Below are 72089 nucleotides of genomic sequence, written 5' to 3'. Positions count from 1 at the left end.
TCCCAGTTCTTCCCCAGAACATGCTATGGAAGAAAGATGGGCTAAAGTACCTGGGTGTGTTCCTGGGTAATACAAGCATAGTCCTGAGGAACTGGGAGGATGTCATAGGAAAGATAGAGGGAAAGCTGTCCAAGTGGAAGTGGCTGCTCCCTCAGATGTCTTTTAAAGGTAGAGTGTTGGTTTTAAACAACCTTGTGGCATCCCAATGTGGCACCGTCTCACCTGTGTGGACCCTCCCTCGGGCTTACTAGCCCAAATACAAAAGAAGTTGGTGGATTTCTTTTGGGAGGGTCTACACTGGGTGCCACAGGGGGTGCTGTTTTTATCTAGAGAGGAGGGGGGACAGGGCCTTATCCACCTGGCCAGCCGAACAGCCACTTTTAGGATACAGTTTTTACAGAGGTATCTGACTGGCCCGGCTGATTTGGTGTGGAGAGATGTGAGCAGCTGCATTCTCCGACGCATGAGTAACCTGGGGCTGGATGCTGCTCTGTTTTTAACTGATTTAAACATTTTAAAGTTAAGTGGGCTACCTCCTTTTTATCAGGGTGTTTTTAAATCTTGGGCCCTTTTTAACCATAAAAGGTGTCCAAGGACTGACTCTCTGTACTGGTTGTTGAGGGAGCCTCTCATTCACAGAGCCAGGTTGGACGTCAGCAGCAGCGAAACACCCGGCCTGACGGTGGCGCTGTGCCGATCCAAGACCCTGTGCCTTCAGCAGCTGGTGGATGCAGTGGGGCCGGAGCTGAGCGATGCCCGGGCCTTGGGCTCTCGGCTGGGTCTGCACTCTGTCCGGGTGGCCGAGAGGATCCTGCAACTATGGAGCCAGATCCTCTCCCCTGATGACAAAAGACTTTTAAGGAGCTATGGACAGGGAAGAGCCAAGCCGGACCCAGCAGACCCTTTCCCGGAGATCTACCTGAGCCCAGGGCTCGGAGAACTGACCGGCCCCCTGCTCAAGGTCGCAAACCAAGGACAAATGACCATCCACAAAGCTGATAAAAAAACAATTTACATGAACATTGTAAAGACGACTAACACAAATGTGCTGAAGGACAGGGCCTCCACTGTGTGGAGCACCAGACTGGGTGCAGGAGGCGGACCAGGAGGATTTTATACAAACCTCCCATAAAAAAACGTACTGCCGACCTCCAGTGGAGAATTTTACACGGTGCCATCGCCTGTAATTCTTTTATCTCCATTATTAATCCTGCTGTTTTTAATAAGTGTCCATTTTGTGGTTTTAGAGAGACTGTTTTCCATGTTTTTACAGAGTGCAAGAGACTCACGGGTTTCTTCTCTCTTTTAACATTGGTTTTTAGTCTTTTTAGTATAGCTTTTACCGAGAGTGTTTTTATCATGGGGGCTCCATATAAAAAGACGAACAAGGAAAAGTGGCAGCTCCTGAATTACCTCTCTGGCGAAGCAAAAATGGCCATTTATTTAAGTAGGAAAAACAGGGTTGAAAATAGGAAAGGGGAAGAGGCAAAAGCGATCTGGCTGTGTAACATCAGAGCCAGACTCTGGCTGGAGCATCGTTTTTATAAACATATTGGAGACTTGGATGCTTTTAAACAACGTTGGTGTTATGAGGATATTGTGTGTTCTGTGGTGGATGAGGATTTGCACTTTGCACAAGTTTTTAAGACATAGGTTTTTAATGTATTATTTTAAGTGATTCGTTCATTTCATTTCATTTTATTGCACAATGAAGCACTTTATTGATCGAATGTATAATTGATCATATGTAAATAAAGTGTTTTTGCAAAAGTCAAAAGTCTTCTTCTTCTTCTTCTTCTTCTTCTTCTTCTTCTTCTTCTTCTTCTTCTTCTTCTTCTTCTTCTTCTTCTTCTCTCGGTTTTTTGGCGGATTGCAAACAACTTTAAGGTGCATACCGCCACCTCCGGAGTCGGCTTGACTCGGTTTGCATTTATAAAGAATGCACACATGTGTTTAATCGTTAATGTCAGATATGTACTAAGTAAATACATTTGTTCCTGCTCAAGATTAGATTCAACTTTATTGTTATTGCACATATTACAGGTACTGAGACAACGAAATGCAGTTTAGCTTCCAACCAGGTGCAACAAGCAGTAAAGTGAAAAGTAATGTAGCCTACACAATAGACAGAATAAAATATAGAATGAATTGAATGATGAATAAACATTGTGGAACAATGATGAAAAATGGGAATGGATGTGGCGACGTAAAACTGACATAAAACAACAACAAACTTTTGCCGAGCCAATTGGAGAGTTTCATCAGCAGCACGGGGTAAAAACCACCAATGAGCGCTCAGCTCGAGATACCAGCGAGTCGTGTCCCATCAAGCATTTCGCTTCCACAGCCCGTGGAGAGGAACTGCGCCGCCTCACCGCGCCTCGCTCTCAAGGCTGCGGGCATCTTTGTCCCGCGAGATTTCAACGTCTCATGTAGGCGAGCCTCCAGAGCAAGTCGGACAAAATGACTAACCATCATGCAACGCACTAGCAAGACGTTGATCGCAACTGCGCAGGTCTCGCTTGTCTCAAACAAGCCTAACATGTTGCGAAACACAATAGCCAGCATGTGTAGTTCTGAGGACGGGTGGGGAAGGGGGGGACGCGGCATCGTTCAAATCCAGTTTTGCCGTGGTTCCATCCCATTTCAAGTGCTGTTCGACGCTCGGCGTAACCCTCGGAGCACACTCTCCAATCCCAGAGCTTGAGGACTATCACGGGGTTTGTCAAGCGAATGAGCTGCTCCGACCCTCAGTCCTGACGGACTCCAACTTGTGTTTATTAATAAAACAAATAAATAAACACAAGGATAAATAATGTGTTATAAATGGAGAATTGCACAGGGGAAAATAACGTAGGCTATCTATGCCACAATTTTAGATGCGGATTTTGTTAAACTAATACGTTTGCGTTGTGGACCAACACTATACATTGACGGGGAAGGGGGTAGCAATAAAGATAACACCAGTCAATAGTTACACAACATAACAGAAATAATATCGATAGCAGCGTCCCTAGCAACCACCTTGGTAACAATGAAAACGTTCTGTGGATGCAATTTCCTGAAGTAATCTTCGTAATAACTAGCAAACTAAAGATCATGTACATCCACTGCACACATAATCTGAAATAACAACAACGCATTTTAATGGCCAAACTATCTTTAAAATAGGCATTTTCCACCGAGAATAAAACGAAGTTCGGCCGCGTTTTTTTTTTCTGCAGGGAGAAATGTGAAGATCACGTGACATAGACGCCAGCCATTGGAATGAATGGTGAAAAAAACGGGGTTTGTCAAACAGAGCACATGGTGTTGTCCTAAATGATAGCTGGGGATTCTGGGTAGTGTAGTGTCTTCTGCCATCCTGTGCTATTGTAAATAGTCGATTTACAAATTAGTGAGATACATGTGCCTGTCGGGGTGCGCAGATTTTTTTAATCCTTGGTGGCACTGAGGAGAGGGCCACTCGCAAGTCCTGTTCAACAGAGAGCTGTGACCTCCTGTTGTTCTTCATGTAAATCAGAGTAGAGAACGGCGACTCCAGAGATGGGGTCGTTACTAATTTTTTTTAATATATTACATATTACTTTAAAAAAAAGTAATATATTACACTACTTTGTTACTATCTACATAAAGTAACTCGTTACTTTACTCGCCAAGCACGTACGAACTGCACATGCGTGAGTGGCAATAACTCTCCTTACCAGCAGGCGGCGGTAGTGTGTATTTGTCATTCAAAAGAGGCAACAACCGGAAGACAGAGAAGAAGAACAGACCACTACGTGATATAAACAAACAACACATAGCGTGTGCGTTAGCTTCACCTTAGCATGTGTTATTTGCAGGTGTGTGTTGAGGTTTGACGTGGTGTTCACAGCAGTGGATAACAGCTTCTGGCCTGGACACAGTTTGCACCTCACCGTCACATTCCTGTCTATTCTTCGGACGAACTCAAAATAATGGGCATACCTCCACCCCTCGAAAGTTATCGCTGACTCAGCCATGTTTATGCAGCACTGCACGTGGAGATGTGGACGCGCAAGTCGCGCAGATTACGTACATATAAACCTACAAAGTACTGATATAGTAAATTAATTATTTTTGTGTAGTTGTATATTGCAATAATAACGTATAGTTGTCACAAAATCCCACGGCACACCCAGACTTGACTCACGGCACACCAGTGTGCCGCGGCACACCGTTTGGGAACCACTAAACACTTTCAATACACACTGCTCCGCCATTTTCGATGACGTCGCTCCCATGGTGACACGCAGCTCTCGAGCTGTAAACACATCCACCTGGTTAACAGAGGATATACTGAAACGGCATTGTCGCAAAGTTGAGCGACTGTGGAAAACCACTAATCTCCAGGTACAACGTCTCCATCTGAAGGACCTTTACTGTGATTACAACAATTTGGTCAAAAATGCCCTTGCTACCTATTTTTCTAACCTCATCTCCTCTAGTAAGCACAACCCCAGAGTACTATTTGAAACCATAAATACCATTGTTAACCCGTCCACCCCCTCAGTTCCTATTTATTCAAACGACGACTGCAACCGTTTTCTCACCTTTTTTTATAAACAAGGTAGCTGATGTGAGGTCGAGCATCTCCGTGGCGGTGGGCCCGTTCTCATCACATAGCACTCCCCTATCCTGCGGCCTGCCCCAGGGTTCTGTTTTAGCCCCCCTTCTTTTTGCCCTGTACATGCTCCCAATGGGCCGCTTAATTAGCCAATTTGAGGGTGTCTCGTATCATTGTTATGCAGATGATATCCAGATATATTTCTCTTTCAAACCCGTCAAAATGGAAAATGTATACACCCTCATCACATGTCTGTCTGCAATTGAGGAGTGGATGTCAAGCAGCTTCCTACAGCTCAATGCATCGAAAACGGAAGTCTTGATCTCAGCGGCTGATAACATCGCCTCGAAGGTAGCAAGCCACCTGGGTTCATTCAGTGGTAACATAAGGGCAAACATAAAAAACCTTGGTGTAACTTTCGATCAGTCTATGCTACTAGACAAACACATCAAACTCCTGACCCGTACCTGTTTTTTCCATCTCAGAAACATTGCCAAGCTCAGGGGGGTTCTATCAAACGCAGAAATGGAGATGGGTATCCATGCCTTCATCCCGGCTTGATTACTGTAATGCTCTGTTCTCCTGCCTCAACAAACCATAAATAAACCGGTTATAACTGGTCCAAAATGCTGCAGCCAGATTGCTCACTCGTTCCAAAAAAACATGCCGCATCACTCCGATTCTTTCTGCCATGCACTGGCTCCCTGTCCATCTCAGAACCCAATTTAAGGTCCTAGTTTTTACATATAGAGCTGTCCATGGCCAAGCCCCAGCCTACATTAATGACCTGATCCACCCTCATAGCACAACCCGGGCCCTGAGGTCCTCTGAGCAAGGCCTCCTAAGGGTGCCCCGAACCAGGCTAAAGACCAAGGGTGACCGTGCCTTTGAGGCAGTGGCCCCAAGGCTATGGAACAAATTCCCCCAGAAAATAAAAGCCTCTGCCTCAATAGAGATTTTTAAGGGGCAGTTAAAGACCCATCCCTTCCGACAGGCCTTTGGGTCGTTGGAGGAGGTGAGTTAGTAGCTGTCTTTTATTGGTGTTTTATCCTATGTTTTATCCTATGTATTACCTGATGTTGTTTTATGCCTTTTATTCTACATTTTATAGTTGTAGTGTGAATTGTGTACTGTACTGTAAAGCACTTTGTACATCCGTGTTGAGAAGGGTGCTATATAAAGAAAGTTTTACTTACTTACTTTACAATCCCCAAATGTTCATTAACCAAAAACGAAACACAACCGCTCAGTTTCACAGGTAATTTTAGGATACCGTCAATCACAGATTCTGGTAAGGCAATGTCCAAATGTGTATTTGAAATTACACTTACCAGTTCTGAAGATTTGTTGGTATCCTGCAGACAACGCCAATTTGTGGGGGAAACTTCTGTAGCAATGGAGAGTCAGGACTCAAATGGCGCATTTCCACTCCAGGCCTCGCTCGGCCTTGCTCAGTTTGGTTAGGCCTTATTAGGCCCGCCTCACTTTAATGCTGCGCTTCCATTACAGTTTAGGAATTGGGGTAGTTATAGTAACAGCAGGGTTGCCAACTTTGGGTACCTGGCTGGAGTGAGATTTTGATATCATGGGTTTAATTACACATATGCGCACACAATGACTGCTATCGTGTCAGCAGCGGGACCTTAGCATATATTATTTCACACACACATACGGGTATTGGGCCGAGGGCGACACCATACTTCCGGTATCCGCCGTTTTACGCGAGGTGCAAGAAGGCCAAGGGTTTAGCCGTACACCGTCTAGGTGTTGCTAAGCTTCCTGTACTGAATATCATAGTATATTACCTTAATCAATATCTAGTCAACTCTAAAATACCACATATATGCAATGGCATGATAATATTATTGTGACAAGTGGGGTATTCACCTGGTGTTTCCAGAAATTAGACGTAGATGCAGCCAAAATCGACGCAGTCTGTAAAGGCAATCCGACAACCCACACAGCTCTAGTTTATGCTGGTAACGACCTAGAGCACACCCCTCAAATCCAGAGATGTAATCCGAAGACATGCAGCGATTTCTTCGGTCGTTAATTCAGAAAACAAACCTAGTGCGCTCTGCCTTGCTACGTTAGCTAGCTGTTTATATGCACTTCCAGGATATTTGCACCTCCATGAAAATGGCGTATTTATATATATGGCGCTTGTTGCATTGTGGGTAGCTCGTGACATCACTGTGTGTGAAAGAATACAGGATATATATACAATATATACAAATACACAATATTGGACACAGACTATAAAGGGCACACAGTTTCATTCACTAATGAAAGTCAAACACATGTTTGTTTCCACTGTTTTATTGTGTGCCTGTCGTGATAAGCAATTAATTGACTTATCGTGCGATAAATAAAAATGAACTCGATAAATTGCCATTTACATGAGGATGTGACTAGCAGTTTGAAAGGATGTACTTGAATTATTATTATATATTATCATTATGTCAGTGGTCTAAATGGTCATACAACGGTGCCGACAATAATTTCCGGGAAAATGTATCCAACAAAATGAATTATCGTGAGAGGCCTATACATGAAACACGCACACAGCACACACACACACACACACACACACACACACACACACACACACACACACACACACACACACACACACACACACACACACACACACACACACACACACACACACACACACACACACACACACACACACACACACACACACACACACACACACGTTCTCACTCCCATCCCGTCACATATTGACGGACGGTCAGGGCCCCTCCCCGTCGCTATATTACGTACAGGGTACCCCTTTCCCGTCATTTTCTACGGGCAGGGCGTCCCATAGACCTTCATTGCGGACACAGCGGACCCCTTGCCCGTCAGGCTTCTACGGGCAGGGCGTCCCATGGACCTTCATAATGCCTATTTTAAGGTTCATTTGGCCATTAAAATGCGTTTTGATCTCATTTTATGCGAGTAATGAGTTTTTATTTCTGATTATTTGTGCAGTACATGTACATGATGTTTAGTTTGCTAGTTATGACGAAGATTACTTCATGAATGTGTACACATTCATGGTTGCTATGGACGCTGCAACAGCTCCCAGACCACGTGATCAACAACAATGGCTGTCCTTCGTGTTATTCTCGGTGGAAAATGCCTATTTTAAGGTTCATTTGGCCATTAAAATGCGTTTTGATGTCATTGTATGCGAGTAATGAGTTTTTATTTCTGATTAGTTGTGCAGTACATGTACATGATGTTTAGTTTGCTAGTTATGACGAAGATTACCTTACGTCTGTGAGGAAAATACATGGGGCTCAGAGCCTCGTATTTTTAAAATCTTTTTTTCCTTCTAATTTGTTATTCTTTTCAAAATAACACACTGTTATTTACTCACCAATAACACACAATTATCCTTGCTTTTATTTATTGGTTTAATTCCATAATCTCGGTCTTTTTTGGCGTCCGTCAGGAACTGAATTTCAAAATAAAAGAACCGGAAACAGACATGGGCATTTCAAGCGATTACCCAAGATTCTCAGCTACGCTGATTGGATGTTTTAGTCGCAATGCATGCTGGGATTTGGTGTTTATATTATATAAAATACGGAAAACATTTGAAAAGACTAAAATAATACTTAATTCCGAGTGCTCTTGCTTTTCTCTTTGAAAGTCATCACATAACGGCATTGTAATACACGGTTCGGCTGCATTACATATTACAGATTTGCCGTAGTTCTTTATTTATAGCGCCCTGATGAGAAGACCTTTGGAAAAACTGAAGAAATGCCGCCGAAACTGAATACTTGACGTGGATCATAAATATATCAACAATTAAAAAACTTCTCAATTTCTCTTCACACAACACGTCTCCTTGCAGTATCAACACTAATTCGGCTGACTTTTACATTTGATATAATTCATAGATAGGTTATATTTACACCATAACGGTGCACAGCTGGTATAAAAGGACTTGTCGTTTTTAAAGATATTACTGATTTGAATTGGATTGAATTTTGAATGTAAGAATGTAAATACTGAGTCTGAAATAGTATAGCAATATGCTGTAAAATTATGTGAAAGCATGAATAAAACTACACATCTTCAGATGTTGTACATACAAGTGTCTGTGTGTACCTTGTGTGCCTAGTGGTTAAAGCACGTTATTGAATTATTGTTTTTATGTGTTATATTTGATTAAAAAAATATTAAGAGTACATATACTTTCATAGGGGGAAAGTAGAAGGTCTGTGATAGAAATATAGAATATAACAAATCAAGAAGATACTATAAGTGATCTCTTCAATACAACAGTTTAGTGCAGGATGTACAAAGATATTAATAGGAGGAGGTGCAAAACAGAAAAACGAAGTAACCTTTATTTAAACATTAAATAACAGATTACGGTCTTCTTTTAAATAAGAAAAAAACGTAGGGGGTATCTATCTACAGATAAATACAAAGTACTTAACGTCTAATATATTGCTTTCCTGCAATGTTAACTATGTTGAAGCACTTATTTGAACTGATATTATACATATGGATTATACTCTTATGTATGTAGATAGAATAAGACATGTGCAGAATATGACAGTTTAATGGTGGAGGTACACACATATTGATAGATGTCTTGTAATGCACTGTTGAGGGACCTGTGACCCAAGTGTTTCATTCATTGCATAACTACACCGTAAGTTGTGTAAATGATATGTCAATACACCTTTAAAATCTTGAAATCTTGAAAGGGATGTGCAAAATAGACATAATATATAGTCTTTAATTAACTATTAGTAGAGAATAACGAGTAATTAATATACTTTATTACTCGTTTCCATTAATGTCAATTGCAGATACATGTTTAGTCTTCTCAAGCACCAACTATCAAATATCTCTCCTGATTGTTGGCACTTGACAATCACCTTCCCTGAATTTTACTCAAGTGTAACTAAAGTCTGATTTAAGGGTTTATATTTCACATCATTAATCAGAATCTGCAAAGTAACTCAAATAAGTGTAGTAAAAATACCAGGTTAACCTCTGAATTGTAGTGGAGTAGAATTACAAAGTATCAATGAGCTGTCATGTGGGTATATTAATGCTATATATTGATGCTGCGCATTATGGACAGCGATTTTCACCCATTTATTAATTATATGTTTTACATTTGATAACACCAATGTGTTTAATACTGGCAACTTCTAATTGTGGGAAAAACGAAAACGTTCAGTAGAGACGTCCCATAGAACATTTTGCGAAACACAATAGTGTAGTGTGTAGTTCTGGGGGGCGTTCGATTCCAGTTTTGGATAGTCTGGCGTGGTTTCGTTCCATTTCAAACAGCTGTTTGACGCTGTAACCTTGGCGCACTGCCACTCCAACATCCAATCCCAGACCTTGAAGAGTAATCACGGGGACTGTAGTCCTAAACGATAGCTGGGGATTCTGGGTAGTGTAGTGTCTTCGGCCATCCTAAACTCAAAAATGTTGACAATCGCAATGATGCTTGAACTGTCCCTTATAGGCCTACGTCTGTTTCCGGTTATTTTTATTTTGAAATTCAGTTCCTGACGAACACCAAAAAAGACCGAGATTATGGAATTAAACCAATAAATAAAAGCAAGGATAATTGTGTGTTATTGGTGAGTAAATAACAGTGTGTTATTTTGAAAAGAATAATAAATTAGAAGGAAAAAAAGATTTTAAAAATACGAGGCTCTGAGCCCCATGTATTTTCCTCACAGACGTAAGGTAATCTTCGTCATAACTAGCAAACTAAACATCATGTACATGTACTGCACAAATAATCAGAAATAAAAACTCATTACTCGCATACAATGACATCAAAACGCATTTTAATGGCCAAATGAACCTTAAAATAGGCATTTCCCCCCGAGAATAACACGAAGGACAGCCATTGTTGTTGATCACGTGGTCTGGGAGCTGTTGCAGCGTCCATAGCAACCACCTTAGCAACCATGAATGTGTACACATTCATGAAGTAATCTTCGTCATAACTAGCAAACTAAACATCATGTACATGTACTGCACAAATAATCAGAAATAAAAACTCATTACTCGCATAAAATGAGATCAAAACGCATTTTAATGGCCAAATGAACCTTAAAATAGGCATTATGAAGGTCCATGGGACGCCCTGCCCGTAGAAAATGATGGGAAAGGGGTACCCTGTACGTAATATAGCAACGGGGAGGGGCCCTGACCGTCCGTCAATATGTGACGGGATGGGAGTGAGAACGTGTTGCACGCGCACGCACACACACACACACACACACACACACACACACACACACACACACACACACACACACACACACACACACACACACACACACACACACACACACACACACACACACACACACACACACACACACACACACAAACAAACAAATCTACAGACTTACTCCAAACTGCCAAATATATTAATTAACACACTCTCACTCTCATATACTCTTTGACTCTATTTTGGCCTAGAACAATAAGCAGCAGACTTTTACTTTTTTATAATTTCTACTGGATCTTAGATCTGCGCATGCGCAATACGGGTCGGCAGTTGCGGCTCCAGAGTATTTTTGTTGGCTAATCTATGGTAGGGCTAACCCATACAGTGGTGGGGCTCAAGTCAGTATTTGCAATGTAATTACATACACGCTATATCGCCCCCCTTGACAGTGAAACGCCACGCCTGAGGTACATTATTTCTCTGTCTCAATCCAAATTGAACTGTATGAAATAAAAAGGCACATTTGTCTTGTAGTAAATAAAAAGGGCGACCTGGAGCCAATCCTGCAATTTCCCCACAAGTGAAAGAGTTGACATGCTGAAAACCCAACCCCTGCAGGGGCGGGTCTGAGGTGATTCTCACCCTGGAGATTTTTTTGAAATACTAACATAAAATACACATTCTGGTACTCTCTTGAGAAGAAAAATAAATACATCTATTACTCCACGACATATTTTAGTTTTGTGTTACTTTGTTCTGAAAGCTGAACCTGCTGCTCCTCACAGAGAGAAGAGGGAAGAGGCTGTGTGAATTACTTTACATTGTGGATAAGGGTGGATAGCCCCCATTGTTCTGTGTGTCAACATGAAAGACAGCCCACACACCTATCAATCATCAAACCGTGGGGTCTTATTTCATTACGTTTTGATTTCTATCAACACGTAATGTTGTATCGATGTATAGAGATGTACTACAGCAAAAGTATTCTCCGTCAGGACTTCCTGCAACAACACCACGTCGTTATCGTGATTCTGATTGGCCAGAAGACATTATGAAAGATGTTCTATTGAGAAGACGATCACTACGTGACAAAAGTTTTCAAAACCGTTTCTAGTCTTCGGTATTCTTGTTTTTGGCGTGAGAATAGTTTGGGCAGCGTGAGAGCGTGAGATTGAGAGTGAAAGCGTGTGACACACGCCAGATGCGTGAGAGTTGGCAACCCTGGTAACAGTGTAGGCGGAGCCGTGACGTCATCTTCAATGAGAGCCCCAGAAAAACAACACAGCCGTTAGCTCTTAGCACTCAGAGCTCACAGCTCTTCATATCTGTTCAGAAACTAGACAAAAGTTAAACAAGTACAAACCACAGACTGCCTGTGTCATGGCGAATACAGTCGCTGGTTTATTTATGTCTGTATAGGCCGTTGTTGTGAGTGTGGACGGTCGGAGCATATATAACGTTAGCTTAGCCAAGCTCCATTTAGAAAACACGCATTTTAAAAGGTTTTTCACCTGCCGTCTGTCTGCAGACTTGTCAAAGCATTAATTCATGGTTTTTACTAACCGGTATCAGTATGTTGTTACTTCTGCATCATTTTGAAACGTGTATTACAATTAAATCACGGTCAAATATGTTCATCTTGTTGTAGTTGTAGCCCCCTTGCCAGCGATTCTCTCTCTAGTTTAGCATACTCAGCCCGACTCAGCCTGGTTGTTCCTGGCCCTAGAACCACGATTTAGGCCGAGCTACCCGCTGCAGTGGAAACGCGCCAAAAGAGACACGAGGAGAGCTGGAGCTTTGATGGCAAACACTGATGGTTTATTTGGAGTTACGGCCTGAGAATTGACAAGACAGGTGGTGTGTCACGAGTTGAACTCTTCTGCAGCTCGAGGTTTTAACTAGTTCGGAGTGTAATAATCAACATTCTTTATCAGTGAGACTAAACAATTATGGACCTTGAATCTTACTAGAGCTCTCGTCCATAGAAAAGAATGTGCGTCAGGGAACCTACGTCCCTGAACAGTAAACTACCTCATGGCGGATTTTGCTCTGTTATAGACTGGCGACAACAATGCGCCCAAGCTGCTCCTCCTTAAGAGAGATAGCAGCAATACCCAAGGCCGTAGAACTATGCCATGGGAAAAGAGAGAAAACGATTAACTGGGTCGAAGGTTGAATACCTAAGCAAATTATTCCCTAACACTTTCTGAATTTGACATTCATTAAAATATAGTTAAACAGTCTACTACTCCTACACACACCAGTGGAACAGGCTGTAGTTGTTACTGCGATAGAGTCTGCGATAGATCTAAGTATTAAGTGAATTTGCTTCTGGTGGTAGTTGGGAAGTATTGGCAAATAACAGTATTGGGAGTGATCATTTTCCGATTAAAATCAAATTTATGTAAGTAATGTGGTTGAGCTAGATGGTATAATGAGATGGAATTTATATTTATATTATATTTCCATTTAATCTGAGTAGCATGAAGCTGCACCATCGGAGACTGCAGTTTCAGGAACGCACTCCTGGGACCGCACTCCTAGGACCCTAGTTTTTCCTGACACTGCCACCTAGCGAGTTGGAGACATGAATATGAACGACAACGCAGAGAGTGTGAGTAATGTGAAGTGCTTTTAATGTTTTATTTGTTTAACATTAATAACAATTCCGGTGTTTGTTTAATGAAACCGGATGCTTTTAATTCAACCATCTTTATAAGGATGTTGGCACAGGCTACCGGGGAAGTGGACGGCGAGGAATCTTGGAGGGGTTTTACTCAGAAGAGGGCTTCCCGGGGTACTGCAGCTGGAGCTGTTTTCTGGTGGCTGAGGGAACAACAGACCCCGCCTCACCCCAGTGAAGAATCCTCAGTGTGGAAATTGTGCCCTTCTTCTAAATAAATAAAAATTGATTCTGCACTGAAATGCCTCTCGGTCAAACTGCATGTTTATCTTTTGCAGCCAGGTGCATAAACACTAACAGTTGTTTTTGTTTTTGAGTAATCAAGCACCTCTTCGAAGACACATTTGATTTGATTTATTTAGAACTACACGTAGAGATTTTTTTTGTATTACACATACAAAAAAAAAATTAATAATGAAATGAAACAAGATAATTATGATACTGTAGAAACGTAAGCAGTATCAAATTGATATACTAAATATTATTGACTTACAAATTATATATAAACAAATGATCTACCTAATTACACATCCGAAAAGGCGTGGGAAGGAGTTTACACTTATTTAACCCCACCCCTTCTCCCGAAACCGAAATTAACATTTTTGTTTTCTTTTAACAACATATACATTGATTGAATGTTTCTCATAACTCTGTCATTATGCTGCTTTCAAATCCGTGTCTCAGTGCTATACGATACCAGTCACCTCTGTGGAAACATTGGTATAACTGCCTTCTAAAATTTATATTTGAGTGTTGTATGTCTTTTAATAATGGACCAAGAGTCTCTTCAAATAAAAGCTGATGATGATACATCTAAATGTCTGTCTACATACAATATACATTTACAATTATAAATAGATTATCATTCTTACTACAATATATATATATATATATTAGTGCTGTCAAAATTATCGCGTTAACGGCGGTAATTAATTTTTTGAATTAATTGCGTTAAAATATTTAACGCATTTAACGCATGTGCAGAATGGCCCGCCCCATACGTGCCACTAGTGGCGGCGCCAGGATATGGCTGGGGTAGGCTACACCCATACCAAGAAATGGCTTAGCCCCACCATGAAAAATGATGTTAAAGTAAGCAAAATAAAGTCTGCCAACTCGCGCGGAGTAAATTGCACAGACAGCAGTTAGTAAGATTGATTTCAGTCGCCATGGTTTTGAAAACTTTTGTCACGTAGTGATCGTCTTCTCAATAGAACATCTTTGATAACGGCGTGGTGTTGTTGCAGGAAGTCCCGACGGAGAATACTTTTGCTGTACAGGGGTGCACATAACCGGAACGCAGGTTATGTGCGTAATCTGAAATGCGTACCGTCACTTGTGTCACAAAGTGCATTTGCGTACCGACGTACTTGTGAAGCTTTTCCAGAAGGCAGTATCACCGGACGACAGAGTCGGTCTCCGTGTGCACAGACAGGGCTGCTGTTAACGTCGGTCTGTACAACGGAATTGTGCCAAAACTACACCAACCGGTTGCGGAGGGAGACTCCCCCCTTCACTGGAGAACTGCGCTAAAACAGCTGATCACAACGTTCACACTCTGTGGTCACGAAGTACTTCACTAGCTGCCCCCCCTCTGTCGACTTTCCTGAAGTACTCCCACGTTGATAGAAATCAACACGTAATGAATTAAGACCCCACGGTTTGATGATTGATAGGTGTGTGGGTTGTCTTTCATTTTGACACGCAGACAAATGTTATAATAAACATATGTATGTTAAATGGATATATCCGCCTTCTTTCATTTATCTTTCCATTCCCACAACAATATAAGTAAATGGCATATTTTAGACATAGTTCGAAAGTGATTAATCATGATTAATTAATTGTTAAAATGTGATTAATCTGATTAAAATGTTTAATTGTTTGACAGCCCTAATATATATATATATATATATTTACGTTGTATGTCAAATTTGACAAGACAAATATACAAGACTATCTTTTTACGTCTGACATACAAAATACATTTGTTATTAAAAAAACAAAAACATAATAACAACAAATTGTTGTTAATAATAATAACATTTCTGTAAGAAAAACATTTTCATGCATTTTTAGATCGTTAATAACAAGCATTACAATGTCTAAAGAGACTCGCTGTGTATGAGACTCAATACTCGCTGATTGTACTTTTGCGGGCATCCAATTCGCTAGGTGGCGATGTTGCAAAACAACTAGGGTCCTAGGAGTGCGGTCCCAGGACTGCGGCCATGAAACTGCAGTCTCCGACGCTGCAGCTTTATACTATTATGGCGCATTTCCACTGCAGTGGGTAGCCCCGTTTAAGCGTCCTGAACCGTCCGAAAGCGGCCAGGCCAGTTTTTGGTGGCATTTCCATATAGCCTAGTACCGGCTAGCGGGTACTTTTTCCCTCTTTTTCCGGCCCCATAAAATCGTGGTTCGATCAGACCAGGCCAGGGCTGTGACGTCAACACTCGACTGCTGATTGGTCAGAGAGAATCGTCACAAGATCGCGCGCGAGATCATCCCTCGCGTCACATATATATATATATATATATATATATCAAGAAGCAAGCTTGCAGCATTTTGTAAACGGAGGAGCTACAAAAATGGCAACGTCGAAGAAAAGCACACCGTGGTCGACCGAGGAGGTGACGACGTTCCTACATCTCATTGGGGATGATAAAATCCAGCGGGAGCTCGACGGAACAACGCGAAATGTGAAAGTGTTCCAGGATGTCTCTGCACAGATGTCCGAACGCGGATTTTCGAGGACTTTCCTGCGATGTAGGGAACACGGCAACGGCTTTACTGGAGTCCCTGCAAGGTACGCTCACTTCTAACAAAGAAGTCTATTTTATCCTTACATTAATGTTCGACAACCCGTGCTTTTATGGAGCCACGAAGAGCTACATAGCTAGCTAAGGCAGATAGCCTAGGCAGATAGCCTTAGCTAGAGCTATTGTTTGCTAACACCATATGTGCCATTGTTTACGTTCAGTTTTTCTTTTCTATAGTTGTTGTTGCTATTTAGTATTGTGCTGCAGTAGTTTGTGGAATTAACAAGTCATTTTGCTGTTCTAGATGATTACATTGGGACTCGTGAGGAGGAACATTCCCGAACAACGGTGACTCAACCACCAACACCGAGTGCCATCACGACACCGCAGCGTGTGGTTCTAGGTAAGAAATAGAAATGGCAAAACGACTGGAATTGTGTTTTTGTTTTTTTAAACCTTGGATCATCCATCAACAGTAATTCAAATAAGCTATACCACTGTGTAGAAATGCTCTGTTACAAGTAAAGTCTTAGCTCGTAAGCAGCTAGTACAGTTGTGTGTGACATCCTATCATATACATATATTTATATGCATTATCAACAGGCTGGACATAATGTAATTCACTTTCAAAATCATTGTAAACATCTAGGGCCAGAACTTTCTTTAGTTCACCTTACTGTTGTTCTGTTTATACATGTTATTCTTATATCCTTGTGTGACCTGTACCTGTCCTGTGTTTTTTCCTTATTGCTAATTATTATCTTATTGTCACCCAGGAAAGAGGAAACGAGGAGGAGAGGATCGGGCCCAGCAGGAACGGCACCATGACTGGGCAGCCGACGTGGCCCACGCTCCCTGATACTTCAAAAAACCTTAATAGTTATTGTACATATTATATATTTTTTATCTAGTTAATTTTTAAATGCAACATTTGTACTTCCTTGTTTATTTATTTTCTTTAAAATGTTCATTTTATATTTACAAATCCATGTATATTTATGCTGGCTGCAATACAGTTTTACATTTTTTATTTGTATTGTTTAATGGCATGCCTTTTTGATACAACATTTGTATTTTTATACTGCCATCAATAAAGTACTTCTTTGACTTATCTTATCTCTTGTTGATAATGAATGGCACCCAACATACAAAAATCATAAACATACATGAATTTATAAAGCAATAACAAACACCATCAGTTAGGAAAAAGCCCCTTACTTTTAAGAGATTTAAAGCAAGAAATTGAGTTTGCTAGCTTGAGGTCCTCCTCTAAAACATTATTACATGTTTATTTTGTAATGGTATTAAGAATACATGATAAATACATAATACATGTAGAAATTGCTCAATTGTAATACCCTCGTTCTACTAGACTCAAACAACACATTCCTTATATATTTCAAAGATGAGAGAACAAAAGAAACCTATAACCCCCCATTCAAGCAAGCTTTTAACATGTCTAGAAGAAAGATTGAGGTTATATTTAATATATTTTATGTTGTGGATACTTTAGCCTCCATCCATGTTTACAATTGTCCACACTATTTTACACTTGCATTTATGAATATAGTTTTGCTGTGTTTTACACTTTAGTATTTATGTTTATAGTTAGCTTTGATATTCGCTTAATTTATTAGAAAGATTTTCTTTTCATGATCTGATATTTCCTCAAATGTTCTTATTATGGGGCAGTACTTACTGGTGCTTGAATTTCAAATATCCAATTCAGATAATATTTGTTTAAAACATTTGACAAACACAGGTATATGAAAAAAAAAAAGGATTTATGTATGTTCAATACAATGAATACAATGCAATGCTTGCTGTGATCACTTTCCTTCTTGCTGTGATAACAAGCCACACACAAAGGCCCTTTCTCATTTCTCGAACTCCCCTCCTCGACTCCCCTCCTCGACTCCTATCCTCGATACTTAGTCCCGCCCACAGGAGATGCGAGCGGAGGAGCCGAGGAGGGGAACCGAGGAGAGAGGAGGGGAAGCAGCAGGCGGTTAGAGAAATGAGAACTCCTCTCCTCTGAGCGGTCATTTTAAAGAGACGTCCATTAATGATGACAGAAGGCACAGCAGCCTCTGTCTGATGGACAGATGTGTTCATGACGACTTATATATTTACTTTGATTCATTCACAGTGCGGTATAATGAGACAATAACAGGCTACAGATGCGGACACGCACACACACATATATATGTGTATATATTTATATAAATAAATACAATTTCAGAATCAAACAGAGCACTCTCATAATAACGTAACACTATCAGAGACTGGATATATCCCCCCCCCCCCCCCCTCTGGTCGCTACAATGAGGAAAATAAATTACGGGCCAAAAGTAAGCAGAGGACACCAAACCAACAGACCTGTCTGTCCGCTGCATCTACGCACACACTGTACCACACACACCTACACACTGTACCACACGCACACACACACACACGCACGCACATACAGCTCCTAAAACAGTCTACAGCCGTTGTGTATTTTATTGTGAAGCACTGAATGGTTTTAGAAAAATATCGACTCTTTGTTTGTAGATATCTACTAAACAACAGCAAATACAGAGAGTAATGTAGGCCTGTTATACTGAGCGATATATATTATACACACTGCTCTGCTTTCTGCAAGGACCTCACAGCTGTTCTCTCTGTAAACATCGCGTCGCGATGAAAGCAGTTTCTAAAATAATATCCAGGGGATGCATGCAGAGCTGTCATTGGCTGAGATAAGTCCGGCCGTGCGTCACGACTCTTTGAAACATCTCTGTTCCCGGAAATGCATCCGCGAAGGAGCCGTGGAGGACCATGGAGGACCCATCAGTGTATCCTCGGTTAGAGCTCCTCCAGAGAGCCTCCTCGATGCTCGATGCTCGGTCCTCGACGTGCATTTAGAGAAATGGGATGTCCTTCAACATGGCGCGCTAAAATTCATTTCCGGGTCACTACCGGAGGACAGAGGAGTCGAGGAGTCGAGGAGGGGGATTTGATGAAATGAGAAAGGGCCCAAGAAACAAGTAAACGATCGCTTCCACATCCTCCATTGTTGTGTGTGTTTTGTGAGTTGTGTCGCATTGAAGATGACGCCACTGCAGTTTTACCCAGCGTCGCTCCGACCAAAAAGCTGATCGCCCCGCCTACACGGCGTTGCTACCCCAGGTCCTAAACTGTAATGGAAATGCGCCACGGCCTCGGCCGGCCAGCGAGGCAGCCCGAGGCCTGAGCGAGGACGCTTAGGGACGCTTAAACGGGGCTACCCCGTTGCAGTGGAAATGCGCCATTAGACTCATAACATCAGGCCTGGCTGGAATAGGTATGTAGCTGAGTATCATGCTGAAGCCTGTGAAGCCACCAAATCATGGGCTATGGCAGGCAGACCCAGACAAGGGTCTGTATTTGAGTACAAGAAGCTTACTAATGCAAGATACAAGTATGCTATCCGCTTCATCTGTAAAAATGAGCAAGCCATGAGGGCCGATTCCATGGCTAAGAAGCTGCTAAGTAACAATGTTATGGATTTTTGGAAAGAAGTGAGGGCTATTAATAAATGCAAAATATCTCTACCATGCACTGTTGACGGAACATCCGGAACAGACAACATTGTGGAGTTATGGCGACAGCATTATAGTTCCTTATTCGTACCTTATAGATGATATTGATAACAATGAGTCAATGGTGATAATGCCACATGAGGTGTGCCAAGCTATAAACAAGCTGTCAGACAACAAAGCCAGTGGTGTAGATCATATTTCTGCTGAACATCTTAAATATGCCAGTGTAAAGATAGCTCCTCTTCTTTCTATTTGCTTTACTGCCTTTATGAGTCATGGCTTGTTAACAGACTCAATGTTGTCTGTTCTGTTGGTGCCAGTTATTAAGGACAAAGCCGGTAAAGTGGGAAGCCTAGATAACTATAGGCCCATAGCATTAGCCAGCATATTGTCAAAAGTCCTAGAAAGAATTCTGCTGGACAGATTAGATGACTTTATTAACTCAACAGATAACCAGTTTAGCTTTAAGGCTAAACATGGCACTGACTTGTGTATATACGCCTTAAAGGAAATTGTCAACAAATATAGAGGTAATAACTCCTCAGTTCTTATGTGTTTCATCGATGCTTCTAAAGCGTTTGATCGTGTTAATCATAGGAAATTATTTGTTAAACTGAGTCAAAGAGGGAGGCCCAAATACATTGTGAGAATTCTGGTCTACTGGTATGGCCACCAGACTATGCAAGTCAAATGGGGCAATAGGGTCTCAGCCCCATTTGGGGTTAGCAATGGTGTCAGACAAGGTGGAATTATGTCCCCAGTTCTTTTTAACCTTTATATTGATGATCTGTCCAAGCGACTGAAAGCCTGTAATACTGGATGCATGATTGGTAGTACTCTAGTGAACCATATTATGTATGCAGATGATCTTGTTGTGCTGAGTCCATCTAGCGCTGGTCTTCAGCAGCTTCTTGCTGTTTGTTCTGTGTATGGTGTGGAGCATGACATCAAATACAACGCCAGTAAGAGTGCTGTCATGATCTTTAGAACCAAAGAAGATAAATGTCTTAAATTTCCTGATTTTAAATTGTCTGATATTAATCTTAGTGTCTGTAATAAGTTAAAATATCTTGGACACTTTATTACAGAACAAATGACAGATGATGAAGATATTTATAGGCAATTCCGCATGATGTATGCACGAGCAAACATTCTCCTACGTAAGTTTGGTGCATGTACAGATGGAGTGAAGATGTCTCTGTTCAGAGCATATTGCACACCGCTCTATACGGCACATTTGTGGTCAAACTACAGAAAAGATAGTTTACGGAAACTTCAAGTAGCTTATAATGATGCCATGAGAATATTGCTGAAGAGACCTCGATGGTCTAGTGCAGGGGTCTCCAACCTTTCTCCACCTGAGAGCTACTTTGAAAAAATGAAAGTGGCCAAGAGCTACTTGCATCGCATCGCTTACATGTATTCACATAGCACTCATCAGTTGAATTAAGCTACTTTTTTGTGAAATCAATACCTAAAGCTTATCTAAAATCTTAACTTCACATCAAGGTCCAAGAAAACAACAATTTCTCACGTATTAATATGGACAACATAGTAAGTACTTCACTGAACATTCACATAAATGTCCAAGAGCAAATTACAATGTGTTCACTTCTTCTTATGGCCCACATAGTAAATACATCGCCTTAATCCCCACCTTGCAAGCATCTTATGGCACGTGTGTAAAATAAGTGCATTCACTCTTTTACAGTTAGTGAGATGACTGGCGCTGCATGGAGTCTACCATACAGGTGTATGCTGGACCCACTTAGGTCCACTCTAATAGAGTCATTTACATGTTCATCAGTCGGTCTTGTTCTGTATTTAGATTTCATTCATGCCAGAAAAAGCTGCTTCACAAAGTAGAGCCAAATAAAGCAGACATTTCCAGTGCTGCTTGGTGATGTTCTTATAGTTGTCTGGGCGTACAAGGCTTCAGAAATGTTGTGAGTTTTGCTGAGGCTTAAGCTGAACATGATTTTGGAGATGTATAACCTCCATCTCCATCTCCACAGGATCGACACTGAACAGTGCTGCCATCTTTTCTTCTTCTTCGTGTTGACATGAAATTATAAGCCATAATAAATCAATTGTATAGGTCTAGCCTCCCTATATCTGTGTGTGACATTTTTCCATCCTCAAAAACAAATACTTCTGCAGTCTAGCTGCAGCTTCAAGCAACGGTCTTCTGTTAAAGAAAGGACACTGAATGTCTTGAATGAGGCATCACACACATGACCTGAGTCTGAACAAAGCAGACAACAGGAGTATTTACAACAGCATTATAAAAACAAAAATAGTGCATGTGGGTGCACACTTACATTCTCTGTTTTACCGTTACATTAATCCCATGAATGTATGAGATTAAGTTATTTTCATCATCTCAATCAGTGATTAAGTGAATAATAAAGTTTCTATCAGGTCACTATCAGCCTGTCACTCTTATTAGTAGTTATTTTCAGGAGGGGGCGGGGCTTGGAGGAACAGAGAGGAGACGGTGATCGCGGAAGCTTTCCTCCGCCTTCACACACTTTACACGCGTATTTAACTGAAAATAGCAAGAGGACATTCATACTCTGCAATCCAAGACTTGATTAAATCCACCAAAAACCTGACATGACGATAACGAGTGTTTTTCAAAAACACAAATCCCTCCCTCTGTGTCTCTGAGCCGCAGCGAGGCGGCCTGATTCAGAGCGGGTCATTCTGCTGTTGGTTCTGGTGCTGCTGGAGAAAGCAGACTGCTCCGTGTGTGGTGTCGCTGTGCCGCTGTCACATCTGCTCATTGATCTCTGCGTCACGGACCAATTGTATATTCGTGTGACAGAAACAATTCTAAAATAAAAAAACTTTATTGTCCGGCCGCGGCCGAAAAATCAAGAAGCAACGTTACTACGCTATAATCGATAATCGAGCGGCGAGCTACTGAAAAGCTGCCCGCGAGCTACCGGTAGCTCGCGATCGACGTGTTGGAGACCCCTGGTCTAGTGCAAGTGAAATGTTTGTGGCTGCAGGAGTCAATACTCTACAAGATGTTTTAAGAAATCTTATGTATAAATGTATTTGCCGGCTTAATGACTCTGATAATGAAATCCCCTTGGCCTTATCGAACATAAGGTTTAGTACTACACGCTACCAATCGCAGCTGTGGAGACATTGGTATAGTTGTCTCTTTGTAGGACACTGATTTAAATTATTCTTAAACTATGAATTATTTTTATGCTATGTATGTAATTTATTATATCTAATGCCTTGTCTTTTATCTGGACCCTGAGTCTGTAATAAAGTTTTCATTCATTCATTCATTGGACCAGGAATGGTCTGCACAAACCTGGGGCTCCAGAGTAGCGTTCCGGAGGAGGCAGGCGTGCATCCGATGCCGTAGGATTCTGGATTCGAACAGCGGAAGCTGGAGTTAGTTCCGGACTTTGGACCGTAGGAGGAAGGTTCTGAAGATGATCACGGAGATTCACAAAGGTCCATTCGTGACGAGCGGCCATCTCCTGCATAGCTTCAGCCATGAAGGTAAGCTGCTGCTCGTGGCGTTGTAACATGATATCTTGCGTCGGCGGTTCTGTCGCTGAGTCGGCTGCGTTCATGTTGGCCAGATTGTACTGTCACGATCACAGGTACAGATCAGAACCCAATAGCACGACTCAGATACATCCAGTGTATTGCAATGTTCAGTTTATTCAGGTCAGGGACAGGCAGGGTCAAAACCAGGAAATCCGTCAGACAGGCAACCAAAACCAGACAGGGAGCAGGCAGGAACTCGAGATCCGTAAAGGGCAGGGATCAAAAACCGGGCAGGACAACAATCTAGGCTAGAACAACACTCACTGGAGAGCTTGGCGGAAACGACAAGACAATCTGTCACAAACGAGCTGAGGACCAAAATGCAGAACACGGGAAACCAGGGATAGTCGGTAACCAGCATTATTGAAGGCAATAGGCTGGTAGGAGACAAAACGGCAGATAGTAGGCAAAGGGCTGGTCGGGGACAGGTGAGGGTTCCAGGAGAAAGCAGGACGGGAGTCGCAGGTACAGAACGGGTCAGGGAGCAGGCGAGGCAGGCTGGTCAGGGACAGGCAGGGTCGAAACCGGGAGAGCAATCTGAAGGGTAATGCGGAAAAGACTGGCATGCTGCAAAGTACGATCTGGCACTGAGGTGAAAGTGAAGTGGGCCTAAATACTAATGGAGCTGATGGGTGTAACAGAGTGAGAGAGAGACAGGGTGTGACTACCAGGTGACTAAGGAATGTTAATGCAGAAAATAGGTGAGTGAGAAAGCAGACTGTGACACAATCTGGCAAAGGACCAGTGATTTTGAGGTATGGACTCAGAACAGTCTCATAATACACACATGCACACAGAAGGATTCACACTTGTATTTCATGATCTACACTTGTGTTTTTCAATGCACACACAAATGTGTTCCGTTTGATATACATGTAAATAAAATCCAAATACAGAAAAAAGTTTTACATATGTATTTTTGATCCTCACATATTTTTTTTACGTTTAAATCCCCTGAACCTGCAAACACAAACCGCTTTCTGTGCATGGATCGCTGTGCATTCATGTGTGGGTTTTTTGAGACTCCCCTGACGGTCAGTCGATTCGTACTTGTACTTTTTTCTATCTATAGCCAATCAGATGTCTCCTAAATTCTAAGCCAATCACATGAGCTTGCCACCACGAGGGTAGATTTCTTGCATTCATGACATAGTGCTTCATGTACGCATTTTGCGCTGTCCGGAGCTGACAGGTCCATGGAGCCTGCCTGCAGGCGCTAATCTCAGGACACCTCCACTCTCAGTACATTGCCACTTTCCGAACAGGAAATGCACGCAAATACAAGCCTTTATATTATTAAGGTACAGCGCCACTTTCCGAACCATTGATGAATGCTTGTGTACACAAAAACGGCAGGCAAAACCGTTTTAAATGTGTGTTTCCTGTATGGCGAATACAGCTGCTTTATTTATGAAACAAACAATAATAGAAGTGTCTAACTTGTGACACTCTCTCTCTCTCTCTCTCTCTCTCTCTCTCTCTCTCTCTCCCCCCCTCACTGTAATGAGTTGATTATACTTCTTAATGTCAGTCTAAATAATAAAAGTATGTTGGTGCATCATGGCAGGTGGCTTATTAAAAAAAAAGTACAACAATTATCTACCTCTTGTATGACTGGTCGGCCCCACCTGTATTAGCAGGTAAACACAATGGACGAAACAAATACATTCAGCAGTCAGCAGCTTATTATATAAGCTTTGTGGGAACTACCTGACTGTTGACTTAGGTTTTATCTGTATATTTGTATTAGTAGGTACACACAATAACATAAAAGGATAGAATATAATGGGAGGGATAAAACCCTCTTTAATGGTCACACATGCAGAGCACACAGCACACACAGTGACATTTGTTTTCTGCTTTTAACCCATCCGAGTACCAGGAGTCTAGTACTAGGAGCAGTGGGCAGCTGCACAGCGCCCGGGGAGCAATGGGAGTGAGGGGGGAAGGGGGATGTCTGTTGCCTTGCTCAAGGGCACCACGGCAGGGCCGGAGGTGAACTGGGACCTCTCCAAGAAGTCCACACTCCATATTTAGGTCTGGTCGGAGACTTGACCTAATAAAAACAATTGAGTTCTATATTAAATTCTCCTCTAATGGAAATTGGTCACCTGGGAGCACCTTGAATACAGAGCTGGAAGAAGTATTCAGATGTTTTACCTATGTTAAATTGACTAAACAGCAAAGTGAAAGCACTAATTTAGTATTAATAGTATAATAGGAGACCTTCAAAATAAAACCACTGCATTCCAGCAATCAGCAGCGCATTATATAAACAGTGTGGGAACTACCTGACTGTTGCTTTAGATTCAAGATTCAAGGCTTTTATTGTCCTTCGTACATAGCTACTGTTAGAGAATAATTGTATGTCTTACTTCTAGATATTTAACCCTTCTGCCTGTTGACGTTTATCACCAACCCTGACGTCTGTTATCTCCTTTAAGGAATGTGCTGTGCACTTAGTCTCAGTTTTATGACCGGTTAACTCTCGGTCAGCCTAAGAGTATCTCCAGTGTTCCCAGGTGTTTACGCACCATCCCCCAATATGTGGATTAACTCTCTGTAAACTAGTTAAAAGGTCTATCAGAGAGAGGCTGGTCAGATTTGACATGGCAACCCACCAGGGCAGTCAGAATCTCTGGCTATGTGGCTTGTGATGTGAATTTCTCCGGCCGATACTTGTAAATAAACACCAGTGCTTGACATCAAAGCTCCAACTCTCCTCGTGTCTCTCTGAGTCCTGACTCTCCATTGCTACAGAAGTTTCCCTTACAGCTACAGTGTAGTTATGTCGATGAAAATCTTAGGTCTCAGGCTCCTCCAACAGTGCAACACAATAAAACAGATAAAATAGTGCAGGTAAATACAATGAAATAGAATAGAAGTATCTGTAACTTTGTATTAGTAAGTACAAACAATAACATAAAGGAGCAAGTAAAGTTTATTTTGTCATTGTTTATGAGCGAGCATTCTGGTGCACTTCCTAAAAAAAAAAAAGCTTTACTGCCAGGAAGATTGCTTATGAAACGAAGAAATACTACTTCACAGATCATGCAAGAGAACCGGTGTTTCTCCTGGTTTGGTTTTTAGATATAAAACAACTAGGTGCGTCTTGTTCTTGTTCAATTGGATGTTTAATGATTCAACATGTTTTTACACATTCCTGTTTAGATTCGGCCTCATGTTTGTTCTCATTGGTCCTTATGAAACAACATTTTTAATTTCTTATGCTAAATTGATAATTTCCTACTAACATAATAGACACTTTGGACATTTACTCATCCTAGTTGATTTTGAGTCATAACATAACACGAGTAGTCAAATTTGTCTAAAAATGATGTTGCTCTCCCTGAGGTTTCTCCCATTTTCCCTTTAAACTGTGAGTTTTCTCTAGAAGTTTTTCCTTGTACGATGTGAGGGTCTAAGGACAGAGGGTGTCGTATTGTCATACTGATATTCTGTACAAACTGTGAAGTCCACTGAGACAAATGTAACATTTGTGATATTGGGCTATATAAATAAACATTGATTGATTGATTGATTGATGACTGTGATACAGTGGGGAAATAAGTATTCAGATGTTTCCAAAAGATGTTCCACAACATTTTGATTTCTTTATGCTAAATCGATAATTTACTACTAACATAATAGACACTTTGGACATTTATTAATCGTAGTTGATTTTGAGTCATCAATAACATGTGTGGTCAAATTTGTCAAACAAACTTCAGAAATGTCCCTTTATTTGGATGCAACATTTGCTAGGCAAACATTCTCCTCACTCTTAGGCCATTAACACACCAAAGACACATAGGAAAGAGGAAGAATATTTGCATCATCAGCATATAAAAAAAACAGGCCATCCTATCGCTCACCCTTTTGCACGCATAGGATGGAAAGCTGGAAGCAAATTTGAATTATGCATATTTGTGACCGTGCAAATAGCAACGACACACACAGGTCATTGTTTAGAAGTCAAGGTCGCAGCAAAAAGAGCCAATGTGATGTACTGCTTGCTTGCTTGTTTGAGAGCTTGAATAACAACTGACAAGTGAAAAAATGCATGGATGAAATGTTGATGTGTGGTTCAGTTACCTCTATGCATTGAATAAAAACAATTGACTTTGATATTAAATTCTCCTCTAATGGAAATTGGTCACCTGGGAGCACCTTGAATCTACTGTGACACAGAGCTGGAAGAAGTATTCAGATGTTTTACCTAAGTTAAAGTAACTAAACAGCAAAGTGAAGGCACTAATTTAGTATTCACAATATGAACTCAAAGTATCAAACTGCCACATATTTGTAGACAAATGGCCAATGATTTTTATATTATTATTTATAATATTTGTAATGATTATTTGCGATGCATTTATGTGAAGCAGTATTTTATTGGTGTTGCTGCTTGAGATAAGTAAAGATGTAACTATTTTATAGACTAATATGGAGCTTTATCAATAATGCCGTCTCACATTTTACAAGCTATTTGTTTTGAATGTAAAGTAGTGAAGTGGGAGTTTAAAGTAACAGAGAATAGAAAAATAAATGACATAACAACTTCCTCGAAAAAATTTACTTATTTTGATTTCATAAGCAAAGCAACTTCCTTATGCCCGGGCAGCCTACACTTTTTCGGTTCTCAATTAAATTCAAAGGGGCTTTATTGGCATGAAAGTTGAAAGAAACAATGTTGCCAAAGCATCACAATACAAAATAATTACACAATAATATGATATACAAACAACATTAACATACATTTCAAATTCCATCCATCCATCTTCTCCCGCTTATCCGTGGTCGGGTCGCGGGGGTAGCAGTTCCAGCAGAGAGCCCCAAACTTTCTTTTCCCTGGCGACATCAACCAGCTCTGACTGGGGGATCCCAAGGCGCTCCCAGGCCAGCGAAGAGATATAATCCCTCCACCTGGTCCTAGGTCTACCCCTTGGTCTCTTCCCAGCTGGACGTGCCTGGAACACCTCCCTAGGGAGGCGCCCAGGTGGCATCCTAACTAGGTGCCCGAACCACCTCAACTGGCTTCTTTCGACGCGAAGGAGGAGCGGCTCAACTCCGAGTCCCTCCCTGATGACCGAACTTCTCACCTTATCTCTAAGGGAGACACCAGCCACCCGGCGGAGGAAACCCATCTCGGCCGCTTGTATCCGCGATCTCGTTCTTTCGGTCATGACCCATCCTTCATGACCATAGGTGAGGGTAGGAACGAAACATTTCAAATTGTTACATATTAATGATATATTATATATATATATATACATATATATATATACATATATCAGGGTTTCCGTTAGCCGGTAATTACCGGTTTTTAGCTGGTAACATTTATTAAAAACCGGTAAATTCAAAACCTGCCGGTCAAAATGTCTGGTAATAATTAGGGAGGCTCCGATCGATCGGCCGCCGGTCATTATCGGCCGATATTCACTCTTAATAGTTTGATCGGTGCTCTCTATAAAGGCCGATCACGAGAGCTGGATCTGATCGATCACTCGCGTTCACATAAACGCGAGTGAAGTGTAACCGGACGGAGAGAGAGAGATCAGATCAGCTGCTGAGTCTGACCGAGACCAAGCTGCAAACTCTGGGGAAGAGCCGGGAAGCCAATACGGAAGTGCCACACACTGCAGTTCATATATTGGCCGATAGGCGATGGCTGCAGAAAGGAGCAATTTCCATAGACCCCCATGTTAAAATGCCCAACTTTACAGCAGAAAAAAACATGTTTCTGTCCCTGGCTCCATACGTTTTTATTATCGATATAGTTAGATTCCACCTTCATGATTATGGATCTGTGAGTGAATTGTTTTCTAACGCGACCCTTTTATTTATATTAGGTCTTAAAGTTTGTGCATAAATCAGGGCGTGGTCACATTGAGTGACGGCTCTGTCAAGTGCCTGCCGCTGTTAGCTTCTTGTCTCTTTGCTAGCTGCTCCGTGAAGCTAGCTACAGGGACTCTGCCTGCTCAGCTCATCCAGGAAACACAACTTGTAGCCGGCCGTGGTTGTTTGTTCTTCATGCTTATATATCGGACTATTGTGACTCGCTCTGCGGTTAAAACAGACGGTGCATGAATGCGGTAAGTACAATTCGAGTGCTTTATTTATGTGTTAATGATTTTAATCAGCTACGTAATGAATGGTAAGGCTTGGGTTAGCATGTAAGCTAGTGGTAGCTACATCGGTGCTAACGATTGTAATCGTACCCTCCAAGTTAAAATCATAGACTGTATATATAAAGGTTAAAACGAAATAGACAAGTGTTAAGTGGGATAATACTGTTGAACAAACGGCTTCTGTTTGAGGTTGATAACATAAGGTTACATCCTTGTAACTTAGAGATATTTTATTATGTAGGAGGAACTGTATGCATCTAAGGTTAATTTAAATTGGCTATGCTCAAGTATGTAGACAAGTTAATATCGAAGTAGTTATGTGAAATCAACCTCACAATAAGATGTGTGTATATTACAATTATTAATGTCATATTTCAAGATGATTACTTAGATATTACAATATGGTTGGTTGAGCTGGAGTTCATTATCGAGCTTACACGTTAACGTCACAGTCATCTGAAGAACGAACCCAAACCTTGTTGTTTTTATTAATTGCATTACCAAATGGGTATCAAATAAACAGTAAGCATTGGTAACACAACTTCCAAAGTTACAGTAAAATAAAAAGGACCCTGACTCGGACAATACACAATCCAACATGTCCAACAGAAGAGAATCAGTTATATTGTTTGTACACATGGTACTTTACATATATATATATATATCTGTTTGTTTAAGGTGTCCAGGTGATGCAGACAGGCTGGACCAGAGAGTGAGAGGCAGAACTGGACTCCTCACAGCAATGAACTTCAGCACAGGTACAAAGACTCTTTTTTTCTTACTGTACAAAGAATCAAGAAAGATATTGGTTTAAATGAATGAAGTATTGACTTGAATACACTGATATACATTCCAATAAACAATACTAAATACTAGATCACCTACACATCAGTTAAGTTGAGGGGTTTTTCCATGCAAAAAGTTACATTTAGATATTTAGCAATATGACTTTGTCAGCTTTCTAATGTAATGTATTGAAGGCAAAGATTTATCTCTCAATATTGTCTGTAAAAAACGTGGTAAAAGTTATTCTTTCAGTGAGACAACAGAGCAAGCTTCTACAGTTGCACTACGTTTTGATAACAGTTAAATATTATTTTGATAATAACATATATTTCAATGTTGATGAACTTCATACTGTTCATTCATAATCTGATTGTCTTTGTAGCTCATTGTTTAAATAAAAAAACAACATTACAATTACAAAATAATGATATCTACAGCCCCTAAACACACAAACACACCACTTTCATAAATAACACACTTGTTCTGCAATAATATGTTTTATGTTTCCTGTCATTTTTGTTAGGAAAGGACATACCTGAAAGACACGACATGTTCTCCTTCTCTGAGGGTCCAGAAGAACATCCAAGAGGATCATTAAAAGCTGATGCTATGAGATGTTAAGACCAGTACAGGACATTCACTATAAACAACTTTTATTGTAAAAACAGTCAGCTGATCGAATGCAGCTATTTCCACATCTACACTCCATCAGCTGATTATTTCTATTTGCCTCACTTTATGAGCTTCACATCACTTGTGCCTTGTACCGCAGAGTTTGCAACGTCACAAATAAATGGGGCCAATCTTCAGTCAGATGTGAATGTGTAATCTAACATTTTCAGTAAGATAATAATGGACAAAAGGAGTGCAAATACCAATACAGTTTATTGAAATGTGAACCAAAAGTTAATCAAATGTTTTAAATAAAAAGCACATGTGGACAGAAGGTGTAAACCTATTAAATGTATAAGTAAACACATTTAGTCAAATAAAGTGACAGACTAGGCCTGTGCAGTTGGTATCAGCTTTGCCCAGCATGGGCTCCTTCATCAGCCCTGGTCCTCCTCGCTGAGGAAAGACCCTCAGTCCTCTCCAAACCAACAGACAGGACGTCCATCACACGGAGGTTTCTCCCTGAAGTCTCTGCAGCCCTCTGGACACCACGCTGTCTCAATCCGTCCACACTGAATATGAAAGGGGGGAAATGAAAATAATAAATGCTTTAGACAATAAGAAACATAAAGTTGACTGTTGAGTTGCTCAGTTTTTTTAGATTGTCAATACTATTACTGTATAACTAATATCTCAGGTTAAGAGGCACATTCAAATAAAGATTGGTCTTTAAATACATTTTGTCTTTTGAATTGTTTGTCTAAAGTCAAGGATCTAGAACTGGTACTTATTTTTAATGATAGTCTGGTTATTATGCTGTTGGCCTCACAGGTAAGAGCACTAACTAGCTACCATCACATGTACCTTAGCTTGATGTATTAAACGTATGGTTAAGTGATATCAAAATATAAATAACTAATGTCATGCAAACATTAATATTTGCTTGATTCCAGAGTTGAATTTAGCACAATTGCATACAAACGTTAAGGGGTTTTAAGATTCTGAAGTATTATGCTAAAAACTCAATAACTTAGATTATTATTTATAGTTTTGCTGAATAGTTTCATGGCCGCTTACCTTAGAAACGTAAAATGCGACGGCAGTGTGCAGATGGGGAGCATGTTAGCTTAGCTTGGTAGCTTCAGCTAGCTCTGGAACTTCCAGCTGGGTGGCAGCAGGTCCCGCCTCGGCTCCGCCTCTTTGCCCTTATTTGGAGCAGGCTGGAGAAGGCGGGAGTTGAACTCTGACCACTGTTGAGCTGTTAGTGGCCGACTCCGCCTACTAAGGGCTTCACGGCAACTCTACAGAATCCTATGGGTGACGTCACGGACCCTACGTCCATTTATATATACAGTCTATGACCGAGACACGCAGCTCTGCAGAATCACCTGAAGCCCCGCCCTCTGTTTAGCGGGCTGCAGGAGCTGCTTGAGAAACTGACGGGCTGTCAGGAGAGAGGAGAGAGAGGGAGGGAGAGGGGAAAAGAGAGGCTCCGTTTCTCCCGTGTTATTATTCAAAGTTAATGTAAACTTTTGAATAATGTACGTTATCTACTACAAGTAGTTTGTTTGAATGTAATAATTATGTTGTTTGTGGAATAATTTATTGAAAAATGAATCTGAATTTTTCGATCTGTTACGATTATAAACTGAAGCAATATAAAAATGAGCCCGTGAACTGAGTTTTAAACTGAAGCATATCTGCTCATAGTCCGTTGATTACCTGCTAACAGAAACTCTGCTACACAACTCTTATTATTATTATTGAAATATGACCGGTAAGTTTCAAATTTGTCCGGTAAAATAAATTCTGTCCGGACATTTGACCGGCGAGAAAAAATCCTAGCGGAAACCCTGACATATATATATATATATATATATATATATATATATTATGATATATATATATATATATATATACAGTGATACAATTACACTTCAACACACGTGTCTCTCTCTCTCTCTCTCTCTCTCTCTCTCTCTCTCTCTCTCTCTCTCTCTCTCTCGCTTTAGCTTGTATCTGTTACTTTTTATTAGTGTATTAGTAGTCTACATACAATAACATACAAGGAGCAAGTAAAGTTTATTTTTTCATTGTTTATGATGAGCGAGCCTTCTGGTGCACTTTCTAAAATAAAATCAAAGCTCTACTGCCAGGAAGATTGCGTATGAAATTAAGACAATCTAGTTCACTGATCAGCAATGTTTTTAGATAAACAAAAACTAGGTGCATCTTGTTTTTGTTCTATCAGATGTTTAATGATTCAAAAATCTACCTCAGTCTTTGTTCATCAAAAACACCAAATCAACACACAGAAAAAAGAAAAAAAATTGGCATCAACAGCACAAAATCAAAACCGGTAGCAACCATGTTGTCAAAGTAGCAGCAAAAAGAGCCAATGTGATGTACTGCCCGCTTGCAAAACCTTTGTTTGTCCATGAAATAGATCCGGCATCCTGTTGGCACGTCTTATTGAAAAACTTGCTTTGGTTTTGCTGTTATTATTAAGCTGTCCAGGGCCGGCCCTAGACATTTTGGTGCCCTAGGCGAGATTATGATTTGGTGCACCATTATCTGTATCAAATGCACACATTGATGCCACCAAATGTCACAATAAAAATATAAAGTACTACAAATAAACTGGAATTCATTTACATCTTAAATTATTAATATATATACACGAAAAAAGATTTACAAATATCCAACCTTCAAATTGCTTTTTTAAATCATCACTGCTCTGCACACTTGCTAAAGAACATTTGTGTGGAAATCTCAATTCATTTGTAGGGCTGCCTGAGTATGGCCAAAAGTATGGGAGTAAATCTCACTGTAAACTATTTAATCATCACCAAATTCTGTGTTATTTTTGACTGTTTGCGCTCATCCTAATTTTCAGCCTTGATGTAACAACATTCATAATTAAGTAAAGGTAACACCCTTTTCACCCCGGTTACACTTTTCATTTACCCTGTACGATGGGCGCTGTAAGTGATGAAAGTGGGGGATGTTGGCCTGCAGCTCACAGCCAAAGTGCGAGCGAGCGTGGGAGCGAGGTACCGGTGCTGTTGTTATTAGCACCTGGTGCTAGCTGCGCTAACGGATATAAGAAGAAGATGTTTGTACAACAAAGGTGGAGGAGAGCTCTCCTGTCAGACTGAGAAGCTGATAACTACAGCTCAGTGAGGTAAAGGACTCTGAGTGTTTAGATAATTAACTTTAGTCTAAGATATCTAAAAAAGTGCATTACTAAATAAATGTTAACAAGGTAAAATAAGATATGAACAACAACAAATAAATAACAATACAAATAATATGTATTTATTTAACATTTGTTATTGGCTATGGGTTATTGGTTATGTTCACATACTTATTTGATTATTAAAATGTAAACTGATCTTTTTCATATGGGTGTTTTAGAGTTGTACCCCCTAGATCTAGTCTCTAGTAATTCTGCTCAAAGTGCACTAGATTGATGGGTGCTGTAAGTGATGAAAGTGGGGGGTGTTGGCTTATCAGGCGTCCGCAGCTCACAGCCAAAGTGGGCATAGGAGCGAGCGAGAGAGATAAATGCAATTTATGTAAACAAATATTTCCAAGGCACTCCTTTATAACTATTTGGATAAACAGGTTTAAAATAATTTCAATGTATACTATAGGACAGTAAACCAAAAATATCGTTTAAAACTTGAGAGATACAAAAATATGCATAAATACATTTTAACTAGGTAAAATAAGATATGAATGAACAACAAAAATAAAATAAGTGACATGTATTTGTTTTTGGCTATGGTAGGTTATTGGTTATGTTCACCTATTTGGTTATTAAAATGTAAACCGATCTTTTTCATATGGGTGTTTAGAGTTGTACCCCCTAGATCTAGTCTCTAGTAATTGTGTGCTTAAAGTGCACCAGATTGAAGCATTTTACTTTACATTTTCAAACATGTATTCACACACACACACACACACACACACACACACACACACACACACACACACACACACACACACACACACACACACACACACACACACACACACACACACACACACACACACACACACACACACACACACACACACACACACACACACACACACACACACACACACACACACACACACACACACACACACACACACACACACACACACACTGTCCTGTTGGTTGTATAGTTATCACAAAATAGTTCCCCTTTATGGGCAGTGACCAATCGGATGGGTGTGGTAGAGACATAAAAGCCAGGTACTTCTCAAAGCCAGAGCATATTTCTGCAGACGTTTCTGGTTTGGTCATTTAAATTGATGGTTAGCTTTCATATCATGGTTGGCCTAAATTAATAAGCTGATGAAAAATAAAATGCTTTTTTTTATTTAATTTACAGTAGCTTATAAACTTGTCATCAAAAATACAATGTGATACAGGACTGTAATTCATTGCATCTTCTTTTACCCAGAAAAGTCTGGTATCAAGAAGCGGAAGCTCAATGATGGTGTTCATTGGCCATCAGCTCCCAAGGTGATATAATATGTTGTTGTATTTATTGTTTAGTTGTACTCTTTAGGGTCATAATTTGAGTTTTTGTTGTTGTACGTATTCTGTTAGGTGTTTAATGATCCAATCCACGGAAGTATGGAGTTGCACCCTCTTCTTGTCAAAATCATCGACACGCCTCAGTTCCAGAGATTAAGATACCTCAAGCAGCTGGGAGCAGGCTACTTTGTTTATCCTGGAGCCTCCCACAACCGGTTTGAACACTCAATTGGGTATGTCCAATGTGTGTTAATGTTATCCAAAATCAATATTAAGTGAAGACTTGTTTGCTGTAATCGGACTGTATTTATGGCAGCACCTAATAAACAGTTTAAAACAAATTGCATATCCTGTTCTGCAACAGGACACTCAAGTGGTAATTGTGTGATGACTTTTTATTGTTGTGTGCTCTATGCTTTGGTGAAGGGTGGGGTACTTAGCAGGAGAGCTTGTGAAAGCTCTGAAGGAAAAGCAGCAAGATCTCAACATCACTGACAGAGACATGCTTTGTGTTCAGATCGCTGGGCTATGCCATGACCTGGGTGAGTGATACACACCTTCCACTTTAATATGAATAATTCATCAACAAAATGACCATTTGTATAACAATTTCTTACCCTGTATTACCTGTTTAGTTATTTAAGTTTTTCTCACATATACTGTGAACAGAGAATAATCTAAAATCTAAAATGCAATATATATTTATAGAATGTTAAAATGGCTCACTTCAGTTGGTTTTATAGCCAGCACCATTTGCTTACAAATATTTATATTTCTCCGTATATAGGACATGGACCCTTTTCCCATCTGTTTGATAAAATGTTCATCCCCAAAGCAACACGCCCATCTGGTCCACTAGGTGAACAAATGGAAAACTGGAAGGTGAGCAGTTATTATTCCTATTGTCTCTATTGTGTGACATTATACCCAACAACAGAAATAAAACACATTTATAAAACACCGCCAGCAGCTGCATGTCATGATCTGATCATGTTTTTTCAATCTGTGATTTTGACTGTATTGCAATACTACACGGTAAAAGTGTTTGTCTTCCGCCTTAAAGTCAAAACTGCTCCACCAGTTGAAAATCTGCTCAAAGATTGTAGGTCACCCCTGTGAGAAATTCTATCAATCAACCTACCAGCTGGCCATCAACATCTCTGATCCCAAACATATTTTCAAACATTTCCCAAATTGGGATCAATAAAGTACTATCTTATCTTATGTTCTATCTAAACAGTCGGAGTTACAAGGTCCCACGATTTAATAAAGTTAGATTGAAGCTCTCCTTTGTGCACCAGTCCATCCTCAAATTAAATACAGAGCTATATCCCAGGTATAATGTGCGCTTGAGGGTCTTAAGCATGTTTTCTCTTCAGTGATTGTTATGTTAAATGTTTGTTTCCTTGTATCGTGTCTTAATATGTGTCCCTGTTTGATGTTGCAAATAGAGCTGCTATGATGCAGGAACAATTTCAGATTTGATCTGACAATAAACAATTATCGTATCTTATTACACAATATTTGACATTCAATGCGGCATTGCCTTTAATTAATTAGTTTTATTTTGTTGCTTTTTTCAGTCAAAAGCAATAAAGCATAATCCTTTCCTAAATTATGCACTATTCCTTTAAGCACAATTAGTTGTGGCATTCATGGTATTATGAGACACATGCAGGGTACTCTCTCAAAGGATATTATAACTACCTTTGTCTGCTTTCTTCCAGGAACTTCTTGAAAGGTTTTCATATATATATTCATATACTCTTAATTCGGGTGTTTCAGTTTAATAAAAGTGAAAATAGACAACATAATCAATTTAACTTATCAACATGAAATATATATATATACATATTGATTGCACAATGTATTGGCTTACGAATAATGACACGTCTCACATTTATTGGATATTAATGGATGTCATTCTGACTTGTTCAGTTTAAATAACCATTACAGCTGTGTTAAATATCAGCAATAACTTAAACATGTATGAGAAGAGTGGGAGTGGTTAAACATCTGGTATAGGCGGAGCGGTGCAAACCAGTCTGTGCTTTACAGAGCTCCCTGTCATTATGCAAGTTTTGGCAACTAAACTGTCATGTTTTCAGCAAAGCCAGGCTCTTTCTATTTAAACAGTGAGTCATTGTTCATTTTTATCACTTTGAATTCTCATACTAATATATCAATGAATTTGTGTACCTTGCAGCATGAGGAGGCCTCTGTAGAAATGTTCGACCACCTGGTGAAATCCAATGGGGATCTGAAGGGGATGATGGAGGCATGTGGCATGGAGCTGCCCGAAGACTTGGACTTCATCAAAGAGATGATTAAACCCCCAAAAACACAAGAGGAAGTTAGTCACGCAATTTGAATTTTATGATATCAGCATTATCTTCGTTATTGCTACAATAGCCCATGTCTAATGCCAGCCACTCTGTGCTGTCATCTCCACAGTGTAAAGAGCGTCTAAAGAAGAAGTCCTTCCTCTATGAGATTGTGGCCAACAAAAGAAACGGCATTGATGTGGACACGTTTGACTACTTCGCCAGCTAGAGCAGTTCAATTTTTAATGCAATAAAACAAATGTGTATTATACAAATAAATAATTCACATTTAGAACATAGTCCTGGTTATTTAAAGAACATGTAGCATTTTCCTGGTGTCTTAGATGAGTTTTTGTAATAAGCACATTTTCTTTACTTGTCTTGCCTTTGTGTCCTATCAGGGACTGCCACCACCTGGGCATCAAGAACAACTTTGACCATGACCGCTTCATAAAGTTTGCCAGGGTGTGTGAGGTGGACGGGCAGAAGCACATCTGCACTAGAGACAAGGTGCTGACTTTGTGACATCTGCTTTTGGATCAGCTTTTATAACAGCAATCAATTGAAATGATTTGTGGTAACTTATAGATAATTCTGTTAACAGGAGGTGAACAATCTCTATGACTTGTTCCACACGAGGTTCTCTCTCCACAGAAGAGCCTACCAGCACAACGTGGTTAAGATCATAGAGCATATGTGAGTATCTTCCCTTCTCACGTTGGTATTCTGATTTTAATAATTTAATTTGCTTCATAATCAAATATTTTGTATGGTATGCACAAAGTGATAACATATTACTTTCATACAGGATTGCAGAGGCCTTTTTAAAGGCAGACACGCACATCCAGATTAAAGGCTCAGGAGGGAGGAAGTTCACCCTCTCCACAGCCATAGATGACATGGAGGCCTACACCAAGCTGACAGGTCAGCAGAAACCACTTTGTGCTGTGAGCTTATCTTTTAACAATAAAGCAAAGCATTATTCATAAACTTACTATGTATTTTTGATCCATTAGAGACACAGGCTCTCACTAACACTCCTCTAAAAAGCCTAAATCCTCACTATGATCTATGTAGAAGAAGATGGTGAAGAAAACTTTGTTTTTTGTCACCTCAAAGTGAATGAATTATTAAAAAAACGATAAAAGTCTTGATGAATTTAAGTAAAAATAGCATAACAATATCTAACATCTGTTTACAAATGTATGCACTATACTCCATGTCTCGTTTATCCAACACTTCTTTGGGGGGGAAACGTACTATTTAAAACACTACTGCATAATCAGTTGCACTGGGGAACTACTCGTCTGTGTGAGTGCTGTTAATGCAGAAATGATCATTTTGGTGGTACCGTATTCCTTTTATCATGTTAGTATGTTTAACAACACAACAAAATAAACTCACCAGATAAATCGTGGCTAAACCTGTCTCTGCGGTCCTGCCTGGGTCTCGTCATGCTGCTTCCCTGAAGGCTCCCACAGGATTGTAGTTGACATCTTCGTAGATTCATCTTCTTATTACAAACACATGCATTTCCTAACATTCGGTCTATATGCTGTAAAATGCATTATCTCTTCAATTTACACACGGCATCTATTGCACGTCTGTCCGTCCTGGGAGAGGAATCCCTCCTCTGTTGCTCTCCCTGAGGTTTCTCCCATTTTTTCCCGTTAAACTGTGGGTTTTCTCTGGAAGTTTTTCCTTGTACGATGTGAGGGTCTAAGAATAGAGGGTGTTGTTTTTCTCATACTGATATTCTGAACAATCTGTGCTGTTGTATTTGCTGTAAAGTGTCTCTACTGTAGGCTATTTTTATTATATGTACAGCACTTTGGCTCGACCAAAAATCGTTTATAAATGTGTTATATAAATAAAACTTGATTTGATTTGATTTTGACCAGAAAACCTTATGCTCTTACTGGGGTAACGAGTTTGGCCAGGGCATGCCACAAGGACATGCTAATGACAACAGGCACATTAGAGCAGATAGGGTTAACTCACCATTTAATCCTTTCCTTACACCTTTACACTTATGTTTTTGGTTTTGTAAAGGTTAAGTTAAGACACAACCATTTTAGATTCAAAGTAATGCTCTTCAGTTCACGGAGAAACAAAAACTTGCCATTCTTGTTACAGATGATATTAACAGACACATTTTGGTTTAGCAAATGCAATTTGGTCATGGAGTGTTTTTCATATTTTTAAGAACAAATTAAAGTAGAACAAATGTTATCACAAAGTTGTTCTGCAGATGTTGTGACTCATGCTTCTCAGTTTACAGTGTCAGTGACATCGTTTTTCTAACTTGCTCTTCTGTCCCGTTTGTCCTTTAGATTGTGTATTTGACCAGATACTCAACTCCACAGAGGATAATCTCAAAGAGGCAAGGGAGATTCTAAAAAACATCGTCGATCGTAAACACTACAGATGTCTGGGTGAAATCAAGCATAAAGGAACCCCAACCAAGGTGTGCAGTAATGTATTTGTTCCTGTATTACATCACATATTTGTAATCAATAATCTCAAGGGATTGTACAGCAGGAAAAAAGATCGATGTCATCTCTTCATCAAAAGAGATTAAGGCAGGAGGGGGCAAAAGCGTAACCTCATGTTTGCTTAAAAGACAGTTATTTTCTTAATGTATTTAAAAAATGTAACTCAGGAAAGCTTAATTAATTTATGTTTCATGACACAACTCTCATTACATCCTATCTCAGTTTGAGCAGACACGCCTTCGGTTGCCACTAATTATTTTACTTCAAATGTATGTTACCTTATTTCTTTACATACAAATATCAGAAGTTGAGTAATGCTTTTTGCTTGACAAACTTTGCTGGTGATTGAGAATTACACTCCATATTTGTGTCTCATTTGCAAAGGTTTAGCATAATCGGTTCAGTCCCCTTTTGAATTTGTCCCTGATTATTACAAAAGTAAAGTTTGTCAAAACAGAGCTGAATGTGATGCGACTATTGTGGTTGAAGAACACATTGCTTGTTTCTGTTGTCTCTATCACTTTCCATTGCCTCTTTTCGTATTGTACCTGGCTTTTAAGCAGACTATCCTAGAATTGTTGTTTAGAGAAACTATGCCGTATGAGCAAGAAAGATCATAGTACGAGGTCACATAACACTTAGACTACATCCACAGTAATCCACTGCGTAAAAAAAGCCTTGCGTTCACAGTAGATACTCAGGGTGGTTTTTATAGAGACCTACGCCAGCAGTGAACAATAAAAGAGATGGCATCATTGTATCTGGAAATGAACAAATCTGCGCCTCAAAGCCAACATCTGGTGAGGTGTGAGTCAGGTGCCTGACTAATAATTATGTCAACAGTATGACATAATCAATGATAACATCATTAACTTATCATTGTGTGGGGTGTGACAAAACAATCTTTAATACTGATTAAAAACAATTGCTGTGTGATATGACCTGCTAAACTGACATTTAAAATGAGAGATTACACAGAAATTATGAAGCAATATAAACGTTTAATAAACTGCCACACAGACCCCTGACAGCAACTGGGCAAGCTTACATTATCCTTTTGCAAACACTCTATGTTTCCAATAGACTGTAAAAGGTTTGCATCAAGAATACATTCTAATACATTGTTTTTAAAAGGCCTGTTGTCGGGTGAGAGCACATCTTTAGTTTGAGTTTGGATAGACAGCCAAAACCGAGAAACAAAGATGTTTGATTTGTATTTACCTGCTTAATGTGGACCTCCTCTTACTGTGTTTTATCACGATGGAAATAACTGAAAATGTAAATGTAATCTCTCACTTCTCATAAGTTCTCAACCTTTGTCCTTTGTATTTAAGGATGAGATATCTCAGTTGGAAGTGGAACTGGCTGCAGCTCTCCCATTCGCACGACAGGAAGCTCAGGCTGACGGGCTGACACAGGAGGACTTTGTCATTTTGGTAAGTTTTTCGTGTACTTACTTTTGCTTCGCTAATCTTCAAATTGTGTTTTTTTTTTAGATACTGCCATCTCCATTGATTTACTTTTGAATAAAGAAGAGGCTTCTGTCTCAACCTTCTCTTCTAGTCTGCTACTATGGACTATGGGAGTGGGGCGGAGGACCCCATCGATAGTATGGACTTCTACAACAAGAATAACCAAAACCAAACATTCAAAATGAAGAGAGAACAGGTCAGAATAATGACGACTGAAATCTCAATCTTAATCTTTTTTTGTGTGAGCTTTTGTGTATTTCCTTTTAGGGAAACCTCTGTTATGTAATTTTGTATTATATTTATGCTGCTATCATTCTTGTCAGGTATCCAAGCTTCTCCCTGTGCACTTCTCTGAGACGCTCTTCAGGGTTTACGGCAAAAAAATTGATCCTAAAAGTCTGGAAGCTGCCAGGGGACACTTTGAACAGTTGAATCCAGGTAATATGTATATCTAAGATATTAAACATAGAATGTATCGGACTGCCTATAGCCGAGTAGTTAGTTGTCAAATCGAAGTAAAATGTCCTGAGCAGCAAATCTTAGTTTGCTGCCTGGTTGGCTGGACCACTTGGGGGGTAAGAAAAACCCTCTAGTTTCATTTGAACATCTGGAAAAGCAGATGAGCCGCCTACTACAAGTCATTCCCGTACTCTCTTTACAAACATATCTACCCCCACTACAACTGTCAAATAAATAATTGTTTTTAAATAGGGTAGGAGGTTTTATTAAATGGCAGTGATATTATATCATAGTATTACACTATAAAATATGAACAGTATGAGTTTTAGTATATGGACATGAGCAGGTAAGTGTGAGGAAAACTTCTGTTCAGCAATGCAGAGCCAATGCTCGTGAAAGGAATGGAAGCTGGATTCGCCTTAGTCAAACACTGATATTTATTGAGAGAGAAAATACGGCCGGAGAATTCACAAGGTATATTCACAACTTTCATTATGAGACCCCAAGCAAACTCTGGAGACAAAGGGGACAGGAACACATCTATACATTAGAAGAGGAGGGGCCTATATTCCCGCCTTTCCTCTAATCAATACCAGGCATCGGAACAAAGCACCTCTGTTTTGCAACTCCTCATGTGCCCAAACCCCTCCCCCACAGGAAAGGCAAAATACCTCTTGACCTGTGTCTTCCTGAGAAGTTACACAGGAACATGCAAGAAAGACTGAGAATCTCTAAATACACAGATCGGATTAAAATATTCTCTTACAGTAAGGATGAATAATTACTTTCGTTACATCTCGTCAGAGCTCAAGGATACAATTGCACTTCAATTGCACTTCAATCTTGCCTCTGGAGTTAAAACCATCTATGCCTGGCTGCTGCTTAATGATTATTTGAATCATTGATTAAGTAGCGATTACTTCCTCACTCACTTCACTTTTATAATTTGGTCTGTACATGTAATAAAATGGGGGAAAATGCCTATAATATGTAGTAAAGACAAAGGTTACGTCTTTAAGTAAAGTGAGAAGCTGGATCTATTTTTCTGTCGAGCTACTAATAATGTAGCGCCACTGTAGACTACACTTTACTGCTTCAGTAAAGATAGTTGCAGCTCTGCTCTTGGTAATGCTGATACACTTGTCTTTCTTTATTTACATGCAGTGTGGAGCAACTCTCACGTCACAGAATCTTGATGAATCTGAAGTTTTGGAAAATGGAAGTTAAACCTGAAAAAATAAAGAAAACACTTCCTGGCACTCCTTGGTTCATATTGATTGAAGGTGATCGAGAAATGTGATCAAGTGAGTATGTGACTTAACGACCTAAAAGTGAATGAGGATGCATTATGCATAATTGGGCCATATACAGTATGCAATTTTTAGAGCCTTGTTTAATATTATACACTGATCTAAGTGCAAATGTGATCATTTTAAATCAGCTTTAATTAAGAATCACTGTTTAATACCATATTATGGCTATTTGAAATGTAATTTTACGTGTAATTTAGGGATTTGTTTGTTTAAGATATCCATCGTGTGAATTAATGTGGTAACCTGATTAGATATTCTTTTTAATTGTATTCATGTTTGATTAAAGATTGTTTTGGGTGTATGTCTTTGTTTTTAATCTATCAATACTAAATCAATATCATTACTATTACCATTATATATTACTATTCATACTGTAGTTATACAATATAGCTTCCTTCCTTCAATGTAACCATCTGTATGAATCTGGTTAACTTAGGGTGTATTTCTGTTTATGGTCATGGTGTGAAAATGTTGTGATTTGTCATCATGCGACTTTTGAGGAAAACCTAGAACAATGTTTCAACTTTGTTGCTGTTGAGATTGGGTTAATAAAAAAGTGTTTCTTCTTAATTTAAAATCAATTAAATGTTGTGTTTATTGTGCGTCATTGTGTCAATATTACTCATCCAACATAATAATTCAGCAGCGATTTGAATTCAGTTAGATATAGAGTTGCTTATTCAATTCTTCAACAATTATCACTAGGACAGATTCTTTTCTTTTTGCACAACCCTGAGGTAATTCATCTAAGGGAATATTTGAAGAAACGTATCTCACACAGTCACACACTTCAATATCCATTTAATACCAAAAATCTACTGATACATAACTCACTCTATTAGAGCTGCAACTATTAACCAAAGTGTAGGTAGCATTTACAATTTCCCTGAAGCCCTTTTCATTTATTGCACTTAGTTTGCTTCCTCATTGTGTCTATATTGCAAAACTACCTCTGCTTTATTTCTATATAGGATGCTCATTGCAGGGTTGGGCTATATGACAATATATGTAAAATGTTCCCTTCATATAATCGCACCATCATTCAGGGTGATAACCCTGGATTTAAACCTTACGGTGTCAATTATTCATTTCACTGGATGTGTCAAAACAGATGATCCTAACTATTTTATCAATAAACATTTTATAGAATATATATCATATATTACTTACTTATACTGTTTTGTTGTTAGTTTGGAGTTTTCCCTTATACAAAATAAGGGCCTAGAGACAATAAGGGAGTATTATGCATGTTGTGATTTTTCTACCTTCAAACCAGGTTATACAGTATGAGCAGTGTATTTCAATGAAACGTTACTTTATACTTCACAATTTTTTTTACTCATCGACATTTTTCGACAGCTTTAGTTGCTAGTAACTTTGCAGATTCAGACAATTAAAACAAAATATATAAAATAAACTAGTACATGATAATGGATTACAGCTGGCAATACATAAAGCACAGCTTCCAGCTGCAACATTAATCATTAAAGACTATCAGCAGATATACTGTAATATGATTTATTCTGTAAAGAGCTATTCTGCACAACAAGTAATTTCACTTTGTACTTAAAGGTCCCCTATTATACTGTTTTTCATCAATATATTATGGATCTCAGATATATACAAAAAATGTCTCTGAAGTGTTCGGCTCAGGTCACCTCACGTCACTCTACACTCGTCGATCAGAGCGCATTTTCGCGAGCGGAGCACATTTTCTCGTCCGCCTCACGGAGCGTGGAAAGTGAGGGGCAGGGCTGCCTCTCTTTCGTCGGCGTGGATAGGAGGTTTACCTGTGCACCTGTGCTGTTGTGGGGAGGTTTTTCCCGGGAAGTCGCGGAGAGACGGAGTGGCTGCACGTTGTTGTTTGGGCCCCCTTTTTCCACCTGCCCAGTTGTGCTGTGGCAGGGACCTGCTTCCACTTGTCGTGTGCTGCTGTCCTGGCGAGATTTTACCCCGGGGGCGTAACTGAGAGACCGGAGCGGCTTCGCGTTCGGGCTGCGGCCTGCTTTACACCTGCTGTAGCGGAGGCCTGTATCCACCTGCTCCACCTGTCGTGCTCTACGGTACCGAGGACGTTTTACCACGGGGATATCGCTGAGAGACCGGAGCGCCTCTACGCCTCGAGCTGGTCCTGCTTCGCCTATCCTGCTGTAGGCCTACTGAGGAGGTTCTGCACCGGGGATATCGCGAGGAGAACGGAGCGCCTCCACATTTCGGGCCTGCTTGCACGCCTATCCGGATGCTCTGCTGGTCTGGGAAAATGGCCCATATCGGGATTCTGCTGTGACTGTTAACTGTTTTGGACTATGAGAAGATCTCTAGTCATTCTGAGAAGACTACTGGATTCAGGTCTGTTCTGCCACCTGCAGTGGGCATCCCCTGCAAAGGTTCGGATGTGTTGCTCAAACAATTACCGGTTGCCTTGTCATAGTCAATCTGCTCGACAAAATATGTTTGTCTTTTTTATTTTCCTGCGATGATGGTTCTTCAGGACTGCTTCTTAAGCTCTAATCACACTCTCGCAGACTTTTCCGGTGTTTCTAAATTAGATGACAATGTATGTGTGTCATTTAAGAGGAAAAGATGCCTGTTTTTTTTGTTGTTATTACTATCAGGAAATGTACAACCTAACCCTGGTCCGCCCAGTAGTAATAGTCAGATCGCTACTCCTGCTGATGTTAAAGCTAGGTCTGGGTTGGGTTTCATCCACTTGAATGTGCGCAGTCTGTTAGGTAAACTAGATTTTGTCCGTATCTGGGCAAAATCGACTGACGCTGACGTCATTGTCTTATCAGAAACATGGCTAAATAAATCTATGTTGGCCTCTGACATTGCCTTAAATGGTTTTAATGTGTATCGTACCGACCGGCCTAATAAAGGTGGTGGCGTTGCAATGTTATGTGTTATGTTAAGAATAAGTTCAGTGTAACCACATTAATTTCCAAATCGATCAGTAAGCAATTTGAATTTTTAGCCTTAAATATAGAAGTGGCAAAGGGTCAACAGGTCATGGTGGTGGGCCGCTACAGACTCCCCTCAGCTGTCAAAGACTCCTTGTCTTGCCTAGCAAATCTTTTATCACAACTAGACTACAAGGAAATAGTGCTACTTGGAGATTTTAACTGGGACTGGTTAACTGCAGTGTCAGAGGATTTTAAAAACGTTTGTATCTCTTTAAATGTTACTCAGATTGTGGACAGTCCTACTCGCCCAAATATTAAGTCCCCTAATAAATCCTCCCTAATTGATCTCATTTTAACTAATGTTCCCCATAAATATTCTTCTGTGGGAGTATTTGCAAATGATCTGAGCGATCACTGTGTTGTAGCCACAATTAGGGACACTAAGGTCCAAAAGGTTAAACCTCGCATTATCATCAAGAGAGATATAAAACATTTTGTGGAGCAGGGTTTTGTGCATGATCTGTTTGATTTTGATTGGGGTAAAATCGATCTGTGTGCTGATGTTGAAACCGCATGGTCTTATTTTTATCTTGGTTTCATGGAGGTCATTGATAGACATGCACCCCTGCGTAAATTTAGAGTAAAGGGACGAGACAATCCTTGGTTTTCTGCTGAGCTGTCTAGTCTCCTTCATGAGAGACACAAGGCCTGGGCAAAGGCTAGGAAATCAGGCTCAGAGGTAGAATGGCTGCGTTTTAGGCAGCTAAGGAATTGCTTCACTTCAAATGTCAAAAGTGCAAAGTCGAAGTACTATTTGTCAGTTACCACAGAAAACCTAAATAATCCTAGGAAATTTTGGAAAGCAATAAAATCGATATCAACCGGTGAGATCCGTAATGAGCTACCTCCGTGCCTTACCACAGCATCTGGCTTTATATCGGACAAGGCCACTATGCTAAATTGCTTTAATGAGCATTTTGTTTCCTGTGGTTCTCTATTTGATTCTGTCACTAACTCTGCTTCTGTAAACACCACAGTCTGTGACTCTGAACAACGTGGTCTGTAAAACCCTTTCAGTTTTACCCCTTTTACTGTTGATGTTGTTCATGAAGCCTTATCTAAGCTAGATCCTAGGAAACCGGCTGGCCCGGACAACTTAGAACCTTTCTTTTTAAAGATAGCTGCAGATTTTATTGCTCCACCTCTCACTTCTCTTTTTAACCTCTCCCTCAGCACAAATACAATTCTAAAAGTATGGAAGTCTGCTTATGTCTTGCCTTTACTGAAAGGAGGGGAGGCAACTATTTTAAATAACTATAGGCCAATCTCTAAATTGTCAGTTCTGGCTAAGGTTCTTGAACGCCTAGTGAGTGAACAGGTAAAGGAGTTTTTATGTACAAATGACATCCTGTCTAAACATCAGTCAGGATTCAGAAAGAAACACAGCACCATCACTGCCACAATGAAAGTGGTGAATGACATTACTAGTATTTTAGATAATAAGCAGAGTTGTGCAGCTCTGTTTATTGACCTTTCCAAAGCGTTTGACACCGTTGATCATCTCATCTTAAAGCAGAGGCTACTCAGTATTGGCCTATCCAGCCTTGCAGTGGGGTGGTTTGTGAACTACCTCTCTGAAAGGTCCCGTGTTCACTTTGATGGACTGTCTTCTGAGTGGTTAAACATTTCTAATGGTGTAAGGTTCTGTTTTAGGACCACTTTTATTCTCCATATATATTAACAGCGTAGGTGATAATGTGGATGAAGCTACTTTACATTTGTATGCGGATGATACTGTGATGTATTGTGCAGGTCCCACCGTTAAGGAGGCTGTTGTTAAATTACAGGCTGTTTTTAACACTATTCAGACTCAGTTCTCTGAATTAAAGCTTCTTTTAAATGTGGATAAAACCAAGGTAATGCTCTTTTCAAAAGCAAAAAAGACACCAGAGCCTGTTTTAGATATTGTAACTACGCAAGGAACAAAACTTGAAGTTGTTGCCTGTTACAAATACCTAGGTATCTGGCTTGATGATTGTCTCTCTTTTAAACTTCATGTCAATAACCTGCTAAAAAAAACTGAGGGTTAGGCTAGGGTTCTTTTTCAGAAACAAGTCCTGTTTCTCGCTTGAGGCCATGCAGGAAAAGGCTAGTCACTGTGACCTTTTTACCTGTGCTGGACTATGGAGATCTGGTCTATATGAATGCACCTGCCAATTGCCTGGTCAAGTTAGATGCTGCGTATCACAGTGCACTGAGATTTGTGACAAACTGTAAAGCATTAACCCATCACTGTACCCTGTATGCAAGGGCTGGTTTGCTTTCACTAACTGTACGGAGGCTCAGTCACTGGTACATTTTTATATACAAAGCCATGCTAGGGAAACTTCCATCTTATATCTGCTCCCTGATCTCATGGAGAATTGTAAGTGGCTACTGCCTGAGATCGAATGCTGTGGTTTTATTAAATGTGCCAACTGCTAGGACTGTCTTAGGGAAGACAGCTTTTAGATGCGCAGCTCCTCTGTCTTGGAATAGTCTGCAAATTAAATGGAAACTGAACAATCTGGTGCCACTAAATGTTTTTAAAGCTCGGTTGGATGCTACTCAATCGGAAGGTATTGGTACCTGTTTATGTGGATAATTATGTAAATGATGCTGGATGATGTCCTTTTGTTGTTCTGTTTATGCTTTTATGTTTCATGTGGAACTACTTGAACAGGTCTCCCTTGGAAAAGAGATCAATGATCTCAATGGGATTTTATCTGTATAAATAAAGGTTTGAAATGAAATACCAAACATATCATATATTGTAGCATCCCATAATCCCCTCTGTTTCAGCCCTGTTTCAAAAGTGCTGATTCTGTGTCTGTTACTTTAGATGAAAATAAGGAGCCACTCCCCATGCCCCTCTGAGAGATATTTGGTTAAAAAGAACACAATGGTGCTCTAGGAGGAGATTTAGGGGAAAAAAGTGGTGGGGGATTACCTTGGTTGGTGTTTGGCTAAAGGTTACACAAGCCAAACAAATCGTGATTTGACATCATAAAATGGAAAAAATCAGGTTTTTTTATATAAATGGATCAGGACAAAAAGTGAGCAAATATTTTTTCCTGAAACTTTCAGAAACTCTTTACACAGAGGGGACACATGTTTATGTATAAAAGACATTAAGAAGTGGATTTTTCCTAATAGGTTACGTTTAACGGTCCCGTCGCATGTCGATGCTCCTCGCTCCCACAACACGTGTGTTTCAATGATCCCTCCATTCATACTTTATCACAATAGTTCTACACACAGGAATATCGTTTTTAAAAACGGCGGCACTGCATGTCCTCCATCGTTGTCACTGAACGTAATCCAGGGTTTTGGCGTCACTTCTCTGGCCTCATTCACTGCACTATATTTGGCTCCACCTTCCAGTGTGCTCCATTGCGTCAAGTTTTTTTTTTTTTTTTTTTACAGTAATGAAGTAAAAAACTGTGATTAATTAATGTTCACAAATAGGCTATAAATGATTGTGTTAAGCAATTATGTGTTACTGTTTTATTTTACAGCAGCAGCCGGTCATGCTGGACCCAAACCAACACTTTTGAATATAAGAAAGCACTGCGTAAAGCGAGAGCAGCCTACTACTCTTCATTAATAGATGAGAATAAGAATAATGCAAGATTTCTTTTCAGCAGCCAGGCTGAGCCTTCTATTCCCATAGCACTCAGTAGTAATGATTTGATGTGCTTTTTTAACGATACAATTGTTACTCTTAGAAACAAAATTAATGACCTCTTGCCTTTGACCAGTATAATGTTATCAACAGCTCCCGGAAATGTAAGTTCTAATATTACACTAGATAGTAAACTAGAATGCTTTTCAGCCATTAACCTTGAACAATTAAATTCAATGACTCTCTCTTCTAAACCATCAACGTGCATGTTAGACCCAATTCCAACTAAGCTGTTGAAGGAAGTTTTTCCATTAATTAGCACTTCTTTATTAAATATTATGAATATGTCTTTATTATCAGGATATGTTCCACAATCATTCGAAGTAGCAGTGATAACACCGCTTCTTAAAAAGCACAAACTCGATCCAGAGGTTTTAGCCAACTATAGACCTATTTCTAATCTTCCGTTCCTCTCAAAAATTCTTGAGAAAGCGGTCGCAAAACAGCAGTGTGATTACTTAAAAATGTATTTGAAGATTTTCAGTCTGGCTTTAGAACACATCATAGCACAGAGAAAGCTCTGGTTAAAGTCACAAATGACATTCTAATAGCCTCAGACAAGGGACATGTCTCTATTCTTGTTTTGCTCGATCTCAGTGCTGCATTTGATGCTATCGACCATGATATCCTATTGCAAAGATTAGAGCACTTAGTTGGCATACAGGGAACTGCTTTAGGCTGGTTTAGGTCCTATCTATCTGAACGATCTTAGTTTGTACGTATCAATGATGAATCTTCCACGCAAACCAAAGTTAGCCATGGAGTGCCACAGGGCTCAGTGCTCGGACCTATTTTGTTCACATTATATATGCTTCCTTTAGGCAATATTATAAGGAATCATTCTGTAAACTTTCATTGTTATGCGGATGATACACAACTATATTTATCAATCAAGCCTGATGAAATTAATCATCTAAACAAAATTCAAGACTGCCTCAAGGACTTAAAAACGTGGATGACCTTACATTTTTTGATGCTAAACACGACCAAAACTGAAGTTATTGTACTTGGCCCGAAGAATCTACGAAACAAATTATCTAAAGATATACTAACTATGGATGGAATTCATTTGGCCTCCAGTGAGACTGTAAGGAATCTTGGTGTTATATTTGATCAGGATTTATCCTTTAACACCCACATAAAATCAATTTCAAGGACCGCCTACTTCCATCTACGTAACAAAAATCAGGCATATCTTGCCTCAAAATGATGCAGAGAAACTAGTCCATGCATTTGTTACTTCAAGGCTGGATTATTGTAACTCCTTATTATCAGGGTGTACCAAGAAGTCAGTCAAGTCGCTTCAGCTGATTCAAAATGCTGCAGCTCGTGTACTAACCAGAGTTAGGAAAAGGGACCACATTACTCCTGTTCTGGCTGCCTTACACTGGCTCCCTATAGAACACAGGATATAATTTAAAATTATTCTTCTCACCTACAAAGCCCTTAATGGGCAGGTGCCATCTTACCTTAAATAAATCATTATACCCTACTGTCCTACTAGGGCATTGCGTTCCAAGAATGCAGGGTTGTTGGTTGTTCCCAAGCGGCAAACTCTGGGGAACAGCCGGGAAGCCAATACGGAAGTGCCACACACTGCAGTTCATATATTGGCCGATAGGCGATGGCTGCAGAAAGGAGCAATTTCCATAGACCCCCATGTTAAAATGCCCAATTTTACAGCAGAAAAAAACATGTTTCTGTCCCTGGCTCCATACATTTTTATTATCGATATAGTTAGATTCCACCTTCATGATTATGGATCTGTGAGTGAATTGTTTTCTAACACGACCCTTTTATTTATATTAGGTCTTAAAGTTTTTGCATTAATTAGGGCGTGGTCACGTTGATGGACACGTACATGCCTCACTGTCAGCTAACAGCAACTTGTCCACTCTGCTAGGCTACAACCATAGAGGCTACAACGTTAGTTAGTCATAGTACTGTACTTGACCCTTTAGCTTTAGCCGTGTTCGTGGTGATATACCAGACAATTAAGATGTCGTGCTGTGTGCTTGAATGTACTAACAGAACTTCCAAGAAGTCTACTTTCAGCTTTTTTCGGTGAGTAAAATGATAATATTATACATGTTAACCCCGTTAGCAGGTGTTTGTGTGCTTGTTAGCTTAGCTTGTTATGCAGCTTATTAGCCAGCTAAGGACGTACCCCTTTATACATGTGTATATATATATACAGTTTAGTTTATGATTCAGCCTTGGGTACGACTTTTATAGTCTATGGCTATGACACCCATAATGCTAAATGGGAGCAAATGTTAAAAGAGGACCCAATTATCCCAGTGGTGGCCGCCGGAGTCCGCCGCCGAAGCTAACCGGAGCCATAGCTAGCCCTTTGCGGCTCCATTAGCTTCGGCCAGCGGCGGAGCCCGGCGTTATAACTGGAGATCAAGGAATGCAGCGAAACGCGGACTTGGTTCGCCTGCAGCCCGCTATAGTATTAGCTAAAGAAATGATGTTGAACAAGGCTTATTAAGCTGAACATCGCCACAATTGTTCTGCTATGTATCGGTACTTATTTTATTTTCTTAACGTGTGAATGACAAGCATTAAGAATAACAACAAATAGCTATTTATCTTGCATATTGTCTCGTTTGATTATGAATGTAACGCTTATATAGTGGAACTACACTGTTTTATCAAAACCAAAGTGCCACGCAGTAACTTGGCAGGCATGTATTTCAGCAGGAAATGTGCAACCTAGATTACATTTACCAACACAGACTATATAGAAATATCTGTAAAAGTTGTTCATGCGTTATTAAGTGAATATGGCATTAACCCTCCTGTTGTCTTTGGGTCGGTTTTCATGTATTTTTGAATAAAGGTTTCCTTCAGGTGATCCAGACAGGCTGGACCAGTGGGTGCTGAACATCCGGAGGAATACATGGACCCCCAACGTTTCTTCTCGCCTGTGCAGTGCACACTTTGAGAGTCATCCCTTCAGCACGGACTCATGGGTACAGATCCTTTTAAAAAATAATAATAACTTGGTTCCATTTGTGAGTGTAAATTGTTGTTACTAATTAAATACATGTTATACATCATACAATGCTAAATAATTGCTATGGCACAGCTTGCACATCAGTGATGAGTAATGTTCTTTTGATTAAAGGCCAAATTAAGATTTTGCCAGTTAAGTATAGAAACATACAAATCGAATTTTTTTTGCAAACCATCACATTTCTCTTCAATTTATGCAAAGACTCTTTATCATAGATAGAGAATTGCCATTTCCCCCACATACTCTATGTTAAAAACAGATGAATTATATTACCTTTTTTACGTTATTTTAATAGCAACATTCATTCATCTGTTGTCATCTTATAACTTATTTATCTTAACAGCTATCACTATATAAAAAAAAAATGATTTAATTTTACTATACAATATTTATCTTTATTAATTTTGTATTTCTTTTATTGTTTTATGTCTTATATAACTATGTTGCATTGTTGGGGGAGCTCGGGACAGATGATTTGCATTGCCATTCCCACACTGTAGCCTATGTGCTATGACAGGGGTGCCCAACCAGTCGATCGCGATCGACCGGTCGATCGCGGGGAGATTCCCAGTCGATCGCGAGATGTGTCTAAAAATAGAACAACAATATTCAGTTGTATCGTTAATGTCCTATAACATAATCTTCCTGTGCCAGAATAATGCACTTGAACGCATTTGTGATTGGCTGGCGTGACCCCATGTGTCGGGGCGTGCCTTGTGGGCAGTGGGCACTAGTTCGCTGACGTTGTCCGTGTCAACAGGAGTGACAGTCCGCACACACACAAGACCGCAATGGCAGAAGCAAAAAAGCCCCAAATATATAATTTTCACTCCGAGTGGGAGGATGATTATTTTTGTATCTATTCCAATTCAAAGTCCATCTGTCTCATCTGCAGTGCGAGCGTGGCTTTATCGAAGAAGGGTCTTTTAGGAGCGGCATTTCAAAACAGTGCACAAACGCTAGGGAGGGGCCTGAAAGAACAGCTAAATGCACAGCAGTCCACCAGGCCCAACAACAAGAGCAAGGCTGCTACCAGAGCATCTTATCGTGTCAGTCACGTTCTTGCGAAACACATGAAGTCTTTCAAAGATGGCGAAGTTGTGAAAGAAGCATTCCTGGAGGCTGCCGATGCGCTTTTGGGGGACAGTAAAAATAACAGTAGCATTTCAACAGGTTTTTGAATACAAACTCAAGTTAGATACCGTTATTAATCAGCTGTAAGTTTTAGTTTGTTTGAACTTATTCATTATAATTATTGTACAAAATGGTATAAGAATGCAAACATTAAGATCTGTTCTGTTTAAATTGATTATAGTCTATTATCAATTCAGGTTAAGAAACTAGTGTTGCTTGCATTCTATTTTAAAGGCATTTATTTGTATACTCTACTAAAATGCAACAAAAAAAGGTTTTGATTTTATTAATTTTGTCTTTTTTATTGCACGTTGGCAGCAGATTCCTGTGTAGCTTCAGATCTGAGTTGTCTTATTAGTAAGCCTCATTTATACTTTTGTAGCAACACTATTTTTATATAATGGCAAAGAAAGGGTTCAGAGTCTTTTCTTTTTTCCTGTGTCATATGTGGCAGCACTGTTCAATGTTTCTTGAAAACATTACCCACTGTAGTATGTGACGTGTGAATAAACTCCAACTCTGTATCAACAACACTGTTGTGTAACTTCAGTTAAATACTTGTATGTGTGTAGATTAGAAAGAGGAAAGATAAAAGATCTGCAGTATTTTATGAAGTATTAATCGTACGAAGGTCAGTTTTATACAAGTAGAAGTGTGTATTTACCTGGTAGTAGGCTGTCAGTAATGGCTACGCCTCTCTATTTGGACTGGTAGATCTCGGCAGACTGGCAACTTTAAAAGTAGCTCTCGGTTCAAAAAGGTTGGGCACACCTGTGCTATGACATCAATCCTTTGAATCTGAATCTTGGAAACACGTAATTGTTGAATAGATTAACTGAATAGTTAACATGTTGGCCCTCTATTGTCTTTTATAATGCACTCTTACATTTAAAACAACATTATTCAAAAGAAAGTTGAATATCTACAGACCTCAAAAAGTTATTTTATGTGTTTTTGTTTATTATTTTTATTAGGGAAGGAGATGCCTGAAAAACACTGCAGTGCCCACCATTTTCTATTTCACCAAAGAACAACAGTCTGGAAGGAGAAGCAGGTGAGTAACAATGACGAGGTCAGTGACACTCCTAGTTCGACTGTTAACAGCAAGGAGGAGGTTGCAGATGTCGACCATGGTAGTGGTGAAAACAGTCTTGCTGCTGATCAGAGCAATATCATTATGATACAAGGCACGCCTGAAGAAGCCCTTGTTGTTCCACATGTGGAGCGTAATGACATTCCAACAGCCAATGCTTGTGAGGATGTTGGTTTGGGGAGCAGCAGCCAACACACAGACTCCGCCTCTGTTCACTCTTACACTTGGGCTTTAAACCAAGACGGGTCATACTGAATAGTTTGTGCACACATTTCTAACATGTGATCTTTCTTTCATGTAGGACGCTTGAGGGAAGTTGCAACGCCTCGGCCAATGGGATGTCTTCTCCACGTGAAAGACATTGAAGGCATCATTTATAACTTGAGACCATTTTCCAAAAGTGATGACTTGTATTGGCTTAGGCAGTAATGGATTACATCGAACACGAATCAAGATCGTATAGAGAAAAAGGGAAGTGTAATCCTTAGTTACATAGGAAAAGATGTAATCGCATTAGTTTGACTTTTCTAATAATAGGGAAACTCAGGATTACAATCTTATTCAAAACCTAAAAAGAGCAGATAGTGCTTGTTGTAAAATTATCAAATTGTATCTCTTCTCTGAAGCCGTACTGTTCTGTAGGATAATACTTTCATTGTGAATCCGACACCTACTGCCTGAATCTGCTTTATGGTATTATATTATACATTTCAGTAAACACATCATATTAATATTTCTTCTCTCCTGTGTTTATTTGCATTGCATTTGATATTGAGGTAATCCAAAAGAAAAATAAAGTTATCAGGTTACATTACTTTTATATCTTGATACTCACATGAAGTTACTGGTTGTGTTTTTGGCAAGTAGCCCTCCCAACCCTGTACATAAGTTATATCATTTGAATTACTGATACAGTTGTTGCACATCTTTAATTTATGTTCTAGTGTACTTAAGTCATAAAATGATTCGAAACCTTTACTTTTCATAAAATGCAAGATGTAACTTTCAATGTGAAATAGATCTGATTAAATAAAGAGTAAAAGCACAATCTTAAATGTTGACAGTTATCATTTTCCTATGCTTATTGTTAATGTAGTGGTGTTATAAACAAAATGTTGTCGTAAAGGAAATTAAGATGTTTTTTATTTGTTGACAAAAGATTTAAAGTTGATGCTCACAACATGTGGGAACATTTATGGAGAAAAATGTTTCTATTGTAAAACAAATATTTATCTGCATACTGAACAATTTAGAAACTCTCTCAAAGGTATTATCTTCTGTGACGTTGCGACCCTGTAGGGATTGTGGGTATTGCACTTCATAATTACATTCTATGGTAGGCGTATGACATTGATGCCAACATACATGGGATTAGGGGAGACCTTCTTGTTGTTTGTATTGTCATGATAAATGACAGCGTAGTATTCATTGTCAAGATGTTGTGTTTTTAAACTTGGGACTCTTTTCAGACTGCTCCGGCTTGGGAAAAGATTTGAGCCTTAATGTGTAATGTTTTCTGTATTGTATGGTAAGCTTATCCTTTCATTTGATAGTCCCATTTGGATGTGATAGCTAACATTTTCAGTAAGCAGTAGACAAAAGAAGTGAAAATATGAATGTAATTTATTTTCAATATTTACATAAATACAGAATTATTTTAACAAATAAAATAACAAAAAACATCATAACAAATACAAAATAAAAGGTTTGACAGACAGCCATGCCCAGCATGGGCCTGGAGAGCTGCAGAGTCCATTGGGGGAAGAGGGGGGGGTGGGATATGGGGAAGAGGAAGAGCAGCCATGTTAACAGTGTTATGGCTACAGATGTAATGTCTAACTCAACATTAGCCATGACAGTCTGGGCTTAGCAAGGGCCTTAGAATACATACTCTAAAGGCCAAATCCAAAAACAGTGATACTGACATTTTAGCAGTTCACAGTCTTTGGAGGTGGTCTTTCAGGCAATTGGCTAGTGACTTAAAAAAAATATCATTTCTCCAAGGGGTGAAATTAACTCCATCTCGCAAAAACAGCCCAGGACTGTCATGTCTAATGTTGGAGTGGTCAACAATGGCACCATTTAGGCTATGAACAAAAGTAGCCATAACACTGTTAACAAACTTCCGGGCCTTGTCAATTTTGACAGGATTTGCACCAGCCCTCCACCGGCGCCTCTGAGAGAGCATGATCTTCATGCCAGGGTGCCGATGGTGAAGCTGGTGCAGGTCCTCCTTCATCTGGTTCAGCAACTGAACACTGGGCACATCCCCCAAGTCATTGCCGCCACAGTGGATGAGGAGGACATCCGGGACTGCTCTTCCTCGCAGGGAGTAGGAAAAGAAAGGGAGGACACCTCTTCAGCGCAGTCCACCCCAACCGAACCAGCACACCCTCAGGTCGAGGCCAAGGTTGCTGCCGATGGTCTCTGTAGCTCTCTGGGCTCCACGCCGGACATAGCTGTCTCCGATTATCCATACAGTCACTATGGGAGGAAAATAAATGAGAGCAACAAATGCTTCAGATAATGAGGAATATCAAATTAAGTATAAAGGGTTGCTCATTTTGTTCCTTTGACAATAACATGCAAAATAACTATGAAATCACACCTGTATGGTTAAAAGTAACAAGAGAGCAAAACCTCAAAAAACAGATTAACAGCAAACAGTTTATATATATATATATTTATATACTGTGTGCTGTTTATCTACAATTGTGCACACATGTATATGTATAGTATGTTTGTGTGTAATGTCAACCATCTGAAGTCATGTAAAGTAAGCCAGGACCATCAACTTACAGGTTGTGCAGTTTGGCGTGGAGGAGGTTGCAATCTTCTTTTTGCTTAATGCTGAAATAAATGTAAAAAAATTAATCAATATAAAAGCACCTTTCTTTTTCTACAGTCATATTTCATTAATCACATTTAATTCACGCAACACTAGCCATATATCTGCTAGTTTACAAAGTTTAGTTACATGACATTTATATTTGAAAAACGGTGAAGCACTTAAAAAACAATTGTATAGTGTAGGTTCAAGAACATTTTACAGTTACAGGGTATCTTACCTTCAGAATATGCCGGGAACGAGGAGCAGTGACCGCAAGCTGGGTTGTTAGCATAGGTTGTTAGCTTATTACTGAGAGCATGTTAGCTTAGCTTCTTAGCCTGAGCTAGGTCTGAGCTAGGTCTCAGCACCACCTCTTTGCCCTTATTTGGAGCAGGCGGGAGAAGGCGGGAGTTAGACTCTGGCGTCACTGTCGAGGCGTTAGTGGCCGACTCCGCCTACTAAGGGCTTCACGGCAACTCTGCAGAATCCTATGGGTGACGTCACGGACCCTACGTCCATTTATATATACAGTCTATGGTTGTTCCTAGAGTCTCTAAAAGTACAATGGGAGCCAGAGCCTTTTCTTATCAAGCTCCACATTTGTGGAATCAGCTTCCAGTTTGTTTTCGGGCGGCAGACACCCTATCTGTTTTTAAGAGTGCGCTTAAGACCTTCCCTTTTGATAAAGCTGATAGTTAGGGCTGATTAGATTCAGCCCCTAGTTTTGCTGATATAGGCTTAGTTTGTCGGGGAACATCTTACTTCTTCCTTCTCTCTGTCTATACCTGTGTGTACTCTCATGTTCCGATTAACCCAGCTTCCCCAAATTCCTTTCTTTTTGGAGTCTATATACGCTGGGATCCGGAGTCATGGATGATCCTGCGGTCCTGTGTCCTGGATCGCGAGCCCTGGATCTTGAGTCGTGGCTGTGGTCCTGGATCATAGGTCCTGGATGGATATCCTCATGGATTCATCTTCCTATTATACACACATGCATTTCCAAACATTTGGACTACCTATGTTGCAAATGTATTATCTTTTCAATTTACACACGGCATCTATTACACGTCTGTCCGTCCTGGGAGAGGGATCCCTCCTCTGTTGCTCTCCCTGAGGTTTCTCCCATTTTTCCCTTTAAACTGTGATTTTTCTCCCGAAGTTTTTCCTTGTACGATGTGAGGGTGTCGTATTGTCATACTGATATTCTGTACACACTGTGAAGACCACTGGGACAAATGTAACATTTGTGATATTGGGCTATATAAATAAACATTGATTGATTGATTGACTTTTATATTAAAATACTTTATTGTATTTAATACTTATATGTGTTACCCATACATTGTAAGGCTTTTATTAATCATACGTACATAGCTACAGTGTAGTCACGATGAAAATCTTAAGTCCCAGGCTCCACCAACAGTGCAACACAATAAAACAGGAAAACATAAAAATATAGTGCAAGTAAATCCAAAAAGAAAAATAGTAAATAGTGAAAGAGTCTATAATAGAAGTGATTGGAATATGAAATAATAGACACTTTTTTTTTAAGTTGCAGCCAGATGAATGTTATGGATGTTGTTTCAAGTTCAGGTGTTTAATAGTCTTATGGCCTGTGGGATGAAGCTGTCCCTGAGTCTGGTGGTTTTAGTCCTGATTCTGAGGTAGACCACCTGCCAGACGGCAGCAGACAGAACAGTTTGTGGCTGGGGTGATGGAGGTCTTTTGTAATCCTGAGGGCTTTCTTCCTGAGCCGCAGGGAGTAGAGGTCCTCCATGGATGGCAGCTCCGTCCTTATGTTCTGTGCCGTTTTCAACACCCTCTGTAAAGTCTTACGATTGAGGGCGGTGCAGCTGCCGTACCAGGCTGTGATGCAGCCAGTCAGGATACTCTCTATGGTGCACCTGTAGAAGTTGCAGAGTATCCTGGAGTCCATGTTGAACCTCCTCAGCCTGCGGAGGAAGAAGAGCCGCCGTTGAGCTGTTTTGGTGATGGTGGTAGTGTGACGAGTCCATGTCAGGTCCTCACTGATTTGTTTGCACTTCGTTATTTTGTCACTTATTTGCCTCACATGTCTTTAAAGGGGACATATCATAATATCTTTTATACATAAAAAGTGTTTTTATAAGTGCCAACCAAGCCACAAATCATACAAACCAGAACGTTTTAGTGGGCTGCCTTGGTCAGAAAACATGAGATTCAACAAGCCACTCAGATGTATCCCCCCCATCGGATGTCACATTAAAATATACTTTTGAGAACTACCATTGCTATTTTTTCTGCAAGCCAATCAGAGCAAACTAGGCTTTTTTGGAAGAGGACGTGTAAAGACAGGCACTAAAGCGGAGAATGTAAAAGAGAACATGAGATCCGTTCTTTTTTTTATATAAAAGCATGCCGATTTGTTCTTGAAGAAGCGTTTATTTCTTTCTTTGCCTTTAAAATCGTGAACCGTTGTCCTTTTAGCTCTGGATATGGGTCCTACCCTTAGCAAAAAAAATCTATAGAATACTATAGAAAAATCTATGGACGAATTCTATAGAAAATTTCTGTAGAATACTACAGGATTTTTGCGGACATACTATAGAAATTGCCTACGTGTTTTACTATAGATTCTGGGAAATAATCTATAGAATACTATAGTATAGAAAATATATACTGTGTAGATGGTTTTTTTTGTAGAAAATAATCTATAGACTCCTATAGAAAACCCCATGGATGCTTTCTATAGAACTGTTCTGTAGAATACCATTCTGTAGAATACTATAGAATGTGTGACCTATATTCTATAGAATCTGTGGACATTTCTATAGAACTTCTTTGAAGAATACTATAGAATGTTTGCTGATATTCTATAGAATGTATCTATGGATTTTACTATAGATTCTGCAAAATAATCTATAGAAAAATCTATTGATGTTTCTGTAGAATATACTGCAGGATATTTAAGCAATAGCTCACGGCCTGAAGTGAGCTATTGCTTTTCTAAAACGGTTACCAAGTGTGGCAATATGAAAAAAAAATACACACTCTAATTTAAATAGTTTTTATTAGTAAATAATGATGTTCCAAATAAAAATAGTCCCTCCGTTGCCTTCTGCGCGAAACATAGTGCGAGGTGGTTGCTATGCAACAACACTAACAGCTAGCGAACATATTAGACAGAGAGCGTTGATTCATTATTTGGCTATTTATTTACATTCATTTGTATGTTGCACCCACTGAAAACCTGTCCAGCATCAGTAGCATGGCTTACGTGGTTACTTGTTGAGGTTGTTCTAGGCTGTTGCTTGGCGTGGTGAGAATATTGCTCCACTTTCTCCGGTCCCCGAGATTTGGCTTCCAGTAGCTCTGGAGAGAGCTTTCGCACCTGTGGCCACTAACGGTCATACTTTCTCTGCTTTGTTTCAAGACCCGCATCAGAAAGCTTTTGAATGGTGGTACTTTTCCAGTTGGTCTACCTGCTCTTCACGTAGCTCTGCATGTCGTCGTTTAGGTGCTTTTTTTTTTCTGGAGATAGGCACTGCTCAATCCACTCCTCCATAGTAAGACCCCCCGGAGGTCGAAGTTAATCTTAAATGTTTCCATTTTATGCTTTGTAAGTTTGTTTCGTAACAGAAGAAATGTAAATATATTTATAAAACTGACAAGTCAAATCAAGCAATCTGATTGGCCGATAGTATTTTTGCGGACCTCTTTGATTACAGATTTGAAAACATCGTTGCTTGCTTTAAAAGTAGCTCAATTCATGATGTCAGACCTTGGAAAGTATCTAGATATCCCTGCCCTTATGCCAAAGGAACTGCACACTGAATATGTTTTGCCGTTTGATGTGTATGTCTGGACCGCTGCGTAAAAAGGAGGGTTTCTGCCCCGTTACTTCTCCGCTGCTTTCTTGTTCCAGTATGAAAAGCAAACTGCAGGCAGTTTGCTTTTCAGCCTAACGGTATACTGTTTTTCTCAGATGCGGAGGGATACTGACTTGTTGTGAAAAGTAACTTACAATTCTACCCGTGGTATACGCTCAGTATATCACGGCTAAGAACCAATCAGATTGCTTGATTTGACTTGTCCGTTTTATAATGGCAAATATTCTATATAATTCACCTATGAATTTTACTATAGATTCCACCAAATAATTTATAGAATCCTATAGAAAATTGCTATTGTTTTCTATAAAATTGTTCTGCAGAACTTATAACATTAATTTACGGGAATTGTCCTTAAAGGTTTTACAGAATTGTACAGATGTATCTGCTCTTTTTACAGTCAATAACCTTTAATAAAAGTACAGCACTAAAACTTCTACGGGCAAAAAACCCGTAAAAAAACGGTCAAATGACTGGCAGCAGGCTGCCAAACAAAAACCATAAAATTAAAGTAAAAATACTTTAACTGAAATAAAGTGCAAAAGCAATTAGTATACAGAAATTGTCCTTAAAGATTTTAGAGGAAACCTTCCTCTCTTTTCAAAATCCATTGTCTTAAAATGTTACATTAAAATACCTTAAATAAAGTTCTGATGAGAAAAAACAGTTTTTTACATTTTCTTTTATTAGATTTGTATGATCAAACACTAAAATAAATACAGAAACTAAAGTTCTACAGGGAGAATACTGTTATTTTACAGCTTTCTAACATTTTCCAATCAAACAGGTTCAACAAAATGACATCACAAAATGTTCTGTAGGAAACAATTACTCTGAAAACTTAAAATATAAAAATATTTGTAGAATTATAGTACAACTAATGAATACAGCATTTCATATTTAAACATCATACTTATAAACAGTAGAAACAAAAAGTAAGTTGAATTTTTTAAGATGACTTTGAAACATTCTCAACTGAAAATAACATAAATTGCAAAATGGCGACATATGTTCACATTGTCAATTTGAAGGAGCAGTGTGCAGGATTTAGTACATCTAACAATGGGCATGTAGGTTCCAACCAATGGATAACTTATTCACTCACCCTCCTATCCCAAGTTTGTAGGATAATGTATATTGGCTGCAAAAAACTTGAGGCCCAATCATGTTTTCTCTGTCCATTCTGCGCTACTGTAGACGTGGCAGTGCAACCTAGAGGACAAACAGATCAGAATTAGAAACGGGTTTATTGCCAGGTATGTTCACACGTATGAGGAGGTGTCGTACATACAAATAAAAAATGTAAAAAACTACACAGATAGCGAACTATATTAAGAAATAGAATGCAATAAATTATAGAATATAAAATATGGGCAGTAAGCAATATTTAAACATTGCATTATTTACCATCCTGTGATCTCCATGCAGAGTCTGCGTTGTGGCTGAGGTAAAGTGTCAGTGGGGGGGGGCGGGCCTTGTTGAGGTGCCGAGAGGTTCTGGTCCTGATGGAGAGAGGTTCTGGTCATGATGGAGAGAGGTTCTGGTCCTGATGGAGAGAGGTTCTGGTCCTGATGGAGAGAGGTTTTGGTCCTGATGGAGAGAGGTTCTGGTCCTGATGGAGAGAGGTTTTGGTCCTGATGGAGAGAGGTTCTGGTCCTGAGGGAGAGAGTTTCTGGTCCTGATGTAGAGAGGTTTTGGTCCTGATGGTGCGCAGCCTCCAGCCAGAGGGTTGTGTTGAAGGCAGAGCTGAAGTCCACAAACAGGATCCTGGCATAGGTTCCTGCTGTGTCCAGGTGGCTGGAGGAGGAAGTTGAAGTGATAACTATTAGTAAACCATAATGATGGATTTATTATCAGGCATTCATTATTTTATAAGTTTAGAAGGGGGGGAACATAGTCTAACAACAGTTAGCTTTTGTTAATTTTACCTCGAGCCAAACTTGTGAGACTTGTTTCTGAAATCCCTTTCTCTTAAAGTGAATAAATAAAAAATAAAACAATGGAGGTGACCCTAAAACTAACCACTGGATTGCTTGTCTAACATGACCTAGTCCATAAGTGAGGTAAGGGTGGGAACAATCAAACACACCCTCCCAGGCACTACGTGTTAGCGAAGTACAACTGGGATTTCGAAGAGGAAGATATGCTTGCTCAATTCTTAATACAGAAAAACCAACAAATTGAGCACTTGAGTTTTCATTAGCAGCGCCTAGCTACAGCTGCGGAGCTTTGGTCAATACCACCAACTGTCTATTTCCTTAAAATGGTACATATCGATGAATCTATATTTTCATCTTCAGGTGATTAAATCTGCATAATGTCCCTGTACAATAAGATTCGAGCATTTTGTAATCCAGTGAGGAAATTCAAGACCAGTAAATATTGATTGATTAAACAACACTAAATAAAATGTTAGTGCTTTCTTCAAACTCAGACTCTCTGCTGCGGCTGTACCTCAAAGACAAAACAATTGTCTTATGATCTTTGTTGAACAAGGTCTGATTTTCCTGTACATGTACAATGTGGGGTATTTTTAAATACTTTACTAAACCACATGCAATACTATGTTAGACACAAGTTAGTTATTACTCACATATCAAAGTATTTTAATCTGCAAGATGGAAGAATAGCTGGGTGCTGCCTGGAGAGACTGATGAGGGACACAGGCTGGCTTCAGCAGCTTTCCACACAAAGCCATCACATCTTCTCTTCCATAGTCCTCGCTGTCCACTGGTGCTCTGTCAAAAGAGTGAACATCACAGCCGTCATGTTAACCCTTTGTTAAACAACATACAACCAACATGTGTCAAAAGTGACCCGAATTAGTTTTAATTGTAAATATCTTTGCAATAAATTACTTTAACCATTCAGGATTCCAGGTATTCCTCAATTAACCTGTTTTGGATCAACACCAATTTGTATTTTTCCCTTTCTTACTTTTTGAATAAAAATCATGTTTGTATCACTACACTTCTAAGGCACAACATGGGTCAAACATTACCCGTATTATTTTTTCTATGTTATTTCATGCATGGCTGAGTGTTTCTTTACTATACATTTTCAAAAATAATAAATGTTAGCAGTGATTTGGACCTAGCGTGTATGATGTAGTAATACAAAAAGTATTTTAGTTCACACAGTGTGACATTAGCTAGTCATGTTAGCTTGTAATATATAGAGCAGAGCTAACTAGCAAGTTAGCCAAACGTTAGCGGTTAGCTGTTTATGCTATGCTAGCTGTTACTGAACATTAACAAACTAGATTCCGCTATAAGAAAGCTGTGAAACTTTACATTAAACTTGGCGACAACATTGTGACACCCCGCTGCATGTTTATGTGTAATTCTCCCGTGTTGGAGACGAGAGGGTGGCGCGGCAGCACTGCAATAAGCTGTAAACTAACGTTAGCAGCCACCTGTTAAGTCCGGTTTCCCGGGCGCAACATCTTGCAAGAAACAGCATCTCAGGGCTTCTTAACATTTAACAACCTATTAATGATGAATACCAACTTAACGGGAAGAAACTCAGCTAACTAGAAGAAGAAACGTAACCTTAAATAAAAAATAAAACATTCACAAACTAAGGATTATCTAAATACATATTTAACTCCATTACAGTTTCAGGACTCACCAGATCTCAAGTCTTCTGTTCTTTGTTGACGTCCCGATGCTCATATTTAACGTGTAAAACGATCCCGATATTAATCCATAAACTCCTGCAGCAGAAATACAGACAGCTGTAGCTCGCAGGAGGAGACCCGCTCAAACTGACGTGGAAGTTTCAAATGTGAACGACAGGCACGGACAGTTCTCATTGGCAGGTTTCTTCGATTACGTTTACATTAACCAATCAGGAGTGTTGTGGACTCATTCCAAACATGCCTGACTTGTCTGCCGTGTTTTGGCTGAATTCTATTTCAAGTGCCGTAGCTCTGGCTATCGGCCAGAATCCGAAAACCATACATTATACTGTAAAACTAATGTATATTGACCAATGGGGGAAAAAAAACAGCAACATAAATAAAACAAGGATAACTGTGACTTGTTGAGTAAATAACAGTGTGTGTTTTAAACCTTGGTCCTCCCTGCAGAAATGTCTCCACTTTCTATAATTTAAATTTTTTGTAATGATATTGTCAACTGTAGATGTTAATGAGAACATATTTATTTACTTTTGTTTCAACATTGGATATTTTGTGTTTGTGGTGGATTCAATCGAATATGACGCTTTTTTTTTTTTACAGTTTTATGACTACCTTAAAATTACAAAGACATTCTTAAAGTCTTATACTGTAATAGTAATACACTTTTATATTACGAGTTACATATTTAATTACAGATACAACTTTTTATTTTACGTACATCTGCATTTATTTTCTGAAAGTGCAAAAATACTGTAAATATTATATAGTAAATTTACTGTAAAAAAAAGGAAATAAACATTATTTGTGGTTATTGTCAAAATACTGAAAATAATGTTTTGGGTTGTTAATTTATAGTTAAAGGTAAGTTTGAGAAACCGGCTCGAGATTGCTAGAATTTGAAAATACTAGGGCTGTCAGTCGATGCATGATTGTCCATAGTTAATCGCGATTAATCGCACATTTTTTATCTGTTCTAAATGTACCTTAGAGGAATATTTTTCAAGTTTTTAATACTCTTATCAACATATGAGTGGACAAATATGCTTTATGCTAATGTTTATTATCATTTGAACAATGACAAATATTCTCGTGAATATTAAACACAACAACCTCTGAACATTACAAATATTCGCCTCAATTCAATCTGGAACCTCTCATACAATAATACAATACAAATGGTTGTGTGTGTGTGTGTGTGTGTGTGTGTGTGTGTGTGTGTGTGTGTGTGTGTGTGTGAGTGAGTCTGTGTGTGAGAGAGTGATGGATCGTTGGAGCTATGTGCAACTCAAGGCATATGCTCGAACGGGAGCTACCTGGACGCTGCAATCATGTTGCACTATCCGTGCTGCTGAGTGTGCTGACTTTTCGTACAATGTCCCACTGTCTGGCTTCCTGCATAAAGTCAAGTGCTCGGCACAGTTGTGGCGAAATGTCGCTCCTCTGTTTTCATTTAAACAGCTCCTTATATCCGTTAGCGCAGCTAGCTAGCACCAGATGCTAACAACAACAATGCACGTAAGGTCTCTCTCTCGCTCGGGCCACACATACACACACCCTCCCGGTCCTCCCGATGGCCAGTCGGTGCCTGCCGGTGAGCGTGGAAGTGTGGTCTGCCACAAGCGGGCGGCAGGAGCGGGGCTGTCAGCATCAGCTTGTAGATGGTATTTTAAACTCGATGCGCTCTGAAACTACGGGGCGGCTGAGGAAAAAAAATACACATGCGTTAATCCCGTTAAAATAATTAGTGGCGTTAATTTTTTTTTGCGTTAACACGTTATTAACGCGTTAACTTGACAGCCCTAGAAAATACACAACCGGAGAAAATCTGCCACTTCCTTATAGAGCCCCTCCTCCAACACACACGAACGCGCACATGACCAATGAGGGCATGAGATAAGTTTGTGCCCCGATGGAAGGCTGACAGGCAGGTAGGCCATCCAATCCGTTTAGCCGGGCCGGCTACTTTTTACAGTATTACGGCTTCTACAGATGACATTTTTTTAAGGATTTTTTGTCAAAGCACTTCAGATATTCATTGCTATCGGGATGTTGAGAGCATTCCATGGAATATAACAAAAAGTGTATCTTGAGCCTGTTTCTGAAACTTACCTACCCCACCTTTAATATCTGCCATTTTACAGGATTTTGCAAGTTATTTAAAAAAACATGATAATTACTATAAACATTTACAGTTATTTCCTGTAAAATTACGATCTTTTTTTACAGTGTATAATAGACTGCAAAACAGAGTAGAGTACTGCAGACTCCAATGAGTTGTTTATAACAGACTCACACTAACAATAGATATTGTTATGTCACTTAGCTTTAATCTCCGGTTGTAACAGATAATTAGTTACATAACATAAGTGATCAATGTATACATACAGATGCGGTCACAGAAATTCTGGAGCATTTACATCAGAATACAAGGACAGTGACATTCATTCAGTTTAGAGTTCCATTCCAATATGTTGTTTGGTTGTATATGGTTATGTATAGGTTACATAATGTAATTGGGCACATAATCCAGTATACAGTTGTAAAGATTTCAAAGGGAGCCATACAGTTTTTGCAAAGCAGCTCAGTTCCACAAAATGATGTAGATTACTATGATTTTCTCTATTCCAATTTAAAGACGAGTTTTATAGAATTCTATAGAATTCTATAGAATTTAGTATAGGTTGCATCAGGGAGAAAATGTCATGCATGTTTTCTTTGAATGCTATAGATTTCTACAAATTCCTATAGATTTCTATAGATTTCTACAGATATGTCATGAGTCGGTTCTGTCCTATAGAATTCTTTAGATTTTTATAGTTTTAATTATAGAAGTTAATAGAAAAGTACACATTTATAGTATTCTACAGAATGATCTAGAGATTTCTATAGTATTCTATAGAATTCTTTAGCATGGCTTACAAATACGACTATGTTCTATAACATGCTATAGATTTCTACAAGATTCTATAGGATTCTATAGGATGTTATAGATTTTTTTGCTAAGGGTAACCCCTGACAGTGGAAAATATAAATTCAGTTATATCATCTTAATGACGCTAAGAAAAGCAGCCACCAGTAAGATACCATTTATGTCCTTTTTTATCGAGGCTTCTGAGGTTATCAACAACTATGTAACACAAAGTGATATCTGCACAGAGAGCTTATTCAAACCTCCATCGATGACCTCCAAACCAGAGAATATTTGCTAATAATACAAATTAGGAGCTGATTTATTTTTAATTGATCATGATCCCATTGAGTACATTGTATAAGCGAAGGAGAATGTCTCACATGATGCCTAGAGATAGAATAATTTTATGAATTGTCACAGTTTAGAAAAAACCAACAGCATGATTGTATTATGTATTATTACGATTGTATTATGTTTAACTCTCTTTGTTGGCATACAAAACATTCTGAGAAAAAAGGCGAGAAAATGTTTTCATCATGTTTATAAAAAAAATGTTTCGACTTAATTGTAGACTTGTAATTTGTATGTGATCACTAAATCAAACAGACCTTTTTGTGTAGTTGGCCAAAAGTACAAGTTTAAAAAAGCAACAAAAGTGTGTGAACGGTTTAACATCAATGTAACATACATAAAGACACTATATTAACAATTGGAAAAACCTTTCACAACTGGTAATAAGTGTTTTCTGACATTGTTACAGATGTACCATTGTTAGTTTGAATAAATGCTCAATTTGACTAATTAAACATTATCGCAAAAACTCTAAGGGCAAATCCCATTATTAATATCATTATTACTGTCACGATCTGTCTGTGTTGTGTTTTGTCTTGTCTAGATCTGTCTTTGGTTTTCTGTCTGTGTTGTGTTTTGTCTTGTTTAGATCTGTCTTTGGTTTCCTGTCTGTGTGTGTTCCCTCCAGAGGTCGCGTTAACCGAATATTTTCCATCAATGACGGATTTTTTCTAACAATGACGGAAAAATCTGAAAGCAATCCATCATTTTGACGGATTAGAACACAACTCGGAACAGCGCCAAAATGTCCACCACATTATATTACATCCTTAGTGGCCAGGTAGACTGAGGGCGATCTACTGTACTCTACTGTAGTCTGTAACTATTATTTAGTCATTCACACCCCTGTCCAGTTGGTGGCGAGTGTGTGTATATTAAGTAGCTATTGTCTAGTCTTGTTTTTGACCTCGTTGATTACCTCGTTGTTTAACCGGCTTTAGCAATCGCAAAATGTCACGGCAGCTGATCGTCCGAAGCTTTTTTAATAAGCCCAGTAATTGTGATGGTGTGGATAAACGAGGTGAAAAAAGAGGGATTGATGCGGTGGAGGATGAAGGACAAGCCAGTAAGACTACAACTGACAACGTTCAGCCAGCGGCAGAGGGGCAAGCTAGTGGCAAGGAGTTGAAGCGGGAGTACCGGGTTCAGTGGGAGCAAGAGTTTAAGTGGCTGAGGAGGGAAGATGGCAAAATGTTCTGCGACATCTGTAGAAAAGCTAAGATGAGTAACGGATTTGTCCGAGGGTGCACAACGATGCAGAAATCAGCATTCAGGCTAGGCTACAGCAGATCAATTGAATTGTTCTTGTAAATGTTTTGTTCATATTCTGATTGTAATTGTCTCATTTAAAACGATGGCATTGTTAATATTTGCCTGTTTAGGCACAGTGGTCGCGTGTTTTTAGCGGCCCCCCCTCTGTTGTGCTGTCAGTGCAGGAAAAAATAAATCATTCATGTTCGTGTTGACAGGAAAAGTGACCACACAGTCGGTGTGTTTTTTTCTCCATGCCCTTAAAAGTTCTATATGAATCATTAAAAAAAATGAATGAACATTTGCTGCTCAGTACCCAAACATAAATATGAAATATGTCTCATCATTAAAACTCTTAAAAAAGTTTTATCAAATAAAATGACGGGTAATAATGGATTATGACGGACATTTTACGATCCTGTCCGTCAAAATGACGGACAACGAAAAAGTCTAACGCAACCACTGGTTCCCTCCTACCTGTTCCCTCCTACCTGTTTTCTTGATTCTGTTCACCTGGTGCCCCTGTGTTTTCTCCTCCCTCTTCACCTGTCTCTTGTTTCCTTGATTAGTCCTGTGTGTATTTAAGTTCTGTTTTTTCTGTCTGTCATTGTTGGCTCGTCGTTTGTCTGTGACTGTGTTCACCGGGGAGTGTTCTGTTTGTCCGTGTATCCTTGAAATAAAGGTATTTTCAGTGTTATCTGCATTTGGGTCCTGCTTGCTTCGCTCACCCGTAACAGAACCAACCAACCAAAGATGGACCCAGCAGACAGCCTGTACGAGGTGACGTACAATTTAATGTGCTTTAAAAACGACTGTCGATATGCCTCCAGTAGTGAAGAGAGGCAGTCAATTATCTCAAGGGCACGCCAAGAAGTAACCTCAAGGCCCTGGTTAAAGGAGTTACTACCCGAGTGGGTGGAGGGCTTTTTCGGTAGCTTTGAGGTCAAACCTGTTTCCCCGGTCTGCTAGCCCCTGGCATGCTAGCCCCCTGCCGGCCACAGTTCCCAACAAGGCTCCTTTCAAGGACTCTTTCGCTGGGTCTCGTCTGGCCTTGGGAGGACCTCTGAACCTCCACAAGGCTTCAAGAAAGCATGGAAGGAAACGCAAGGTCAGGACTCCAGCCCCGGAAGCCATGGTTCCGGCTCCGGTCCTAGCCCCAGCAGCCATGGTTCCGGCTCTGGTACCGGCCCCAGCAGCCATGGTCCCAGCCCCAGAAGCCATGTTTCCGGCCCTGGTTCCGGCCCCAGCAGCCATGGTCCTTCCTCAAGTCCCTTCTCTAGTCCCTTCTCTAGTCCCTTCTCTAGTCCCTTCCCTAGTCTCTACTCAAGTCCCTTCTCAAGTCCCTCCTCTAGTCACTTCCCTAATCCCTCCTCTAGTCACTTCCCTAGTCCCTTCTCTCTTCTCAAATCCCCTCTCTAGTCCCTCCTCTAGTCCCTCCTCTCTTCTTTAGTCCCTTCTCTAGTCCCCTCTCCAGTCCCTCCTCTAGTCCCTTCCCTAGTCCCTACTCTAGTCCCTTCCCTAGTCCCTTCTCAAGACCCCTCTCTAGTCCCTCCTCTAGTCCCTTCCCAAGTCACTTCTCTCTTCTCAAATCCCCTTTCTAGTCCTTCCTCTAGTCCCTCCTTTCTTCTTTAGTCCCCTCTCTAGTCCCTTCTCTAGTCCCCTCTCCAGTCCCTCCTCTAGTCCCTTCCCAAGTCCCTACTCTAGTCCCTTCCCTAGTCCCTACTCTAGTCCCTTCCCTAGTCCCTTCTCAAGACCCCTCTCTAGTCCCTCCTCTAGTCCCTTCCCAAGTCACTTCTTTAGTCCCTTCTCTAGTCCCCTCTCCCCGCTC

The 72089-nt window shown here is 39.8% G+C and overlaps 1 protein-coding gene and 1 long non-coding RNA gene across 2 annotated transcripts; one reads left to right on the top strand and one right to left on the bottom strand.

Annotated features, from left to right (window-relative positions):
• Nucleotides 1–33937: 33937 nt before the first annotated feature.
• Nucleotides 33938–42113, top strand: LOC117449983 (deoxynucleoside triphosphate triphosphohydrolase SAMHD1-like). The gene is made up of 15 exons (XM_071203581.1): nucleotides 33938–33986; nucleotides 35391–35452; nucleotides 35540–35700; nucleotides 35894–36009; nucleotides 36255–36349; nucleotides 37674–37820; nucleotides 37922–38013; nucleotides 38190–38301; nucleotides 38396–38487; nucleotides 38600–38715; nucleotides 40125–40258; nucleotides 41621–41722; nucleotides 41850–41954; nucleotides 42026–42035; nucleotides 42082–42113. The coding sequence occupies exons 1-15, from the start codon at nucleotides 33938–33940 to the stop codon at nucleotides 42111–42113; spliced, it is 1425 nt and encodes a 474-aa protein (XP_071059682.1).
• Nucleotides 42114–57774: 15661 nt separating this feature from the next.
• Nucleotides 57775–58569, bottom strand: LOC139434100 (uncharacterized). The gene is made up of 3 exons (XR_011643523.1): nucleotides 58475–58569; nucleotides 58206–58256; nucleotides 57775–57890 (listed from the first exon to the last, which is right to left on the bottom strand). It is a non-coding gene; the product is annotated as an uncharacterized lncRNA (long non-coding RNA).
• Between the last annotated feature and the right edge of the window lie 13520 nt (nucleotides 58570–72089).

This window comes from Pseudochaenichthys georgianus, chromosome 7, assembly GCF_902827115.2.
Source record: "Pseudochaenichthys georgianus chromosome 7, fPseGeo1.2, whole genome shotgun sequence".
NCBI lineage: Eukaryota > Metazoa > Chordata > Actinopteri > Perciformes > Channichthyidae > Pseudochaenichthys > Pseudochaenichthys georgianus.
This window is presented reverse-complemented; position numbering and strand designations above follow the sequence as displayed.

Excerpts from the sequence above, each read along its gene's own strand:
- LOC117449983 (XM_071203581.1), top strand. The coding sequence starts at position 33,938 with ATGTTGGCCTGCAGCTCACAGCCAAAGTGCGAGCGAGCGTGGGAGCGA. Across the intron at positions 35,701-35,893 it reads CGGTTTGAACACTCAATTGG|GGTGGGGTACTTAGCAGGAG; the intron begins GTATGTCCAATG and ends GCTTTGGTGAAG. Across the intron at positions 37,821-37,921 it reads CCCCAAAAACACAAGAGGAA|TGTAAAGAGCGTCTAAAGAA; the intron begins GTTAGTCACGCA and ends TCATCTCCACAG.